The sequence below is a fragment of the Numenius arquata genome, chromosome 1, assembly GCF_964106895.1.
Source record: "Numenius arquata chromosome 1, bNumArq3.hap1.1, whole genome shotgun sequence".
Lineage (NCBI taxonomy): Eukaryota > Metazoa > Chordata > Aves > Charadriiformes > Scolopacidae > Numenius > Numenius arquata.
Genome location: NC_133576.1, coordinates 114017529 through 114089617, shown reverse-complemented (window position 1 = coordinate 114089617; position 72089 = coordinate 114017529). Strand labels below are relative to the sequence as shown.

Here is a 72089-nt window from a genome sequence, read left to right as displayed (position 1 = left end):
TTCTGCTAATAAGTTCTGCTGAAAAATTATTAAGGAACAAATCAATATAAGACGGAGCTCTTTTTATTTCTTTGTCAAATGAAAAATAAAAATAATGTGTTCAGTTTCATTAATAAGTATTTCATAAGAAAACCCTTTGTTATTTTCAGCTGCTATTTAATCAAATTTTGTAACTTTTCATTCTGAAATGTCATTTTAAAAAACAAACTGAAAGATCTGAAAATGCTGAAATAAAAATTTCTTCCATTTTTAATAAAAATTATTGTGTGAGCTTGATACGGATTCAAAAATAAAATGACAGGTTTTGGTTTGCTGTATTTGTTACTCATCTGAATACATTTTCCCCTTCCATGCAACACCATTTTTAGCATCATTAATTTTGTTCTTTTGAAGTTTTAAGATCAAATCAGTAATGCACAGATTAGCTTATGTGACTACAAGTACACGGAGACAAGAGATCACAAGATTCATGAGGAATCCACAGCAGTAGGACAAATGACTCATGAAGCTTTTTATATCACAACACACTCTTGTATGGAATTAATGAGACAGAGCTATTGGTCTTACCATTAAAATGGATCACCTGAGATTTCTGATTCTTTTTTTGGAAGGCAACTAGTTTTGTCTCAAACTATGTTTTGCATCCCTACTGCACTCTGTGCTTTGTATATAACAACTACAGTTTCAGTTAGGAAAGTTTAGCTTGATGAGCCCCACATAAACTAGAAAATGTCGAAATTAGTAGCAAGAAAATTCAAGTTGCATATTTATTTCTTTGCTTTTCCACTTTCATTTTCCTCAACAGCATGAGCGGGGAGTGTATCACTTAAACTTTATAAGCCAGAGATTGGCTTTTAAAAGATTTCCCCGCTTTTCATCCAATGAATTGTCAAGTGACTTGGGAAATACATGGGTAGCCAAAACTGGACAAATTGCTGTTGTACTCAATGCTGCAATGCTGGTTCCTGGCTCTGGGATGAGAAGTTATGATGTTGGCCCCTATGGGGGAAGGAGGACCCTGTCTGGACCAGGAGAATTTAGACTGGTTTCCTGTTTACCCCATGAGAGACCTAACACATAACCTGTGTTTTGACCTGGATGCAGGGTTGCCAGGTGCTGGGCTACACACTCTGGAAGACACTGCTAGTCCAGCCTTTGGGTTGATACCTCCAAAATTACATGGCCCAGTGGGAGAACGCAGCTGACCACAGGAAGCTGGAGGGAGGACTCTGCTGACCTGATGCCTTATTCACCGGGTCTCCTCTGGCCCTGCAAGTGCTGCAGATGAAATCTCTTCCTTGTATTTGAGAGACTCCAGGCTCTTTGAATGATTTATGGGTTTATGTGAAGCTATAAATCTGCTGCAGCTAAATGCAACAATGATGCTATTTGTATTATAATTTGAGTCATCTTTTCTTGACCACATCTGTGTCAATGCTGAATTGTTGAATGACTGAGTAACAGGTGTAGGGAGACAGTGACTGACATACCACCAGGCTCCCTGCCCACAGAAGGGGACTGTCCCAGCTTCAGCTTATTGTCAAGGAATTGCCGGAATTTGTATAAACAAAGCGACCAGAGCTTTAGTTAGCCTCTAACAAAGTGACCTCCTTTGAAAAAGTTAAAATAAAAAACCAGACTTATCCAGCAGAAGTGTATGGCTGACCTCTCTGTATGGAGGAACATTTCCCTTCACAGTGTGGAATACATTTCCCTCCTGCCCACCATCAGCATCTGGGCCAGAATGCCAGAAAAACATTAAGAGCTCATTCCCCCTTTTCAGTGGCAAAATTCTTCACCAAAAATTCTTCAGTGTTTTTGAAGCTTGACTTTTTCTTCTTCACCTCTGAATTTTGGATTGGTTCCAAAAAAGGAAATACTTGATTACCTTGAGATGCTCCGTTTACCTTTTTCCCAACTGAGAATAGAAGTGCCAGAGAATGTGTAAGAAATATTTTACTTGGTGAAATTTACAACCTACTTCTGTAAACTAATAGACACTTGGATAAATATAACATTTGCATGAGCTTTTTTTTTAGAATAAAATATTTGGCCTGTGCTAGGGATGTGTATGATCTAATGGGTGCATGCTAAGGCTAGCCTTTGAAAAAATGAACATATTTTCAAATGGTCCCTGAGTTGCCTATATAATACCTAATTGTGGAAACAAACCAGTAAGTCTGAGACAGAACCAGTACAGATTGTTTCAAGGACATGTCAATAAAAATTTTTCCTACATAACACACCATCTTATATGTTTTTGGTACACTATATATGTAACATAGTCAAATTGTTTAGGAACATTTAGACATCTTACAAGACACTAGTGACAATGTTCTTTTTAATGTGTCCCTCTCTTTGTATCCAGAAAGAGTATTATCTAGAATAAACCCATGGTATTTTAGCATTGACTATGTTCTCAGTTAAGGCTCTCTTTGATATTTACTATGTGCTAAAAGATTGCTTCCTACAGAACTTTTCCAGGCCTTCAGTCCTTTTTCAGGATTGGACTGGAAATTAATACGACTAAAAATTCCTATTTTCTGTTTTCTCCTTTTTTAGAAGCACTTCTCCCAGTGTTCTGGTACTTGACTCTCCTCCAAAAATTCTTCAAGATAGTATGTTTTTCTTCTGAGATTATGTTAGTTTCTTTTGTCTCCTAGAGTGAAATTCACAGAATCACAGAATCACAGAATCGCCTAGGTTGGAAGCGACCTTTAAGATCATCTAGTCCAACCTTGAAAAAAAAAACCAAAACCAAAAAACCACCAACACTGAACCATATTCCCAAGCACCATGTCAAATCGTCTTGTGAATATCTCCAGGGATGGTGCCTCAACCACTTCCCTGGGCAGCCCATTCCAATGCTTGATAACCCTTTCAGTGAAACAATTTTTCCTAATATCCAACCTGAATCTCCCCCAGCGCAACTTGAGGTCATTTCCTCTTGTCCTATTGCCTGTGACTTGGGAGAAGAAACCTACCCCCGCCTCTCTACTACCTCTTTTCAGGTAGTTGTAGAAAGTGATAAGGTCTCCCCTCAGCCTCCTTTTCTCTAGATTGAACAACCCCAGCTCCCTCAGCCTCTCCTCATAAGACTTATTCTCCAGACCCCTCACCAGCTTCGTTACCTTTCTCTGGACCCGCTCCAGCACCTCAATGTCTTTTTTGTGGTAAGGGGCCCAAAATTGGACACAGTGCTCAAGGTGGAGCCTCACCAGTGCCAAGTATAGGAACTTCATCAAGTCCAACCAATTTCAAGACATTCAGTTCTCAAAGTATTGTTTTGTCCTACTCTGTCTAGAGAAAGACCTTTGCTTTTTGTGACTGGAGTTAATTTTGATAGCAACTAGTCTGACTTAACCAGGGAGAATTATTGCAGAGGATTAGAAAAAACATCATGTTGGCTGGCAGTTTTCCATTTCAGTGTGACTGGAGACCAACTCTTCTATCACTCTGCTGTTTAGAAACTCAGAAATTACATCCTGGTATTCCCACAGTGTTACACTCATTAAGCTTTTTGCCTTGCCTTTTCCAATATTCACTGTGCATGGTTGGATTGGGTTTTAGTACTTGTTAACAATTTCATCTTGTTTCCACTGTCTGTGTGTTTGCTTCTTGTGCTGAAGGAGAATGAAGTCATAAATATAGATATAAGCAAATAAACAGTGCTGTGAATGTATGACTTATGAGTCCTGATGCCTGTGGCTTTCTCCCACATTCTTTCTATCCATATAATGAAGCACTTGAATTCACAACAGAAGAATCACCCTGGTTTAGGCCTGCCTGGAGAAGTAAACTATGTATTTTTAATCATACATCCTTATGGTTAAAATAGTTAGGACACCTTCTCCTGTCTCTTTGAGATTCTGTGATGAGAAGCCTGGCTGAGGAAGACTTAATGATTGATTTAGGTAAAAGAGCTAAATAAGAAGAAATGAAGGAAAGGTTTGAAGTCTAAGCATCTTTCCTTTTCTAAGCATCTTTCTGTGTATTTCCTGGTTCAGGAACTGAAATTCATGCTAATAATTTTGGGGAAAAAATCACAACAGAACAAATATTCAGCTCATAATGACTTGATGAATACCAAGTTTTGAGAAGAGAAATAGTTAACTAGATAGCTTTTAGTGTTGATGTGTTCTTTGAAAGTATATAAATAATTCTTCAGTGCAGTTTGATGCAGTGATTTATAATTTATATTACTGGTTTCAAGTGTGGAACCATTAACTACAAATCATTGCTTTGAAATTATATTTGTCGCATGTAAAATCAGAAAACAAGGTTATCAGTTTCCAAAAAGTCCCTAGAGATAGAAAGGGAAATATTACACAGGAAATTTCTATCAAAGTGGAAGAGTAAAATTGCAACACATGCAGTGACAATCTGTATGTCTAAAATGCAGGGCAAAAATAAAGCTGCACTAATGCATTTTCTCATAGAAAGTTTCAATTTCTTTGAGGTGAAAAATGGAATAAAAATATGTTGGCTGAGGAACTCCCATGGGGATCTCTCTTGCAAACGGAGTACAGGTACCTCACACAACTGTCCTCCTGAGTAAAAGTCAAGGGCATAGACTAATACCACCCATGATTCATTGCAAAAAAACCCAGCTTTCCATTAGCAATTTTTAACTGCTGCTGGGTGACTCCTTTACTGCGCAAATCACTGCTACGGGGAGACTGTGCACAGGCATCTATAATTAATGATTCTGCCTGCTGTATGGTTTACTGCCTTCTGCACTGACAAGGAAAAACAGCCTTGGGGGACCACCATTTTTTTCACACCTTAGGGACAAGATAATGAACAGTTGTGGGAAAGTATGGAAACGAGATACTCCAAGCTACTCAACAGGCCCATGAAGCTCCTGGGATCCCAGCTTGGTGTCTTTTTTTATAAGAGGGTTTTTTTAAGTTGTTGTTATTATTATTATTCAGTTTTATTTTGTGATTTTGTAAAGAACTATTACATTTTGTTGCCAAATATTTATAATTTATGAAAGGAAAAATGTAATTCAAAAGAACTTCATAATAAAAAAAAATAACTTGTTTAAAGAATATGATCTGATAAAAGAGGAAAAAAGAGCTTTGTTTTTTTTTCATATAAACATGTTAAGAACTTTCTTGGATGAAAGAAAATACAGGTCCTTTTCCATTACCAAATATTATTCATGCATTGCAAAATCTCAGAGAGGCCAATTAAGTTTAAAGATGTGTTTTCTCAGGAGAGACAGGATGGGTGACTATAAATGACAATTATAAAAGTTATATGTACAATGAAGGCTAAAAAGCAGACTATTAATATTAAAAAATAGGCAGACCACTTGTTCAACTTGTTCAACATGATTGTCCTCTATCTTGGAGAAATGGCTTCAATATCATGCAGGAAATGACCTTTGTTTGCACCAAAGGATGCTCTTCAAAAAGAAAGAGATTACAAATCTTAGTGCAGCAGGCTATCTGATGCATTATGTTCAAGTTAATTCTTGCTGTTCACTTCTGCTGACCAAAGAACCTTTTCTCCTGCCCTGCTCAGTCCTATAGGTGGATCAGCTCCTTTAACCTTGCATCAAATTTTAACAAATTTCCATAGCACACAAGAGAAACTTTACATGTGCTAGCTATGTATGGTCTAGCACATATAATTTATGCAGAATATCTGTCTGATGATAAAAATATATCACCATTTATTTAAATGAATAGCACTCAGTAGAAGTAGATTTAAAATGAGAGCCTTTAAACTGAAACTGAAACTTTGAGCCTTATTCTATGAACATATTAGCTCTGATATCTTTATACTGAGTTTTAGTCCAAATAAGTCATGGTAACTTATTTTAAAGCTTCCTGTTACTACTGCTGAGGCTAAAAGCTTGAACAGCTTGTAAAACATGCAAATCAAAATTACACATGTGAATTACATTTCATCTTTTATAGCAGTTTTTCTTTAAAGAAAGACTGATAGTAGCAGAAATTACTATGACCAAAACACTGCAGGTGTCTGCAATTTTGTTGAAGTCTGTATATTTGGTGTCATCCAATTAATTAGTACTGTTTTTAAAATCATCCTCACATGAAGAACCCCTGATGCATGAATTATACTCTCTCCATTAATTTTCATTGCAGCTGTTTTGAGATGAATTGTCAGAGTGCTCAAGAAAAAAAATATGTTTATTTTCTCTCAAAGAAGATCTGGGCACTCAGACTCCACTGGAGAAAAGGAGTCATTGTGGCAATTGAGGTGAAGACCAAAGGACGGGAGGAGCTGAGAGAGGGGAGAGATGTTCTGGTGAATAGTCAGGCGTATCTGAAGCTCATAAACTGACCAATTGTCAAATATAGCAAAGAAAGTCCCATCAGAAGGAGCTTCATGCTTTACTTGTATGCAGATGGCAGTGCTTAAGACTTCTACTTGGAGAAAATTTGATACTGATATTTTTATCTTAAATAAATTTAAGCCCTTTACAGTCTTTTTCTTCCTTTATTTATCTTTAAAGGCACAGACACCTCTTGGAGCTTGACTATCATTCAAAAGTCAGAGAGAGCTAAGTGCCTAAATTTTCCAAACTCCTTCATAATATATATCCTGAAATGCCAAATGTCAGAATCTTCCCTTTATATTGACTGCAATTCTGTGGTCATGATGAAAATTTAAGAATTTTGCTATGAACAGATTTTCCCTCTTTGGAAAATGCTCATATTCATAAATAATATCGTAAAAAGTACCAATAAATCATGTTTCCTAAGCTGGTCCATTATGACATCTGCTTTAGACTAAAGTTTCTATATACAGTCTTGTGTTTGTTTTTTTCCACATCTTTGTCGAAACTAATATTCCTTATGGCACAGCTGCCAATTAAAAAAAACATAATAGAAACTTCCTGACCTCTCTCTCCAGAGCAACAGAGATTTGGGGTTTTTTGTATACTCTTTGCATGTGACATATACTCTCTTATCCAATATGAAGACCACAGATGTTGTGAATGGTTCAGCATTTGCTTTAGACAAGAAGGCAAGCAGTATCTTTTATAGTTTTTCTCTAACAAGATAGGATGATGCATGAACCAGACATGGTCATAATTTTTGCACATGCAATGTGTATATAAACTAGTTGTATTAGTGACCTCTAAGCAGTTTTTGAGACCATGAGGATTTACTATTATTATTACACTGACGATAATACTCCTTACCAGAAACAAAAGAAACAATGTTTTTTTATTATTATTAATTATGTGTATAGGATTTGCTGGCTACCTTTTTTTCATACAATTTTGAATTATAAACACTCCTTCAAATATTTGCACGTTTTTACAGCTAGTTAAAAATTGATACTGCCTAAATGTTTTGGCAATGAAATCTAAATACTAAAGATTAATTCTTACACTGGATACCTTAAAAGACTTTAATGAAGATAGCTGAGTACTGTGCACTCTGCATCAGACTTACGTTCATTACAATGTCTCTTCCTTTTTTGGGTGAAGAACACTCACTCAGGCCAAGCGAGACAAAGCAAATTCCCAATTTAGAAACATGAAATATCCCCTGGATAACTCAAGTGCTTTTGTTACTTACTGAAAAAGAGAGTGAATTCACCATAGAGAGCTTCACTCTTGCGCAGATTTACGCACAGCAGAAAGCCTTTTTGCTAAAGATTATTGTGCCGAAGGCTTTCTTGTGGCCCAGGTTGTCTGGAACTGCAGGAAAAGTACACACAGGGTGATCACACCAGCAGCTGCAATTCCACTGGCTCATGGAAATAATCAGAAAGTGTGGGAGAATGCAAATCACTCACAACTGCCACATATGGTGCATTTTCAGCTGAGACCAACTTGTGCATTGAGTCTAACCTAACTACCAACACAAAAGTATAGTGATAGGAGCAATCTAAAAATTTTGAGTAGAGGCTGGATTAGAGGGAACGGAAATCTTTCCCAGAGGAACCTTAGGGGAGGAGATATGACTTCAGCGATGGGGACATGGGTCTCACAATATAACTGCCATGAAGAATGGGATCAGGGTCATGGTTCCTGCCTCCTTCTCTTTTGCTGCAGTATTAAAAATCTAATCTGCCAAAAAACCCTAGGGTAAAATATTTTTCCTAAAGTTCTCCTTCAACATGTTGGAATTATGCCTTCATATGAAGACTGTACTGGATGATCCGGGAAGTTCAGTCTCATTATTATGTGTATGGTTGACCATGTTATAGTGTGCCTGAAAGTACCCCTGTAATCAAACAAACATCATGTCTTCATCTCTTCTGGTGCAGACTTCTATCCTTAGATCAGGCCCTGGTCACCTAACTTTCTTAGCTGGGTTTTGCCCCTGAGACCCTTCTTTCCCTGCCTTTGTGGGTAGAGATAGATTTTGACTGTGTGGGTGGGATCTGTGGACTTCTCAGAGTCCTGGTCCCCTGCTTTCCCACACCAGCTTACCTGATACAGCACATCACTGTTCTTGTGCACATGTACCTGGGTTTCCTTCCACTGGAAAACCTGGGCTTGTGAGATGATAGTATATATTCAGGTTTTGTCCCAACTTCTGTAACAGTGTCACAAATGTGCCCTCTGGTCTGGAATCAGAAAGCTCTCCCAGGTTCCCTAGTTCAGGTATATGTATGATGTTCTACAAATCAAAACATTGCTCAGTTTTAGTAGCAGAAGGAAGGTCTAGCACAAGAGAAAAGTGTTAAAAAAATAGCTGGACAAATGTCTATAGTGTTCAAAGTTGTTTAGCCAGGCAGGTCTCCACAGGAAGCTCTGTATGGCCTTGTGTGGTTGCCTGAAGGGCCTTGTGCTGGTTTCTTATCAAGTCGAAACACCTGTGTTTTCTCAGCCTGTAGGCTTTCTTTCTATGATGTTAGCTAGTAGATATACATAATCATCTTATTGAGGATGATGGATGAGGATCATCTTGAGTGAGCTCTCATGGCAAGTGCAGGGCAGCCAAGGGATCAGGGCCAGCCAGCATGGCTTTATGAAAGGGAGGTCCTGCTTAACCAACTTAATCTCTTTCTATGACCATGTGACCCGCCTTCTCGATGTGGGGAAGGCTGTGGACGTTGTCTACCTGGACTTTGGTAAGGCCTTTGACACCGTCCCCCACAGCGTTCTCCTGGAGAAGCTGGTGAATCATGGCATAGACAAGCGTACTCTTCACTGGGTAAAAAACTGGCTGGATGGCCGTGCCCAGAGAGTTGTAATTAATGGGGTGAAATCCAGTTGGCGGCCGGTCACCAGTGGTGTCCCTCAGGGCTCAGTTTTGGGGCCAGCCTTGTTTAATATCTTTATTGATGATCTAGATAAGGGGATTGAGTGCACCCTCAGTAAGTTTGCAGATGACAGCAAAATAGGTGGGAGTGTTGATCTGCTTGAGGGTCGGCAGGCTCTACAGAGGGACCTGGACAGGTTGGATCAATGGGCCAAGGCCAATGGGATGAGGTTTAATAAGGCCAAGTGCCGGGTCCTGCATTTCAGTCACAACAACCCCAGGCAACGCTACAGGCTTGGGGAAGAGAGGCTGGAAAGCTGCTCAGCAGAAAAGGACCTGGGGGTACTGGTGGACAGCCGGCTTAACATGAGCCAGCAGTGTGCCCAGGTGGCCAAGAAGGCCAACGGTATCCTGGCCTGTATCAGGAATAGCGTGGCCAGCAGGAGCAGGGAAGTCATTGTGCCTCTGTACTCGGCACTGGTGAGGCCTCACCTCGAGTACTGTGTTCTGTTCTGGGCCCCTCACTACAGGAAGGACATTGAGCTGCTGGAGCATGTCCAGAGGAGAGCCACCAAGCTGGTGAGGGGTCTAGAGAACAAGTCATATGAGGAGAGGCTGAGGGAGCTGGGCATGTTTAGTTTGGAGAAGAGGAGGCTGAGGGGGGACCTCATTGCCCTTTACAACTACCTGAAAGGAGGTTGTAGAGAGGTGGGTGTTGGCCTCTTCTCCCAAGGGAATAATGACAGGACCAGAGGAAATGGTCTGAAGTTGCGGCAGGGGAGGTTTAGATTAGGTATTAGGAAGAATTACTTTACTGAGAGAGTGGTCAGGCACTGGAACAGCCTTCCCAGGGAGGTGGTGGATTCGCCATCCCTAGAGGTATTTAAGAAACGTGTAGACGTGGCACTTCAGGGCATGCTCTAGTGCCCGAGATTGTTGAGATTGTTGGTTTGTGTCTGTTTGTGGGTGGGTGTGGTGTGTGGTTGTAGGTGTTTGTTTTGTTTTTGTTTTGGTTTTGGTGTTGTGGTTTGGGTTTTTTTGTTTGTTTTTGTTTTTTTGTTGTTGTTTGGACTTGATGATCTCAAAGGTCCCTTCCAACCAAGAAGATTCTGTGATTCTGTAATCAATCAATCTGTTTCAGAGATGGTATGCTATAAGGGGACAGTGGTTGTACCTGTGCTGTTCAGAGATAGCTTCCTTTACAGTTGATTGGCTCACCCATACAGAGTGTGAGCCCACTCTTTCTCTCAACCTTGCAATTATTTGGTCTGTGCCTTTCATTCTGGTGTGCCAAAACCAACGGAAAGCCTACGTTGCAATCCAGCAGAACCACGCGGCACAAAACCAAGGGCAGGTGCTGAATGATGTGGGGCATGGTACGAAATCGGGTAAGAAAGTTTGAGGATGGAAAGCACACTGGGCACCTGTACGTAGGACAGAGGAAACAGACCTTGTACACCAGCTCAGTAGTTCCCATGGTCTGAAAAGCCAGAGTGAACTATCAGCTTGTGATAGCCAATTTTTGTTTTAGAGGGAGCTCCAAAGAAACTCTAGGGGTAGACTAACACTTCTATGCAATGAACAATCAGGGAACTCAGAGCTGCTGAGAAAAGTTTTTGATTGCATTGACATAGAAAACAATTAGTCCATAGTTTACTTACCAGTAGCTCTCCAGTTATCCTGTAATGATCCTTGTATGTTTACTCAAGGATGCCTTACCTTGAAGTATTGTTTGTTTTCTTTTTTTTGTTGTTTCAGTAACACCATTCATTCAACGTACATAATCTCACCATAAAAATTCCCATAATGAGGTTGTATCCAGTATTTGTAAATTGTTACATTTCTACCTTTGTCACCTGACCAAAATCTGATATATTCACCTTAACCTCTTACAAGTATTTTTGAAAACAAAGAAGTGACATACTGCCACGCTGCTAAGGATATCTGATGTGATGAAAAGGATGATAGAGTTAAGAGGAAAAAAACCCTAAGAGTGAATTAGCTGGGCCTGTTTCAGGGAGCTCTGGAATGCCGTTATCCAAAACAGAGACTCTTTCTTCATTAGAAGCAACATTAGTAAATTGGATTCCCCAGTTACACTGCTCTTTCAGTAAGCCATGCCCTGGAAAAAAAAAGTGAACATGTGTTATTTACATTAAGCTGTATTTTGACTAACCGCATCTTAGATGATAACCCAAATGTTCTACTTCTCACACTGGTATTTCAATGTCAGTCACTTCAGCAGCTTTTTATAGGTGATAGTAATAACTGCAGACCTTCTTTTTTCCCAGATACTGTAAAGACCAAGAGCCATAATCTGTCTATTTACTGTAGAGCAGATGAGAGACTTGGGCATCTACCTCAGTTTCTAAGTCCAAGAGGAGAGCAATATGGATCCAAACCACCCATCCTTCTGGACCTCCCACCCACAGCTCCCTTTGTTGTAGTTACAAAGTGCTGGGAGCAAGACTGTCTGATATTTCAACCCACAGTCACCATGTGTTTAAAAGTTTTATTTAGATTCAGTCACAGCTAATAAGGCTTTTCTTCTCTTTAGGTAATATAATAATTAAAGATTTGAGACATGGTACAAAAAGAAAGAAAAAAGATTATGATGTAATCTTGTCTCCACTAAAATTGATGACAAAATTCCCACCGATGTCTGCAGGGGTAGGATGTCTCCTCCCAGATAATATCCATATACTATCTCTTATCACACAGTTGGTAAAATCTTTGTTCCAGCCATACCTGTTGCATCTCCCACATTAACTATATGAAGTGACCTATCTTTCTGGTACTGTGTGGCTCAGTTAATGAAAGCTTCCCCTTCAGCTCTGATGAAGGGCTTCTGTACCTGAAAGCGTGTCTGTTACTTACAATTGCAGTGATTCCACACACACACCCCTTCCCCCCAATCTCTTGCTTTCCTGTTAATTGTTGAGGGAAACCTAAATAATTAAATTACAGAAGTAAAGGTTTAGTACATTGAATAGTGCAGAGAAATGAACAGAGGGGAATTTCTGCCATGCATTAGGGAGGAGGTTAGTTAACATCATCATCATATTCTTCCATGACCTGAGAGTACTTCTAAGGCACTGGGCTTCTGTATGTCATGCCATCAGCCCAATGTTGGGGTGAGCCTGGATCATACAGGGGCTTCCTCCTCACACTCTTTTTTCCCTGAGGGGGATGTGGTGACCAAAGGCGAGAGAAGAGCCACGTCACCTTCTGATAGTGCCTCATCATCCATGAATGCATAAAAAAGCACCCAGGAATAGAAAACATAGAAAAGTCTGGTTTGTATTGTCAACATTTTTACTCCTTACGTGGTATTTTTCCACTGCAAAAATATTTTTAATAGCATTCACACAGAAACTACAGAGAGTCAGATCATAACCTCATAATCTGATTAGATGGCAGTGTGCCAGCAATACTAGGACATGAATCATAAATGTCACCAACTAAGCTCTGTCATGATGCTTGTTGACCTGGAATTTTGGATAGGGAGAAAATGAAAGATCCAGAAGATTTGTTTAGTGCTGGGTCTAGGATCTTAGTGCTGAAGGTGTCATCTTCAGTGCAGTGCATTTTAACCATTAAAACAGAATCTATCATTGAACTATCCTTGAGCAGGAGGACAGTCCATGATTAATGGCTTGGTTGGGATCTTCAACATTTCTAAGTCACAGGCACATAAGTAGCATCTGACTCTGGTTACTTCTATAAAACTTAGAGGAGATTTTTTTCACTTAGCACTTCAGAGTGGCTGATTGCTGTCCTAAACTCCTTTGAACCGTACTATAGAGCTGGGCTGCAAATTTTGACATTTGCAGTTAAGTACACAGTTACAAAATGCACAAAACTATTCACATGATAAATTCATGGTGACTGTGGACATGGTCTGCATGGATAGATGAGGCAGACAAAGATTCCCAGTGAACAAACTGCAGATGTATATATTTTGTACATGTAGCATATTTTCTCTCTATGATCAGCTAAAACAGCCCGATTTTCTCTTGTTATTTCAGTCAGCTGTGCTCCTACTTAGAGGAAATTCTGGCTGTGAAACTACAAGTCTAAGGACTTTCTGAACTTTGAATCTCAGGGTCTAGATGCCAAGAACCAAATGTCTTGAAATGTTTTTCTGCTGCCTGATTCTCAGGGGCAGTCCTGGTATCCTGGCTGCCATGGGTTGAAGACTTTCAGACCAGTAGGACTTTTAATGATGGAACTGAAAAGAATGCTGAATTTTATAGTCATCCACTGTCACACTTCTACTGACATAACTGTACTTGATTCATGAGGAGTGCCAAAAATTACATTAAATACTTTCTCATTGCACCAGTGTTTGAAAAATGCATTTGATTTCAGGACAAAGACAGAAGTACCTAGGGGCATTTTCCAGCTCATAAGAAATTTTTCACAAATGCAATGGGGTCTTTAAGTATTTTTTAGAACTCTAGTTGACCCTGTTGGAGTAGGGGATTTGGATGAGATGACCTCCAGAGGTCCCTTCCAACCTTAAACACTTTATGATTCATGATTTCATGAACCACTTATCCTGAAATATGACATTATTAAGAAGGAAAAAAAAAAAAAAAAAAAGGTGGCAGACCTATGAGGCTATCCAAACATAAATCAAAAAATCAAAGTCAATAGTTTGTTTAACACCAAAATAGATCTCCAATTGTACAGATGTTTCAGGAAAGTATGAGCAAGTTCATTACTGTCACATTAACAGGGATGTTCATCCTTTTTATGGCTAAAACAGCTGCCTTTTCTGCTGAAGGACTAGTTGATGGAATATAGCTGCCTAGTCTGATGGCAACTAAGCCAGAAAGGGGAGAAAAATATGGGAAACTGGCTTTGAGGAAAGTGTGAGAGAATGACTGTAGGAAGGTATCACTCACCTGGGCAAAGCATTATGGACTGTAACAGTGGGGAACAATCCAGCCTTGGCAAGGAGACCGATAACATGATCTAAAAAGACTTTCCCATCTGTAATGTCTCTGATCTGCAGCTGGAGAAATAATAAATACACATTTGATGTACAGCTGTTTTGTTCCAGATTTGCTTCTGTTTGGATTGTGTCATGACATCCTCCTGGCCCATGTTTTCAGAGCCCTTTCTGAGGACTGGAGACTGAGGAAAGTGTACATTCAGGTATTGTTCCAAGAGTTAAGGCATGTTTGGGACACACATGAAAATCTGCTATCTTGGAAACGCTCCTAGGCTTTCTGCAGACTTGTACAGGAGGTGTGTGCCTTGCAGTGGTCACATGCACTTTTACCAGGTCTTGGCACTACAGAATAAGCCTTTCCAAAGACAACCTCATCCATAACCAATTTCACATGAAAATGCAAGAGAAAAAAGTACAGCAATATACATCTTATTTTAAAAAGCTCTGTCAGGTTTCTTATTTAAAAATTGTACTTAACTGTATTTCCTGTCTCTGCCCAGCTAGGATCCAGAAATGAGTTATCCTTCTGCCCCCCCTGGAAAGAACAGTCTTTCCCAATTAAATCATAGCTGCTTTTTTCTAGAGATGGAACAAAGGGACTCAGAAGTCTCACTCACCACTCCATCTGTATCTTCCACTGCTGCATGGGTGCTTTGTAATTAAGGTCTTCATAGAAGACAGAAACAAGTCCTGCTAAGTCCACCAGACAAATGGATCTGTACTTGACAGGATTTGCTACAGATCATGGTGACAGACTACCTGTGACAGCCAGGCACCTGAGCTCTGGGGGATTGCAGAGACACTGATGACCTTAAGAGGTTTCTTAGGCCTCATTTGCAGTACAGTCAACAGCTTGAAGAGCCTGGAGTAAAATTCTGCAGATCATGTCTCAAGTCACCTCTGCCTATGCTCCTGAAAATGTCCCTGTCTCTTGCCAGTAGTTTTTGCATTGATATATTTTTCTTAATTAACAGACATGCTGTTTTAATTCTCTTTAGCATCACATTCACATCACGTGGTTTCAATGTGGCCCTGACTCAGGCTACATGTTCCATTGTGGGAAATACAGCTGTTGAAAAAAAACTGTTAAATATTTTGCTGAGAAAAAAAATTAAAAGATAAATGAACTAGCAATTAGAGGAATAAATGCCTGTGATTCAACCCAGACATGACTAAAACCCTAAAAAGTATTAGCAAGAGTTATAATTAAATGAATGATTGTAAAGCAGGCATGCAGTAAACAGCGCTTCTCATAGCTTAAACATCCAACACACCATGACCAGCAGCATCTTTCATTTCATGGTGGTGTATCCCAGGGGTCAGTATTGGGCCTAATATTGTTTAACATCTACATTAACCACTTGGGCAATGGGAGAGAGTAAACCTGCAGCAAGTTTGCAGAGACTATAAAAGGAGGAGGAATGATCGATACACCAGACAGCTGTTCTGCCATTCAGAAGACAGGCTGGAGAAAGTGGCTGACAGGAATCTCATTAAATTGAGTGAAGGCAAAAAACAGGTCGTGCCCCTGAGGAGGAATAATGCCAGGCACCAGTAAGGGCTGTGGGCTTACTGGCTGGAAGGCAGCTCTGCAGAGAGGGCATTGGGCCCTGTTGGACATCGACCATGGGTCAGCAATGTGCCCTCATGGAAAAGCAGACCAACAGCCTCCTGTGCTGAATTGGGAAACGCACTGTTAGCGTGTCAAGAGAGCTGATCCTTCCCCTCTACTCAGCACTGGTTAGGCCACACCTGGAGTACTGTGTCCAGTTTTGGGCTCCCTAGTACAAGAGAGAAATGGAGCTACTGAAGTGAGTACTGGCCACTAAAATGGCCACTAAAACGATGAAGAGGCTGGGGCATCTGACAGATTAGGAGAGACTGGGAGAGAGAGAGGCGATTAGGAGGTTAGGAGAGTCTGGGCTGGACTGTTCAACCTGGAGAAGGTGCAGAGGGATCTCAACAAAGTTCATCAATACCTGAGGGAAAAGTGTGACAAAGATGGTGCCAAGCTTTTCTCAGAGGTTAGCAATGACAAGAGGCAATGGGCAAAAACTGAAGTACAAGAAATGCCATTTAAACATAAGAAGAGACTTTTTTTTTATTGTTATCAGAGGTTATCAAGAGGGACTGTGGAATCTCCATCCTTGAAAATACTCAATGCCTGACTGAGAACAGGCCCAAGCAACGTGCTCTAGCTGCAGTTGCTTAGGCAAAGGGTTGAACTTCAGAGATACTTCCCAGCTTCAACCATTCTGTGATTCTGTGATGTCCAGGGGAAGCATAAAATCTGTGTTTTTTTCTACAAATAACTTAAACAATGTGATTTGTAGATAAAAGTGATCACCTCTCACAGAGGTGAATCTCACACATTCATTACCAGACATGAGTTAATTATTGGGAATTAAAAAGGAAGATGGCAGGGAAGTTGATAAAAGGATATCTGAAACCAGTATTTTTTCCTTTTTTTTTTCTTTCCCCCATACATTTGAGTATGCCAGACCCATACAAATATTACAGCATCTAATTCACACCAGCTCAGATGAAGTTAAACATGAGGTACAGTATATGAAAAGAGGGAATTCCAGCTATCCTAGCCCATAGCTACATCTGTACTATAAATAGTATATGGGAATGAGACGAAGCATTGGACACAGTACTTTGCTGATAGAGCACTCCATGTTATGGTTTTGGCCCACACGAGCTTGCACTTTTTGAGTCAATCCCATGCATTAATCTGTGAATAACAGATTCCAGGAAACGTTCCAACAGGCAGCATAAACAAGGCTGCACAGATTTGGTTTTCTCTCTTCCTCCAGTCTTGCCCCAGCAGGCTTTGCACTCTCCGTTAACTCCTGTACACTTTACCACATACAGCACAAAACTTCTGTGTCATGTTAAAACATCATCCTCAAAAGCACCATGTTATTTCACACAACCTAAAGCAGGGAGAGGAAAAAAAAAAAACACTCCTCCCCAGTCCCTGCCAAGAAAATTAAACCATAGGGGCACCAGCTGGTAAAAGGAACTGAAAACAAAGTGCTGTGTAGTGTGAATGCAGACTGCATGTGCCACTGGATCTATGTACATGAGCAAAGTCTGTAGTTCTGCTTTTTTTTTTAACAGTATAGATATGGAAAGTAAAATAAAAATTCAAGAAATCTTAATAGACAAGAGATGCATCGATTAGAAAGCGAAGCTGGAATACAAACCTCAACACATGAGGATGAGTGAACTTCATGATCCAAAGTGTAAGTGCTGATGCCGTTACTCTGAGTTGCATGTTCCATCATAGAGATTACTTCTGTTTAACAAGGAACAAATCCATAAAAGAAAGCTTGAGCTTTGTGGCATTTAAAGGATGCCAGTTAAGGCAGCCAGAAAAACATTTTCATCTAGTATGACATTAGAAATAAATTAATATGGCTGTAAAGGAGACTGCAAAGTCTCCTGAATAAAAGTACTGCTAGCTTTCAATCAATAATGTGCTGGGCTCCTAATGATATAGTGTCATCCTGATGATCTTTTACTAGTTACTCGTACCACAAGGAATTATCCTTCTCCCTGTGTGGAATCTGTAGCTAATATTTTCTCCTCTGTCCAAGCAGTTGAACACAAAACTCATGTCACTCAATTTTTAACTAGTACTGGTCAAAAAAAGGTAACATACTGATGTGAAAATTTTTGTGTTTGTCAAAAATACATTATTGCTGAACTGAAGAACAACCCTTGGCAAATGTTGGTAAACTTTTATACTTTCACCCTTGCATTTTTGTGAAATGTTATGAAAGCATACGTTTGGAGAAACGTGACACAAAGAAAATGAGCTTTTGATATCTTCACACTTGTGGCTTATGTAGAAGAGAAGCAGAAGGGAAGCTGTCATTTAATAATTGAAGATCATTAATTTAAAAAGACTTTCTACGTCACACATGGTCCAATTACAAAGAGGAAGCCCTACATATCTCATCCTATCACCAGGAATTTCTACAGCTCAGTACTCAAGGGAATCAGGTATTCTTTTATTTGAGCTGTACCTAGACTTTGGTATCCTTACTCAGACCCTCCATCTGGGATTATCATTTAGCAATTCTGAGCTTCAGACAGTAAAATAACAAATCCCAATACACATTTATCTCTCAGGACTGCTGCCTCTGGCAATTATCTTACTAAAATATTTTGTGGCCAAAAAGTGGAATTAATTAATTCAGTGTTGTTATTCTAGATCTTTTGTCAAATGAATGACATGAAAGGAGATACTGGGCTAATGCTGAGGATGATCACTTGCATGGTACTTTTTCATTTGTCAAAATTGAAATGGTAAAAAAAAAATCCTTCCTGACACTGTTTAAGATTTCACATCATTGTCTTTATAAAGGAATCAAACTATCAATTTAATTTCACTTGGTAGACTTTTATAGTTATTTCTGCAAAAGAAAGAATCTCGCATGTAAGAAACTTGATTTGCCAACTTTAAACTCATTGGACATTATTCATCCAAGAGAGACCTGCTATGATTATGGGGTAGTCCCTGTCTGAGTTTGCCACCTTAGCACCCCTTTTTATGCAATGGATGTTCAGACAGTCTAGGTTATAATCCCTCTACCCTGCAGCAGATGCTTACTTTTGCTCATATGAACCTAAATTGCTAAATCCTATTTACTGTCCTGGGGCTGCCATTGACAGTGGAGGGAAATGTTGGCAGTTACCTCAGATGTAAAAATACACCTTATAGACACTCCATGCTAGGTGAGAGGAACCTAACCTCCATTTGTAGTCGGCGCAGGTGACGGATTTTATTTTTAAAATATATTGCTGCTCCTTTCCCAAGGAGCAGAGATGTACCTTGGCCTTCCTGAAGCAGCAGCTCTGCTCAGCTCCTCCACTTGGCTAAGGAGAGCAATGAGCACCTACAGTTGCAAGGAAGGAAGTACAAACAAGGTCTTATCCTGTCTCTATCTTTTTTAAGACACAAAAGCTATTTCAGTTTCCATATGGGTAAAATACTGAAAATGGGGAATTAAGGAGAGAAATAGAGAGAGAAGGTGGCCAGCAGGCCCAAAATGGGTCACAAGACTGATATTATACACACCATTTGTACTAGCCAATAAAAACATGAAGGCCTGTTTCTTGACTGGGGGAAAGTAGCACTTTGTGGCTCTCCATGGGGCTCAGTACTTCCCCTTAAATCAAGATGGCCTTGTCTATGCTTCCTATTGGGAACAATCCCTTCTGTTCACTGTCCCCTGAACTACGTCCAGGCCCTGCCTGGTTGTCATAGGCAAAAAAAAAAGTCTAAGGAACATTGTATCAGCTAAACATGGATGAGCAGACATCTTGATCCATCCTTCTTCCATGCTCTGTTTAGTTTACTAGCATAGATACAACTGTGAGTATTAGCCTGTCACATTCTCCTTTGCATGCAGTACTATTGCATACATTTACCTTTCTGACACCACCATAGTGTCTCCCCTCTCCAGTTTATACATATGAACATATTTCCCACTTCAAGTGACGTGTGGAGGTACCTAAAGTTTATCTGACATCCACTGGCCAAGAACTTGAGGAAATTGATGTTTCTGGCTCTATATACTTAAGTGGATGGGAGTCTGCTTAGGACCACCCTCAAGGCTACTTATAAGGCCAAAATAATCAACTTCAGGGTCTCCAAATGCAGCCCACATCAGGAGAATGCCCCCCTGAGAACATAGTACTTTGCACACGTAGGGCTATGTGATAGGATGTAATCTGCTGCCAAGCACAGCAGGACAGGCAGTCTGCACATTGTCCACGGAGCACCCAAATGGATCAGAGGCAGAAGATCAGGAGGTGTGTCACCTCTGCCAAGTGTCCTGTTAGTTTAGCTGCTCTCATAAAACCTCACAAAGTACAGCCATCCGAGTAACAAGATGTCAAATTTTTTTATGGTATTTTGATGTGAAATGTTAGCTAGTGATGAGGAAAGCAGAGAAGTGTGATCTGGAAAACAGTGAAATGAACTGGAACTCAGAAGAGAGGATTTAATTTCTTCTACGACTAAGTGTCTCCATCTGTAAAACTGAGACCAGATTGATTTTCTTTATACAATGCTTGGGGATCTGTTGACTAAAAAAAGTAACTATTTTTTTTTTATTTTCCGAGCATGAAAACAGGTATTTTAATTTCTATTTAATACTCCTCTTATTAGAAATTAGACTCAAAACACATGTACTAAAGCAGAAACAATATTTTTGAATTTTTATTGTTTATTTCCAGTTTTATCAATTTATTAGACAAATGGATTTTGGAATGTTTTAACTAATTTTACTGCTAGTCATAACCACTATTTGGCAAATATTGGCAATATTAAGGGTATAACTTTTTGTCAGTTTGACCAATACTAGTTCTTAACCACTCTGAGAGAATTTGCAGAAGAATGTAACTGTTACAAGAAGTGTTTTATTTTGTTCCTTCTTACAGTTAATATATAACCTGAAAATATTCTGTCTAGCATTGTCTTAAGAAATATTGCAATGTATTAGACTACAGATAATTTCAAAAGCCTACACTTTACATAAATGACATTTAATTGCATCACGAAGTCCATGAGATAACTAGAACCATATTTCTTTATGAAATGTCGGTTTCATAGATTTAAGAGTAATATCTTCAAAAATTGCTCCTAGTAAAAAGATTGTGGAATTAGCGTGAGATATAACTTTTTTTAAAAAAAAATAAAACCAACATTAAATGTGCATGGCTGAAGTAGATGTTTAAAATGCACTAATGAATAGAGCTACTCAGTTTTTCGTGTAGAAGAATATCACAGATGGCATTTTTCCTACTCTAAAAAATTTCCACATAGTTGAGATTTGAGATTTTCCAGTTTTACAACATTTTTTGAAATATTTCTTGGGCACCGAATTAAAGTAATGGAGAGTTTTGTTCTGTTTAGCTTTTTACAAATATCACATGTGCCTTTACTACTAGAGCTCCTACAGTTGTGTCAAGATGCTGCTGCATTAGTGCTCCATGTGAGAGCATTGAAGTGCCACCAGAGTTTTTATTATACGCTTGTAATATCTCTGCCTTGTAGAGGTATTACATTCACCATAGTCTCCTCTATTCAATACTTGTCTAATTATACTTATGAATAGTCGTCCTCCTACATCATAAAAGAAAAGCATATAGGTATGAATCCTAGTTTCTAGAAAATCACAAGGTAACAATTAAATGTGTAGTTCTCGCTTTTCATTGTTTTTAAAGCATGAAATTTTAGCGATCTTACAGATAATTTATGTGCAGCTACTGTTGGCAAAACTGACAGATTTGAGACCACTGTCAGTTACTAACTCTTTGACATCAATTTTTCATACAGGATACCAAAAGAAGCAGATAAAGTACTTCAAGAATTCCATCACCAACTCAACTGGGCATTCCTGCTTATAACTCCCCAATAAATTATTAACCAAATAACCAAAGAAAAGAGCGAGTTCTCTGTTATTAGTATTCTGACTTGTTAGTATGCTAATCCCCTGTTTGATCACATTACATTAATTTAAACTAGTATCAGGTGAGGGGAAATAGATAACGGGGTAGGAGGAGTTGTAGTCACAAGACTTCTCCAAATCTGCGCTTCAGTAAAAGATTGTCCATGCTGAGAAATAGCTATATGAAAAGCAACTAAAAGAACATGTTGATTTTCTTTCTACATTTGGTTGTGGAAGGATTCTTGTTCAGATAAATCAAAAAAGCACACCATCAAAAGAGACGTCAGTGTACAGTGCAGTTGTGCAGACACCTTCTGTGATCAAGGACTCTGAAGGATGGAGTGTATCAGGGAAACAAGTGTTCACGAGGGACTGCCCTTTATACATTGTTTTATGTATAACAATTCACTTGGATTTCACTTGGATTACATTAATGAAAGGTGAAATACAGTAAGGTATTTTAGTGACTACCAGAGACTTTAAAATGTTATCAAAGTAGAAAATATATCAAAAGTTGTATGTTACAAATTTATTTCCACTTGAAAAGTTAAAAGTGTCCTACCACATGATAGGTTTTAATCCATTTTCTTGCCTCCTGCTTTTTTGCCAGTTCCTGTACATACTTGATCTATCAGTTCCGTTCCATTTTCTTCCCCATGGCCTGATCTTTTTTTGGGAGAGGAGAGCACAGACACATTCCTCCCCTAACATAATTGCTGTCCTTTAAAATCTTACTTGACTGACAGCTCACGGTGGCACAGCAGTAAAGGAAGCAGATTAAAGTTCATATTTAATGACAGTCAAAGGCCCCGGGGAAAGGTGACAGCTTCAGTTCACCTCTAGGCAATCCTAAGAGCTTTCATTTTCACCTAAAAGCTTTCTAACTCTTACTGGGGTTAAAAGCTGTCCCTCTACCTAAGTGCTATGATAGTTGATAAAAAGGTCACCTTATTGAGGGAGTCTGACAGCCCAGTAAGGCTACACAAGATATCAACCCATTGTTCAGATAGTTTTATCATCCAGGGAACGGTGCTCGTAGTATGTGATTATGGAATTAGGGAAGGTTTTTAATTGCATTTAAAGAGAGTGATGCAGGGAAAGGGAAGCATAACTTTGCTTCTGTGAAAGCATGTTTTTAAACTAAAAACTACACTAAAAATTTTAAAATTTAGAATTTGCTTTACTATTAAAAAAATATTCACAAAGGAAAGTAAGCACAGTTCAGCCAAATTCTTTATTGAGTATTTGTTTCAAAACAGAAGTATAAAAGCACATTAGATAACTCCTCCGAAACTTCAGTCTGCAAAATTAAGGCACTTTGAACAAGTTTTTTCTTACTCCATAAGTAATTGTTTTCCAACTGTTGTTAATAAAGGCAAACAACTTTTATGAGTATAAAACTAGAGTTATAAAATTGACATAACTTACAGACAACTCCACATCAGTACCAGACATTAGCAAAACATGTTTTGATAGAAAAGCTTTAAGACCTAGCCTCATTTTTGTAAAACCTTTTTCCATGCCGAGTTAACTGTTTGCATGCATTTTTATTTATCCCTTTTATAATCCGCTTTAATAATCAAAAGACGATTTAGGAAAAAGTGGGAAAACACTTAAGAATCTTACTATATGTATTGGTATAGGATTTCTTTAATAGGAATGATTTTTCTTATAAATTATGAAGTCAACATGATCTCAAATACATTTCAAGAAGCTCATAATGATTGGGTTTTTTCTTTTTAAGAGCTTACATTAGCCATGTTACTGGAAGACATTTGGTTATGCAATGTAGAACAACAACAACAAAGAAAGATACATTTGATATAACTCATATTTGTTTGTTTAAAAAAAGTAACATTACTGGTGTCATTATGACATTAAACACATGATGAATTTTGACTTAAAAAAGCATACAATACTACTGAACCAAAAGTGCTATGTTAACTTCTTATACTTCCTTAGATTACTCTAAAAGTCACCTGAAGTCATTTTTTTTTTTTCTAGAAATGAGCTAATTTCATTTATATTTCTTATTTAGTGGAAATAATAATAATAAAAAAATACACTCTGTATTGTTCCCTGCTCTTTTTGAATCCAATCCTGCAAATGCTTACTAGCCAGCGTAAGAAGGAACCCTGGTTCTACAGAAGTTGTAGTCCTTCAGTAGTTCCTGGATCCCACCCTGCATAGTGCTCACTATCAAGAGCAGTTAAAGCACCTCCAATGGACTAGCCCTCCTAGTGAGCACTGTGCTAGCAGTGAGTATCTGAAGCTTCACAGCGGTTTGTGGATTCATGGTTCAGTTTACATTATGTTATCAAAACAACGTCATTTTCTAATGTTCTATTTTTTTTAAAAAACAGTTTCTCTTCCTATCAAAGACCGTGCCATTAATTTGCAATTCTGTGGATTCTATCTTGAAAAGCTTTTAGGAATAAGCTAGTCTTGTCCTCCTTCTTGCTGCTCCCCCTGCGAGAAATGGAAAAAGAACCATAATTATTACTTATATATAATATAGTTACACTATATATTGTATCTACTTGTGAAACAGACATGTGAAGAGGAAAGATGAAGCCTGATGCTGAATCTTTCACTTTTGTGCTGGAAGCTAGGAAATTATAGTGATCTCTCAGCTTCTTAATTGATCAAAAGAATGTAGAATCAGTGAGTTATAAATCCCGTGGTGGGGAATCCCACAGTGCCATTTTCACAGTTTTAGACTCCAGAGTCAGATCTCACTTTGACGGCTTTATTCTGATCTGAAACACTGTTTGACCAAATCACATACAACAAGTTGTTTTCAGAAAGAAATACATATAAGAAAAAAAATCTAGAAACCCACTGATTAACAATACCAAGCTTTGTTAAAATTTCTTTTTTTAAAAAAAAACATAAATGCAACTTTTTCCTTTTGAGCTCTGTTTTCTTAAGGGCATTTTTTTTTTCCTCCTGACTTTTAACATAACTCAGGATAATATTTATGTGTTAAAATGTTTAAATATAAGTTTTTTTTTTTACCTTGTGTCCTCCTGTTTGGTTGTACTTTCCTTAGAGGTGCTTCTAGAAAACAGAAATTTGGCAGTCAGAAGTTATTTGTAAGAGCCTTTATATTAAAACTCATTAGAAATGTTGGAAACCCATTGCTGACTTCCAAAGATTGTCCTTAAAGGTTTTCAGTAAATTAAGAATTTTGTCCCATTAGCATGTTGACTTGATAACCTGAAACACGAATTTGTATAATACAATTCACACATTTCTGTCATGCGCAGTCGTCCATCAAATCTTACCAACACTTCAAAAGTATTTTTGCATTCTAGTATGAATTAATCCATTATTCACACTGATCTCCTACAGAGAGTTACATGATGCAGGCAGGTGCCAGGATGTTTTCCCCATGCTCTTCATTCAAGAAACACCATCTGACACTGTCAGCAAGGTACAAACTCAGGTTAATGTACAGCCCAGGACAGCCTCAGCTTTTGGCAGAGGATGTCCAGGTCTGCTGTACAGACATTACTTCAGGAATTATTTATAAGTGACATGCTTGAAACTCAACCATCACAAGATGTTGGCCACATTTCCAGCTGTGTTTGGGACTTGATGTGTAACTGCATTGTGAGCCTGCAGCATGATTCCACATTTAGAGTTCAGTTAATTTTCTCAGAGACTTCTGTTTTAAATGGTAGAGTAGAGTAAGGGCTATTGAATAGGTACCACCTTCATTAGCAGACACATCTGTTTTCCAAAATACTGACTCCGTGAAACTATGGACAATTTTTCTTCTTTCTTCATCAAATCTTGAGAGTTTTTTTAAACCAGATGTCTCCTCATTGGGAGGAAAAACATTTCATAAGCATAAGAGATAATTCTTCTGTTACTGCTACAGAAATGTTACTGTGATATTTTTCCTTCTTTACAACCATGAAGTCCTTGCATCTTCTATTAACCAGCAATCGGTTGTCTTTTCATCCTGAAGTACAGGGTATATAAATTCATAGCCCTGAGATACAGGCTTCACCTCATTACAGCTGAGGCTAAACAATGGGTATCTGCACCAATGTGATAGAAAATTTTGAGATCTTCACTGCCCTGATAAAGACAGAGCATGGTCCACCCAAAATATGCTTTCCATACTTATATGGTGTCCATGCAATTATGCTTTCAGGTAAACCTCATGGTCAAAGGTCACATCTGTCTGTCATTTTCAGGCAATAGTTGACTTCTCTACTGCCTTGTACTACTCAGCATTGAAGTTATAGAAACACTATGGTATACCTTCAGTATATAGCATGGACATCAAAATTTAGAAAGTAGAAACATATTTATTTAACTTTATTCTGCACAAGCCACAATATTTCTTCCTACTAAATAATTTCATTTAGTTTAAAGGCTGACAGAATAACTTAATCTATATAATTAGAAATGGAAAACGACAGACATACAAATACAAAAGAAACCCTAAACAATCTACTTCTTAACTTTGAAGACCATTAAAAAATGATCATTAAACTTGAAGAACAAATTCCTAGTATAAAGCCAGGCAGAATTGTACTTGGCTCCTTTAAGAGATCCATTTTGAACCTCAACACCATTAAGCTTTTTCAAACCCAAGAGCTTCCCTCATTTAACAAAAGGAGAAGGGTAGAGAAATTCCAAGACCCTGTGAGATATTTGCTCAACCTCAGAGGTTGTATTCCCTCCACCCTACCTCCCCTTCAACAAATTGAGAACTCATCCCATCAACAGATCACATTAACCGTGACAAGAAATAACTCAAGTTAAAAACAACTCACGTGGTCTTCTTCTGGATGTGCTGCTTAGAGAAAAGGCAATTCTTATCGTGCGTGTTCCTTCAATATGTTTTAACTAAGCTTTGTGGTTAGACATCTCCTCTTGTCTACTATACTTGCCAAATCTTTTAGTTACATTTAGCCACAAGATAAGCCTCAACATTTTTCTCTGTGATGTCAGTGAAAGAATTATTTTCCAGAACAATTATAAAACTCTTCTTGCTAAACTACTGACTTCAGTCCTAAGTAATTTTTTGTGAATAGATACTATAAAACCCCACCTGGAATGATCACTTCAGACAAAGCAGGTCTTGGTGATACTGGATTTTTAGACAAACTAACCTTCCAGTTGGACTGTCTTGATTTCTCTTTCGATAATCTGTGGCTCTCCCTCAATTACTTTAGTAACCTTGGTGTACTCAGTTCCAGCTACGATAAGCATCAAAAACAAATGGGTTAAATCTGGCATAGCATTTTCCCATATGCAAGGAGCCTTCAGTCGAAAGAATGTCATTTTGGGGGTGTAGATGTATGCAGGCCACTATGTTATTCATGCCGTAAGGTCCTGCTGATTTCCTTGGCCCTGCCACAGTTGATTCCTTCTCTAGGGCTGAGAGTCATTCATTGCAATCTTGGCTTGAAGTTTTGCTTCAGCAAAGACTGCCACTGGTAATAAACAATGCTGGATATTGTATGAGTAGAGTTACTGCCCATACAAAATCATTTTACGTTAGGCAGTGACAATTCATTTGTTTGTGACTGGGCTCAGATTTAAATGTTTAGGAAATTTACAGTAAAACAGAAGGAATTTGATGTAGACAAGAGGTACATAAAGTATTATCACCATTATCACCAACAGCCATAAAGCAGCATATGTATCTGCTTTTATTGGCTAAACATATAGTTAGGTATTACTATGGCAGCCAAGGGTAGCTGACTGGATAAATCATGGAAAAGACAGAGAAAAATCAAATTAAAACAAGAGACAAATCTGTCTATTGGGTCCATTCTATAAAGCAGGATGCTTATGCAAACTAACATATAATAGCAAGGAAAAATAGAAAGAATTCAAGAGACAACATTGTCTTTTCCAAAATTACTACAGATAAACTATTTCTTCTCCACACACCTCTAGGATCAATGTAAGATGTATCTCTACAGATTATGTCTATTTAATTGTATACCTCTGTAACTGAAGATGATTACAATAACAATTATAATTGTTAGATTCTGACATCAGACCTGTCACCAGAATTTTGAACAGGTGAAGTTTGATTCTGCTCTTTATTGCTTGGCTGACACCAGTAAAACACAGTCCAGTATACAGAGGGATTTTCTTGCTATAACTTCTTTAATTTTCAACTTTTCTTTTAAATATTCAACACTGAAATAGGCATCTCCAGAGAGTAACTCTTTTCATATAGCTGAGACACCTAAGATAGTATAAGATGAAAAACCCTCTGGAAAGTCCTAATTCTCTCCAATGATTATCGGCAAATCTTGGCTTAGACCTGTAAAACTAAGATTTATGTGTTTAAAACAGAAGAAAGAAAGAAAGTCAACAGTATTTATAGCCGTATTTTGGCTTTTCTCTAGGAATAGCTTTATTATCAACTAGCATTGTTTTGTTTGGTGGAAAGCTGTTCAGCCATCCAGCCAACACTAAATTTTTTACTTAACTAAAGTTTAAGTCACGGAATAAAAAGTAAAAGCTCAGAACAGTGCTTTTAAAGAACTGTAAGATTTAGCTCACTGAACACCCAGCTGGCTGTGAGCTACTGATAGTGAAGCAGCTCACAGTTTGTAACTTACTAAAAAATGAACATAAAATGAAGTGGATTCAGTTAATTTATGCCAAGAGAAACATACACATTTTTTGAGCTTCTGACTCAGGTTTACACTAACATTTACTAAGAGCACAACACTTGAATTCTCTTTTTTAATTCTCCATTGCTATTATAGGTAGTTTTTCTAATCTACATTAAGCAGAGAACATTCCAAATTCATAGATAAAGATTAATTTCATAAGCAGAAGTTCTTTCACCAGTTTTCTACAGCTACTGGTTATATATTGCCGAAACAGTTAGAATTAAGAGAGCAAGAAGAAAGAAAACCATTCCTTGGAATGCTATATTGGAAAGCAATTAAAGTTAATGCCTTGATATCCATCACCTGTAAGCATTGAAAGAAGGATGCTAAACATGCCTTTCATTATTAACTTGAGGGCAATGAATATTCATTTCTGAAGAACTGATAAGCAAAATGAATTTGGCCTATTACAATACTTTCCACTTCATAAGTGGTTTTGACAGATTTAAATTTTCTGAAAAAAACAGTTCACAGCTAGTGGAATAAATCTTCATTGCTCCCCTGAATTTTAATTAGATAACTTTTTAAAGACTGAAAAAAAACCAATTTTTTTTTTTTTTCCAGATCATTATAATAGAAAAAATTGATTAATCAAACTTTGGTACTTATTTCCATTTCACAGACATCTAGCACTTAATATGTGGTATTCTTTTTTTTCTCCCATCAAAATTACATTTCTGCTAGGTCAGTCTTTAAAATGTTGAGATCAACATATCTGAGAGGGGTTTCAGTTATCATAACCTGTTGCAAAAAAGTTAGTTATAATACACTGAATTACCTCCCTGCAGAAGCCTTTTGATTTCTTCATCTTCAAGTAAATGACCATCACCTTCAATAAATTTGGTCACCTTGGTAACCTCTGATAGGACACAGGTTATGGCAAATAATTGATTTACAGAAAACTTTTGACAACTGTGTAAAAACATATTACTGAATTAATCTTGTCATAGCATTTTACTGAATTACAGAATTCATCTTTTATGGTATTAAATTCCATGTAAACACTGAAAACACCATACTTCACAACAAACAGCATACTATGTACTAGACCCAGGCAGCCTCAACTCTGGAGCTGACTGAAATGTGAAGATCAAAGACTCAAACCAGAATGTCAGATTTGGACATTTTTCATGTTCTGAGGTTTAATCTCTGGGCATGATTTTGCAGTATGAGCACCTTTGCTGAAAACGTGGAGTATCCATTCAGTAATTACTTAAGTAATATAATTTTTAATTATTTTTTTAAAGGAAGGAAAGAAAACAAGGATACTAACCTTCTTCAAGCAATTTCTTTAACTTTTCCTCATTGTCTGAACCACCAGCAGTAATCCTGGTATATTTTATTTCAGGACCTAGAAAAAAAGATGTGTCAGACAGGGACTTTAATCAGACAGAACAGGATTGCTTTTAAAGTTATTTTTTCCTATTTAACACTTAGTATGGTTCCATCATTAACACACTTTAAAATACTTTTATGATCATTTTATCTTTCATTGTTTCCCAAATTAAACTCAAAGAGGGTTAAAAGTAGTATTTAGAACTATTCAGGAAAGTACTTCGACAAATTTAGCATACACCCCACATTCTTAAAGTAAGACACAGTTTTAAACACTTTGTTGTATTACATCATAGATCAGGTATTTCCTAAGTGAAAAAAGAGTCTGGATCCACTGTTGTAAATAGACATTGTTGTTTTTATTACTGCTATGAATAAATTGAGATCTTAACATTTGAGATTCTTTATCAGTTTCTACTACAGAGGGAAGAGAAGGAAATATCAGGTCTGAAGCACTAGCATTTTACACTATATCAACCATTTTATGTGGGATATTAGTGAAACCTGAATACGAGAAATGAGAAAATATTTTATTTTCTCCCTAAAAATTTTGTAATGAAAAATAGTCCCAGGTTTACTCAGAAACCATCACTGTTTTTTATTCAGTTATCTTCATTGTAGCAAATGGCTGTATGAGAATATCTTAAGTGTTTCTTTATTTCTCTCTTGCTTTAATGACTTCTTAAATTAAATTTTAAGATTTTCTAAATAAACCGAATATTAAGACTTTCTGCTAAGTCAGTATGTTCCTATAACACTGTCTTTCCCTGAAAACTGCTCTGGCAGACAGAATTTTAATAGCAGCATTCAAGCTGATTTTTAACCAAGGGGATCAAAATGTATTAGCAGAAAATTTGTGACCGTTCAAATATGCCTCACTCTACTATTCAATTTCTGTGAAGTTTCTAGGATTCTTAAAGAAATATCCCTGTAGTAGGTCAAATATAATTGAAATTGGCCAAAGAGTTTGAAAGTTACTGCAGGAGAAGATCAAGGGACAGAGATGTCCATAATTTTATCTTATATTAGCTGATTACAAATGTCTAACTTGTGAATGTCAAATCATTCAAGACCCCTCTGTATAGAGAAACAGAGAAGTTCTTTTTCTACCTTTGCTCAAATGAAACTTACCTGAAAATAAACTACTCAAAAGTTCACACACACACACACAAAATAAAGCTCTCTAAAGCAAGCCACACTAAGAAAATGCAATAAAAGCAGTCTTATCCTGAAATGGAAGCAAACAGCTTACAAAATCAGACACTTTGCAAAAAAAAAAATAATAAAGTAAAATGAAATAAACCAAAAAAAGACAAGTTTTCATTGTTTTACGTGCTGTTAAAATATTGTTGCCATTTCTATATGTGTGTGTAGCGCACACAGCCAGAATTTGAGTCACACAAGGCAGTGGGAAGCATTAGGGAAAATTCATCTCTCCAGGAAACGCAGTTTAGGCATTTATGTCCAGGAAATGCAGTTTAGGCATTAGGACAGAATTTAAGGTTTGTTACTTTTGTATGTAATGGTAAACTTTACTAAATATGAATATCTCAGCATAATTTACCTTGAATAATTCTTTCTTCTGTTACTTTTTTCTCTGTAACTTCCACTGGTCGTCCATCAATGACTTTGGTGTATGTTTTAATAATTGGTTCTACAAGGATTTTTAAGTTGAAGATATTAATCAAGTGGTGAATAGCATTACAAGTGCTGTTTTTGAGAGGCTGAAATGTACTGAAGCCCACAAGGAAATACCATAGCATATTTTACGGGGAAAAAAAAAAAAAAAAGACAAACATTCAGAGGAGACCAGGAACTAAGTTTCCTCCAAATTTAGGATGGCCACATGCTGTTTTTCCTTTTAAAGCCCCCTAGATGTAAAGTTCTCAATGTCCCTAGCAAAGCAGCAGGCAAAGTTTACGTCTCTGTCTGATAAAATTGCCTTTCTATCACAGAATCACATACTGCATTTTTTTATTACAGGACAACAACCAGCAAATAATCCTTAACAGAGACAGATATTATGTCAGCATGCAGAACATTTCTAACACTATCTTGACTGTATCTATGGGACACAACTAGGCCAAAAAAAAAATTTTTTTTGAAATGCAGGAGTAGTGAGAATGAAAGGATGTAATAAATTACACCACTTCCAGAAGGTCTTGTCAAAAACAGAACTGTTGTCTAACATATCACCTGAATCACCTACATAAAGTACAAACTGACTTGGAATAGTGAATGTTTCAAATTTTAACTGATACAAATTGAGTTGCTGAAAGCATACCAACCTCCATGAATCACTTTAGTTATTGTCTCCCCTTCCCTGACTATTTTGAACTCGGGTTCCCCTTCAATTAATTTAGTGATCTGTGTGATAGATGGGTCTGTGACATAGGAGAAAAACAACATGTTACAAATAGTCAGAAGAATATTTATGGTATTCCACGGGGCTGAGATGAAGATAGCTTTATCCCCCTACCCTAAATAAACCAGATGACTATAATGGATTTTTTAAGTCTGAGAAGCCATTTGCAGCAATGCTGCAGAGTCTTGCACTTCGTCCCATCCTGTCTTAAATTTAGATCCTATTGCACACTTTAATTTTACTTTTTTTTTTCTTCTATCTGATATTATCATTTGTTGACAAGTCTCAGGCAAAAACCAGACCCTCAGCAATTGAAAGGAAGTCTTCCTCTCTATATATTGATAAGTAGCCTACTATGAGACATTGCTGGAGTCTTACAGCTATTGCTCTGCTAGTGATCAGCGTGCAAACTACTGTGTGAACGCTTAAAAAATAACGAGTGAGAGAAATGTTTGTCATGCTATTTCCTACTAACTGTATAGCTATACACGAGGAAACTAGGGGGTTTTATGTGTTGTTTTGGGGGTTTTTATTTGGGGTTATTTGGCTTTTTTTTTTTTCCCTTTATTTTAAGCTACCAAGAATTGGCTGATAGTCACCTAGCTTAAAATAAAAAAGATAAATAAACTTCAGAGATCAACTGAAATGGTTGTATGGATATATGTCAGCATTAATGGCTATTATTCTTTGAGTTGCATGGGAGAGGTCATCTTGATTTCAATGGCCAAAACAAACCTCTTAATCTTGTGCAATCTCTATACAACACACTGATCCAAATGTATTTCTGTCTGACAGGCTGTAGCAGTAGATACTAAATAAATTAGGAACATACCATTGCTGAAGTCAATTAACAGGAATAACACAGGTCTTCTGTAGCAAGTGTTACAGCAACGTCATCTACTTAAGAAGTTGCTGTAACACACATTTCCCTCATTCCCTATTCAGAGTTAGAAACTTAACAAAGTCCATCTCTCTCACTTTCCTTAAAAATATCTTAAAAATCTTTATTTATATGAGCTTATATAGAAGTCTGTGCTGTATAAATTATTATTATTATTATTAATTACTGATCAGGATTTAACAAGAGCTTTTTAATACGTGTATCTGGTGTCAATTGTTGAAAACAATATGATTCAGGCTAACTAGTGTCCTTCAATAATAACAAATCCAAGCATACATTTTTGTTTCTTTTTGCAGTAGAAGGTCATTGTATAAATTAGACTTCAGAGCTAAATAATTCATTTATTTGCTGTACATGAGATGATATGATAGAATGATAACAATGCCCGGTTATTATTGAGCTCCATTCATCTACTCTGAGTTTTAAATAGCTTGGATGAATTACCATATGGAATAATCTATCCATTTATATTGCTCTGTGGATCTGATTTAATGATGGAGACTAGGCAACAAAGATCAGCATATATGCTAGATGGTGTCTAATCCTAAATTGGATGAAGCACAGACAAGCTGCTGAAAAAGCAAGCTCATGTCACTTCTGCTGGGAGAAAGTCCTCCCAGAAACAATGATTAAACAGTTTGGGTAAAATTTTTGCAAGATATTTTTACTGCCTTCTCAGTTGAGGTCAACCAGATTCCCCATGAGCATTTTTGTTTCCATGGGAAACTGGAACTCATTAGCAGTGTAGCTGGTCTAGTGGAACCAATGGGAGTTTTAGTTAAGTTATAAATCATAAGTGATTTTGATAGTCCCAGCCCTACTTTTTATTCTCTTCAGTCCCACCACTAGTCTTTAAGTCATGATTTTGCCATGAGAAATTGAAAAAGAGAGATTGGCTAATCATCCTTTCCAGGCATCTGACAGATATTGGTATTTAGAACTGATTGAAAACTACAGAAAAATGAACTGACTTTTTTTTCTTCAAATTATAAGAAAAAAATCTACTTCATTTTTTAAAATAACTGTTTTAATTTAAAAAAAATGGTTTTATTGAAGGTATAATAACATTTGGGGCACTTAAAAGAAATGGCTTGAAAAAAGATTATTTCAAAAATATTTTAAACAATGCCTGTGGAAAAAAGAAAAAATCATTTGGGGAGAACAACTGTGGAAAAACTTTTAGTACAAAATATTTCAGCCAGTTCTAATTGCAATATTTGTATCTTTGCTTTTCCAGCAAAGTGTTGAACATCCTGGATTTGTTATGTACAAAATGCATCCTATTAAAGAAATATATACAGTATATATTCTGTATAAGTATATGAACTTATACAGAAATATATGCAATATATATTCTGTATATGTATATGATCATATACAGAAATATATATTCTAAGGGCCTCATTTACCTTCCTTTCTGATGATAGGTTGGACGTTGCTTTCAATTATGTTAATTTCTGAAAGTATAGAAAATGGAATACAAAGCACACTCCATTCTTACTGTTTCTTTATGGTAATGATCAGTTAGTTTTGGTATGGTCATAAAGATTTGGATAAAATCACAGATAATAATGGATGGAAAAGTAACTCAAAAGGATCTAGAGTATGGACCTCAGTTCTGGTTACTAAATGGTGGTATATACAAGTCACCTGCAGACGGAGTCTACTGGCAATCTATTTGCCTTTGTTCCTTATGAAACCCACTGGTCACAAAACCCATGATAATGTAAGGTAAACAATAATAATGGCTCATACAGTTCCTCATAAAGGAACTCATAAAGCTCGTAAAGCTTTGCACGTTTCCTTGATGTATCTTGAATTTGAATCTTGCCCTTTTCTTTTCATTAGGGAGCTGACCTGGCAAACAGAAGAAACCCTCTGACATTCAGAACTATTCTTACACCTGATAGAACATCATGGAGAGCACGATTCCAGTGCTGTTGGGAGATGAAGTTGTCCCTCTACACCTAAGACAGACTCAAGCATTCATTGAACATCTCTTATAGACTGTTACTCAACCCATGTCCGTTCACCAGTAGAGAAGCCTTCACTGGTAGAGGACCCAGCCTTCCCATTTCCACATTCAACTAAATCAATAAATACAACTTTCTTGAAATCTGACATTGATGTCCCTTGCTTCAGCTTATAGGCATTGTTTCTCATGCTACTCTTACTGGCTGTGGGACACAGAATCATAGAATTATAGAATATCTCGAGTTGGAAGGGACCCATAAGGATCATCAAGTCCAACTCCCTTCTCACAGGACTACCTAAAACTAAACCATATGACTAAGAGTGTCGTCTAGATGCTCCTTGAACTCTGACAGGCTTGGTGCAGTGACCACTTCCCTGGGGAGCCTGTTCAAGTGATCGACCACCTTCTCAGTGAAAAAACATTTCCTAATGTCCAGTCTGAACTTCCCCTGACTCAGCTTCATTCCATTTCCTCATGTCCTATCATTGGTCACCACAGAGAGGAGATCAGCACCTTCTCCTCCCTCCACTGTTCCCCTTGAGAAAGTTGTAGACTGCGATGAGGTCACCCCTCAGCCTTCTCTTCTCTAAGCTGAACAAACCAGGTGACCTCATTCACTCTTCATGAGTCTTGCACTTGAGACCTTTCATCATCTTGATCACTTTCCTCTGGACACACTCTAATAGTTTGATGTCCTTCTTATATTGAGGTGCCCAAAACTGCACACAGTACTTGAGGTGGGGCTGCATCAGTGCAGTGTAGAGTGGGACAATCACCTGCCTTGACCAGCTAGTCATGCTGTGCTTGATGCACCCCAGGATATGGTTGGCCCTTTTGGCTGCTAGGGCACACTGTTGACTCATATTTAACTTGCCATCAAGATGGATTACTCCATTTTTAGTTCCAAGAATCTTTTAACTTGTGTGTGTCTATTCTCAATTTCCAAAAGCCTAATGTGATGGTCTCCATTTCTACTGAGAAATGTGGGTAGAATCTTATAGAAATTTAATCATCTGCCTAAATTCATATTCCCTCACAAGCAAAAGCTTCAGCAAGATCTTTATCTTCTAACAGTTTGCTTCAACAGGTTCTCCTTTTGCAGAAAGGAAATGCAGAAACTAAATGCAAACCTTAAAAAGGCTGCAAGGGAACAAACAAACAAAAAAGTTCCTTTTTTGTATTTACTCCCTAAAGTGAAAATAGTCAGAACAACTGCCTCCCATACAAGTCTCATTTTTGCATGTATGGGAAACAGGTGGAATGGGTACACTTTCTCCCTCTGGAAGCATTTCTGAAAAAGAAAGCATCTTGGTACAGAGTTTGGCCAATGCTACGTCTTGGAGAGTCAGTACAGCACAATGCTACATCTTGGAGAGGCAGGCAGTAGAACTCTATTATGCACCAAGCACTGAACCTTGGCTAAAAACTGAAAAACAATCTTTTCCATATGTATCTTGCCTACCCCAAAGAATTTGAACAGCTTACTTCAGGGTTACTTTCCTGTCACACATCTGGAAAGGGAAAAAACATACATACAGTAGCAAAATAGCCAGAAACATTCTACTTTGAGTCTTTCTCTTCCTGTGCTTCATTGGCACATCTTACTTTCCCAGAAATTTCTTTCTTTTTGATTGGAGAAAAAAAAAATAGATCTACAGTTGAAGATTGGAATTGGCAACATTTAAAAAGCAAATCTCAAACATCTGGAAATATTTAAAATGAACTTACTGTAAAACGTCAGTGGAATCTCTTTGAAGGTACTGTCACGAACAAACTACAAATACAGAAAAGTAATTTTGAGATTTAAAAGAAAGAGCACTTGCTTTCTGGTTTCCTAATGAGTGTGGGTAGGATTCACTGCTTCATTGGTCTAAAAGTTACGCTATGCTATTTGCCTAGGTCCTCTCATTCATTGCTGGGGGAGAATGTAATCTGAAGAGGATAGCTGAGATAGATATGGATGCCTGTTTTTTTCTCCACAGGCTATTGAGGCTGGTGGGCTTAACAACATAGCAACTTAGCCACTCAATATTTCTTTCAAAGGGGGATTGCCTCAAAGATTTAGAAGTGATTTATTTTGCTGGAGTCATGAAATGTACCTGAACCAAAGAGCAGATTTGGGCCAGTTAACATTAGAGTTATCCGAGTGAAAATATTCTACAATTATTTGGTGTTGAAAAACATAAATTCTAACTATTGAGTGCAGTGTAGCTTTCATTATCGTATTTGGGTAACTGGGAGCTACTGAATATTTTGTCCGCTGAAGAAACAGAGGCATCAGAGAACCACTTATGAATTATAATGTACATGGTTTCACAGATCCTACCTAAAAGATGAAGGGATCGTTACTTAAAGAGTACCTTGATTTGAATGTACTTAATCAACTTTTTCAGGATTGTGAGCAACTGATCATTTCCAACAGGCAGATCTGTCAAAAGAAATAGGCAGGTAAGAGGAAACATACAACTGTGTTCATTTTACTTTAATTTAAAGTGATTGGGAGATGTAACCACTCACAAACACTCACACAAGTGTGTACTTGTACATACACATTCCTCCAGATTAGTGGAAAAGAGAGCTTATAGCATCTTCACTTCTATATACTTCACTTTCACAAAATTTCAAAGAGTTGCCATGGTTTCAAGCGACATTATTCCACAAAATGAGCAGTGAGGTAAACTTTCTGTTTCTTATTCCCCAAAGAATTGTCTCTTTAAAGGAATTAACTTTTTTGAGTTATTGCACCTTCATAACATGCAAGCAGATTCAGAAGAGTGTCTATAAATTCCATGAAGAAATATTCACCTGCTGGATATAGGAGTTTATCAATAACATGAATAACACCATTGGTTGCCATCAGATCAGCTTCTCTTGATTTCAGTTCATTAACCAGAAGAGTATCATTCACCTGGTGAAGGATGAAAAGAGAATGCAAGTTATCAGGGACATTAAAGAACAACCCCAAAGCCTAATATAGTGTTCAGAGAAATGCAGCCCATTCTGTAGTGTAGATAGATATGGAATGTCAAATCCCTGTTACAAGGCTGTATTAGAGAGACTTTTTCAATACTTAACTATTTTCAAGTAGATTTTCCCTCCTTGGATGGTTTTAAGAATGTTTGTCACACCAGGCTCAAAGCCACTTCCAATGAAAACTCCCTGTATCAAGTGGTAAAGAAGAATATTCCTGAGAGCATTTTTGTCCCCTATTTAAAAAGAAAATAAATATATGACTGAAAATTAAATGGTAATGGCTAGTTCCTTCTGGAAATTCTAAGGATTCACACAGGCTTGAAACAGGATTAAGCATAGTATCAATGAAACTACAGTAAGCACATACAATTTGAATCTATTAAAATGATGATAAAGGAAAAAAACAACCATTATAAAAGAACAGAAAAGCACTCAGCATTTTCCTATTTTTCTGTATTAGTTTCTCTTATTTCTTTGCACCTCTATTTAGAAATTTTTTCCCTTTTCTTAAATATGCTCCACAAATCATCTGCAGGCACAGTAATTTCAGGACCACTAAGCAGTCAGCAGTATCAAATTTCACAAAGCTACTAGACAAATGCCAGCCTTAACACTGTTGCAATTAAAGGGAACCATAGTTAACAATTAATATTACATTCTTCTGTGACAATACCCTTCTGAGATGACTGGGGATAACTCACAACTCTGTATATACACACTTTTTTTTTCCCATCTGGGGCAGGAGAAAGTTGCTATTTACGTCAGGCAGAAAAACAAATGATTTGGAATGCTGATATTTTCTGGTTTTACAGAGAACAGATGCAGCTTGGAGTAGTCGGGAAAGGGGAAAAACCCCTATTATAGGAATGATTTCCATGTTTCAAAGTCTGACATTCCTATTTGGGAAGAAAGGAAGAAAGTCAACAGTTTCAAGACTATCTTAAAAAGGAAATGGATTTTGGAGCCCACATTAGTGTCCTGACAGGGCTCTCTGGAGGTTCAGAGTCATATGATGGGGTGTAGGAATACCCACAACCTCCCAATGAAACAGGGTACCAAGCAGAGCAGTTTTAAAACACATCTGCTTGCCATTAGATGGAATATTGACCATTCTATTCCAAGTTTCATATCAGCATTATATATTGATACTAATCATTATTAGGAGTTTCAGGCTTGATAAAACTGCAATGAAAATACCATCTGGTTATAATTTTTTTCCCGGTGTCTCTTTAAGTGAACATTTTCCTTTATCTGCTTTTTGTTTTGATCACCGATATTACTGCAATTCACTTTACTACTGAAATGCAATTAAATGCTCTTTTTCTTCCTAGTAAATTAGCACTGAGATTTTGTGACTGGACCATTCATAGATAGCCTAAACATGGCCATTTTCACAAAGTATCAGATTACCTTTGTTCTATGCCGCAATGGTTACTGGTTAAAATAATCTTTCTTTTCTGTTTGTCTTACACTTAAACAAGTATTTCTTTATATTCCTTACATATTTTAAGGTTTAAATTTATGGAGAAAACAACATGTCTTTAAAGAAAGCCAAAACAGAATTCCAGAAAGTAGTCTGACATAAAAAATGGACATTCTGTTGCAAAAAAAAAATAATGAGGGTAAATTAAAATCTCTTATGCCAAGGAAAGTAAGCATAAACTGAGTCACAATGATAGGAAAAGACAGTACATTAAGCCCCTTGAAAAGCAAAATGGCAAATATAATTGTATTCTGAACTATAGAAATAATCCAAAATGGCATGGGCCTTGGGTACAATGTCAAGTTGTGAATGGAAGACAAAAATAATAGGCCTGATAAACTCAATCTTAGCTAATAAAATTATTGTTCAGTCCAATAAAAACAGAACAATAACATTTATCCAGTTACTTCAGTTCATAGACTTAAGACAAGCTTAATTTCATGTTATAGCTATTTAATATCTGTTAGTCAATTAGACTATCTGTTAATTTACTGTTAGTCACTAGAGACACACTACACTAGCAGGTAATTTAGATCACAAACATAACTTTAAATGGCCAAGATAATTCAAATTTACAGTGCCTCATTAGTGAGTTAAAGGCTGTATAGAGCTATAGAGCTGGGGTTGCTGCTTATCAATGCTCTGAGATGGACTCTTTAAAGCCATTAAGGTTTCCTGAGATTTGGCTTCATGTCTTTGAAGTTTGATCTGAAAAGTGCAGGAGTGGAAAATGTGACTGAATTTCTGGATGTAGGATTCAAGGCAACCACTCCTGCTGCACTTGTGGATAGGCCATATTCACATCGCTCTCAAATAAACTAAAAATATTTATAGTGCTGTGGCCATAGTCTACCTCTCTAGTGGGAAATTCTGAAGGAGATTGGAAGTACTCACTGTGGATTTCTTCTCTTATGGAACTAAAACATGACATTAAAGAAACTACTTTTAAATCTCGTGAAAAATCTATATACTTCCAGAGTTTAAAAGAGTTAGGTGGAAATAAATTACATAAATTGTCATTTAGCAATAAATATTAAATATTTAACTTTTAGAGCACAGGTGATGTCAAAGATTACTGGATGGAGGCAGAAAAGAGAGAGGAAAGATAGGAAAGTCAATACTACATATCTTTTAATGCAATGGTCACAACTAGAAAAGAAACACGATAGAAGAGACATTTCAGTTTAAAAAAATCTATAGAAAGATTGAATGATGAAAAGTTGAAGCTAATTAAATGAATGCAGATTTTAACCTGGAAGATTATTACACCTTGGGATAATATATCAAGGATTGAATTTAAATATAAATTCAGGTTAGGTGCTTTTATTCACAGCCCTATTTTCTTTATCCCCCAAGAAGGAATTAGAATCAGAATCGTAGTGGTTGGAAGGGACCTCAGAGATCATCGAGTCCAACCAACAGTAAAAAAAAAAAAAAAAACAAAAAAAAAAACCACACAAAAAAACCCCAAAACACCACAAACAAAACCACCACCCACCACCTGAACACACAACAACAACAACCAAACCAAAAACCATCACCCACCCACACAGCACCCCACCACAAACCAGTAATCTTGGACACTAGAGCATGCCCTGAAGAACCATGTCTACACATTTCTTAAATACCTCCAGGGAGGTATTTAGGGAGGTAATTTAGGGAGGTAATTTAGGGAAGTCCTATGATCTGCTCTATCCAAAAAGTGAACTGTTTTATCAGCTATCTTTTGTTTAAGAAATGTATTACCCATCTTTCTCATCGATTTTACCTTTGCTTATATTTCTAGTTTTCTTACTTTACTTACTTATCAATATATCCTTATCGTCATCAGTCAAACCTTTAAAGGCATCGTTAGTTGGAACAAACAGAGTCCATTCTCCAGGCCGTGACAGAACATCATCTAAATCTGCAGCTTTCACCAGACTGAGGAAAACACTGTTTACAACAGAGACAAAACACATATACAGTTGATGTCTCTTGGAGTATTGAGATACTTGCAGGATGGGGACAGAAATATGTACTGGAAGTGTATGCAATCATGATGCACCTATATGGAATTGTACTGCTTGTTAATTAAACCTCCAGACTCTGCTGCATTTATAGCTCTGGATGTGTCATCCAATCCATTTTGCCATCTTACTCCTCTCTTTTTCGTGTCTTACTGACTCTTATGTGCCGAAAACAACTATTCTACCGTAAAGTCTGGGAGCCCTTTCAGCATAAATCCAGGAGGAGAACACTTTTTCTTTTTTCATCCCCAGCCCCCTATTTTTTTTAATTTTTATTTTTCTAGGAAGTAGTAACACCTTCCTTGTCCTCCCTGCCCCCCAAAAAGGCCAACAACACACAGTTCACAACTATTTCTCAGACTAACTGTGCTGTGTACACAGTTACCCTCTGTTGGAAAGTCTCAGTTCTGTCAAAACTGCTACTGACCTGAAACGCTTGTCATTTCTCAGCATTTCATGCAATGTCTTTTCTGCTGGATTGATGATCTGTCTGAAGATGTGAATAAAACCATTCCTTCCTTCTTTACTTCCTCTGACCATGCATGAATTTTCAATACATACAGCCTGATTAAAAGAGAAACAGGTGTAGCTATTCACACCATGATACACATTTAAACATATTTGGTAAAATGAAACAGATACATACTTCTCAACAGGCTTCTAAAAGTAAAAATAATATTAATATGCATTTTCTACAGTCAAATTGTGTGATCCTGCCAGAAAATCTGGTATTGCCTGAGAAATCTAAAGTAGCAAAATCTGGAGTAAGTCAATATGGTGTAAATATTTCCAAACTTGATTTTTTTGTTTCCCTTGAGAACGGTCTTATTTAGTTCTAAAAACTAGCTTCAAAATATTTTAATAAATGGAGTGCCAAATCTGGTATCCTATTTGTTTTCCCAAAGAGTCTTCCAGGAAAACAAAATTCCCATCGATAAAGATCAGATTTTCATTTTTTCCTAACTTAAAACCATAAAGGTATTTGCTAGTTGTAATGGCAAATGTTGGCAGTTTTATTCAGCTTTGTCTTTTATTCTTGCATGACTCTTCATTTTCATAGTTGGGATACATATTGTTAGAAGACCCCATTCACTTACTGTGCGATAAACAAAGACTCTAAGCAGTTTTCCTCCCATTGTCTCCAGCTCTTGTCCGTTGTACAGTTCATTGAGTCCAACTTTTACTTTTATAATGTGATTCTGCAGGATCGCTTTAAGAAGGCGTTGATCCATCCTTAAAGTATCATCTACAAAGCCATTTAGATATAAATACATATTGATTTATATAGTGAATTTTCATTCAAATAAAGTTAACTGTGGATGCTATATTAAAAGACCATGGAAATACTGAATCTTTCTTTAAAATTCTTGAGTTAAGTCTTGGACAGATCTGTGTACACAGAAAATGAATTGTTAAGTAGTAACTGAAAATTGCCTTCCCTTAAATTCAGACATGAACTTTTGACATAGCCCTGATTAATTATTATAACTAATATGGCAGATGATTGATATGTGGGCCTGCTCCATCTTCTGAATTACTGCTCAAATTCTTATTATAACTTTTCCTTTCTGCATGTGAACCTTAAAACCTTTGCAATTTTGCGTCTGTAGTGGTGAGTTAACATTCGAATTCTTGGGGGAAGGGCAGAATGACCATATGGTCACTTCTGCAAATATGCAAACATCTGTTTTAGGGTATATTTGTATTGGTTTCTCTCTGCTTTAATGTGCTGGAGGATACCAACCTCCTTGTATAAGCTCTTTGAGAATAATTAAGTTGTGGATTTAATGCAAGTAATGCAAAGATTAAGGGAATTGGCAGTTCATTAATATCTTTCTTTTCCCACACTCTGTCTGTCCATATTTTGTATCTTATTTTAGTGATACTGTTTCTATTAACAAATGATACCCCCATGCATGGCATGAGTACTGGGTGTTACTTGGAAAACTGTCAGGATAGCATATGTTGTTGTTTATTTTGACAGTCAGAGTTAGTCTTTTAAGGCTACTAACCTGAGAAGGCACCATTCAGAGGTGCCAGGAGAGTGTATTGGCCTTCTGGTCTTAGAGAAGACGCCAGTCCTAGCTGTGCCACCAGGTCTGTAAAAGTAGTCTGCTGGGCACCCCCAAGCTCAATGACTTGCTTGGCTGCAAATTAATAATTAAGAAAAGGTATTTTAGTACATAATTTATTCCTTTCCCTGATTTAGATTCCCCATGCTTATCCATAACAAGATATCTGAGGGAATCTAGGTAAGATTGTAGAAAACATCTTTAGTGTAAGAAGTTTTTCATGTGCATCACTGACCGGAATCAGGAATTAGCACTTCATCAATGAGGTGGATAACGCCATTGCTTGTCACAATATCTTTGCGTTTCACCATCTTCACTCCATTCACAGTCAGACTTTCACCATCACAACCAACTTCAACCGTGTTCCCTTCCAAGGTTTCATAGACTGCTCCACCTGTGATGGCTTCAGAGCACTGAAGAGTATTTAAAATATGGAACTTCATGAGAGCTGCAGAGGAAAAAGCAGGAAGTTCATATATAGGTGTTTGAACACACACACATATATATAATTCACATATAGGTGTGGGGTAATATATTACATCTACACTATTTTTAATAGTTTACTAGTTTATCTAGCATATTTGCTTAGTTGAACTCATAGTTACTTTATTGAAAGTTATTGATATGAGAATTGATACTAAACAGGCCTCTAAACAACATCTATGGTTAAAACTGTTTAGCATCCCTTTTATTATGAAAATTATACTGACTATGTTGTGATCTGCATGTGACAGAGCATGTAGCTTGGTGACTGCAGATGATATGCTCCAAATGAATCTCTGAGTACAAAACTCTATGGGCTATGCAAAGTCAGCCCCAGATCTATATTTTTTTATGCCTTACTATTTAAGTGAGATTCAGTGTACTATCTTCTGTGGATACCAAAAGAATCAGCAAAAATTCCTGAAATCAAACTGAAAAAAAGAATAAAAAGCCACAACGAAAATGTCTTTTCATTTCAGGATTCCATTTTTAGTCATTGTCTCACATTAAAATTAGCCCTGATCCCTCTTTTCACTATTCTCCATTGAGATACTACACAGTGACTTAATCAGGCTGTAACGAAATGATGGAGAACTTGTGTAGTGCAGTGGAGTTCATAAATGAGAAAACAGAAAACAGAAGAGTAGCCTTTAATTTCTTAGTGGTCCACTACATTACTGTTCCCATAACAGACTGATTCTGTTATTATTTAGTTTTATTGTAGTTCTCAGAAGAATAAGTGCGCTGACTGCTTTAATTTGTCAGAATATATAGTATAAATTCAGTTCAACTTGCAGGGCAGAACGTGCCTTTTACAAAAGCATGTCCTTTTTTATGAAAAAGCTGTTCATGAGAAATGAATATGCTATGAGAGAATCCCACACTCAGATAGCCCTGCAATTCTAGAGGCAGGATTCTCTATCAGAACTATGCAGCTGAACTACTAGAAACATCAGTATGACTATATTTTCACGGTTTCCTTTAAACTGTTTGGAAACTAAGTTTTCAGCAAATTTGAATTCTTAGTTTTCCATTTGAGCTGGAAAAGTCAGTGTTGTGGTTTAAGCTGCCTCAAACCAGGACAGTCAGAGACAGAAGAAATAACTCCTCCCATATGTATGAAAATACAGGTGCTAAATTTCAGAGCTACTAGGATAATGCAGCTTCTGCCTCCTGAAATACTCACCTATATTTGTCATTTGCAAAAAAGTGTTACATACCTTCAGACGCCACCTTGTCACCCATGATCCTTTCTAAGACTCCCCTTGGAAGTCTTTCAAAAGCTTCATTAGTAGGAGCAAAGAGTGTGTAATGGCCAGGCCTCCCAAGAATATCCAAGACATCTGATGTGATGGCTGCAGCCTGGAAAAGAAATTTATTTTTTTAGTGCTGGTTATTTAAAATATTACCAAAATACATTATCTGTTTAGTTTCATCCAGTGCCCACAATTCCTTTGATTCTAGACTCATATCAGTGTTATAGAAAGATGAAAAAAGGAATTCAAAAAAGGAATAGAAAATTAATTTTATTGGAAAAAAAAAGTCTGATATACTGAATTACTTCCTTAATTTAGCACATAGTAATCAATAAATTCTGATAGAGGTGACAACAGGGCAGAAATTTTTATTATTATGGCCTGAATTTTTAAATGAAAAGTGTAAACATATAGATTTTGACAAATTAGATCAAAGCAATAGTCTGTCAAAGTTAAAAATCTGTCCCTGAAATAGTAAAAGATGTATTACAAGTATATGACTAATTTGATTAAATACAAAGATGAGATTTTGAATCACAGCAGGAGGCTGAGGGGCGACCTCATTGCTCTTTCCAGCTTCCTAAGGAGGGTAATTGGAGAGGGAGGTGCTGACCTGTTCTCCCTGGTATCCAGGGTCAGGACACACAGGAATGGTTCAAAGCTGTGGCAGCGGAGGTTCAGACTTGACTTTAGGAAACATTCTTTTACCAAGAGGGTGATCAAACACTGGAACAGGCTTTCTAGAGAGGTGATTAATGCCACAGTGTTGCCAGCGTTTAAGAGGCATTTGAACAATGTCCTTAATACCATGCTATATCTTTTGGTCAGCCCTGAAGTGGTTGGGCAGTTGGACTAGATGATCATTGTAAGTAAGTCCCTTCCAAGTGAAATTATTCTATTCTATTCTATTCTATTCTATTCTATTCTATTCTCAGGCTTTGACACCAGGAAAAGTTATCTCTAGGTTTTTAATCCCTAAAATGTTACTCAGCTCTGGACATGAATAAAGTAAAGTTAAACAGAATTGATGAAAAATTCTCTGCTTTCTACTGATGAAGAAGAGGTAAGCAGTCTAAACTAAATAAAAAACAATTCAATATTTTTTAAAAAAATAATTTCCCTTTTATTCCTTAAACAAATCTTCTTAACTTGCTTAAAAATATCCTCTGTTCAACTTCACAATTTGGGTGTTTCCATCATTAGATTAATCCTAAAAGAGAATACTATAACAATATGTGTTGCTTTGATGGAGGCAAACTGTCCTCATTACAATCTGGAATTTATTTGGGTTTTTTACCATTTTAGATTGTCTATTTTGAAATTATTCTTATGTATCTAGCAACAGACACTGTAATTTATGCTCAGATGTTTCATTACCTCAGTGCTTGAAGAGAAGACTCACTTTTATGTACAGGAACACATACTGTCCTATTGATGCGATCTTATTTGATCCACAAAGAGCAGAAGCAGACTCCTTATGTAAAATATACTTTGCATAGATTTGCAATAATAGCTGGAGTTCTTAATTTGATTTATTTGTATCTCTTACTGTGCTAACTCGTCTTACTTCCAGGTATCATTAGGAAATAGAAAAGAAAGAAGAAAAAACTAAACGACCAGAGAAGCATTTTTATTTTTGTCCACTTACTCTAAGAGATGAAAGATCATCCTCAACTTCAATGAAATCTTGAATGGTGTTTCCAACAGCAGTCAGGACACGATCAATGACATGAACAACACCATTGGTAGCAATCTGGTTGCCATGGATGACTCTGGCACAGTTAACAGTAACAACCTATATTTAAAGAATCAAGCAGTAGAAGGTTAAGCATTAATTTGATCATATACTTGGAATCTGATTCTTACAGATTGGCAATGTATGTGCTGTACTTTATGTATTTATTGTTGTTCCTTCAGTTTATACTTTAAATTTACAGTAAAACTTTGTAAGATTGGAAAAACTTACTAAGCTTCTGGAAAGATTTATTCAGGCTACATTAATTTTTATTCATGTTTTATTTCTTACTGCAATTATTCAGATTTTTTTCCCATATGTGGTTAATATGGTGATTGTATTGGTTTTTACTGACATAAACTGCATAAACACAAACATTTTGATACATTTAAGGCAACAAAGATGACTGACTTGCAAATTTCTAGCATTTATAAAAATGAATTGTTTTATAGCCAAATAATGGATGTGTGTGTCCTACAATCTTAAATGTTTCTACTGTGTACTCCAATTAAAATAAAAGATCTGATTTCATAGTATTTTGTAAACATATGAAGATTAATAGTAGATTTTGCTCTGAGATTTATTATAACATATATTTTGGCCACAAAAGGCTTTGTCTTTTAGGAAGACAGTTCATTCTCATTTGAACTTTGGTTTCTAAACAGAAAACAGCACTTGTTCATTTATTCTTTCTTAATGATTAGTCTACACAGCAGACAAAATTTCTTCGAGAAAGCTTATTTTTGTCAGTGGCAACTAGATGTTAAACTTTCTATAACCTATTTTCTTAGGTATAGAAGTAAATAAAGGAAAGAGTAATGGCTATAACTGAATAATTATATTAGGGGGAAAAAAAAAAAAAAAAGAGAACAAACTTACCCCATTAGGATAATGGTTAATAAGCAATTTCTGGTCATTATACATAGACACCAGAGTCATGCCATTCTTAAGATCTTTTGTCAACATACGCTTGTTTACCATGTGGTGGTGGAGAGCATTATACAGTTCAATATTTACATTGTCAACCAAATTCCTGTGAATTTCCTGAAGAAGAAAGGAATTTAATCAGAAGCTTCAAAAGATTCTTCCAGTCAGGAAGATGTACTAATTATTTTACCTTAATGCATGCTCTCAATATTTTCAACAATGGCTGTTTCTTGTTAGGAGACACAACTTTGATACCTATCAATCTGGCTCTACTTAAATGATGCTTTAGTCTCATTTGCTTACAAACGGAAGACGAGAGGCCTCAGAAGAGACAAGTCATTGGAGGAGCTTTCTTTCAACATTTATTTAATTGAAAACATTACTAAAAGAAGGACACCTGAATCACTAACAAGTACTATTATACTCTACATCATGCAATTGCTGGAATTGCTATCAGTTTCCCCAAAACATGCTAATAGCACTAACAATATTAATATTTGTCATGCAAGTGCTTAAATAAGAAACACTTGAGGTTGCTTAGCCCTCCTTAAAATAAATTCAAACTCTCTAGCTTCAGCAATATGTTAAAAATGCAAATTATTTTTTTATAACTTGTGTAATGTTCTTTTATATCTAAAATACCAATATTTTTTCTAGTCTACCTTATCATAGTGTAGCTGTTGCAGCTAAAACATTAGCTGAAAGAGAAATACTGTAACATATGCACACACACACATGCACTTACTGAATTTAATTGCTCCCAGGCTTCATTGCTTGGTGCAAAGAAAGTGAATGATCCTCGTCCTTCAATCTCTTCTCTCAGCTTTGACATGTCAGAATACTGCTGTGTGGATGTAGCTCCCACAATACCAAGTGTGCCATATACATGATCAATGGGAGCAACTAAAATAAACATGAGATAAGAATAATGTAAACTTTTCAGTCATCTATTTTCTCACAATAAAATCTATTTTGTACCATTTGGTTGGACAATAGTATTGCCTTTCTGAAACTGTTTAAATCAATATTAAAACAGTGTGCTTGGATTAAATTCCATTGACAACATATTCAAACCCCATTCAAGCACATGTGCTTGTTATTTATTTTTTTGGTTTGTTTAATGAAAAATTAGATCAAACAAAAGCAAATATTGTAATGTTTTCTTTAGGAGAGTTGTCTGGTTTTGTGCCGACTCAACCTTAAATGGGAGGCTGTCTGTTGGGGACAGGAGGAAATTCCATCTGAAATCACAAAAATTTCAATGGAATGGGTATCATTTGGTTATAGTGGACTAGAATTCTTCTTGTGAGGCCTCTTGCTCTTCTTCCAGTGTGTGGTTTGTGTGTACATTGAGTCATCCGGAGAGTAAGAATGGCCATAGTACCACAGTTAAAACACTGCTACATGAGAACCGGATTCATCTCTCCTAATTTTGGACATCTAGAAGTGAGGCATCTGCATGTGAGCTATTAGATCTTAACTCTTTTAGTGGTCATGGAGCGGAGCAGGCAATTCAAGAGTAGGATTTACCTCATCCTAATGTAAACATCTAACGTGAGATTAACTCATTTAAACAAACTAAACTCTGCCTTTGATGTGCCTAACTCTTTTACTGAATGTATAAAATTATTTCAGATATAGGGATATGAGATATATTTATTCTCAGATTACTCTTCCCTGCTGCAATTGACTTTATTTATGCACAATAGAAAAGCACAAATAGGAGAAATCAATAATTCCTGTCTTCATTTTCACTCCTTAGTTTATTTAAAGCCTATAACACTCTTCTACTAAATAAGATTCAAGTCTTTACAGGAAAAGGAATAAACAGAATTTACATATGCCACATGTCATGTCTGGGATGTGATGGGAACAGAAATAAAAGTTCTTCTTTGGCAGCTTTGGGAACTGAAGGCGCTATCATTCCTCTCCAATCCAGCAACTGGAAGGAGCAGGAAAATTCAGTGCTGGTTGATTTTTAACTGTTGGCTGTATGCAAATGAAGCTGTATGTTCTCAGGCATTAATTCTTAAAAAGAGACAAAGTCTCCTGTGTTGTAATACTTCTCATACACTGACTCATACATATGAAAATAAGCCTGTACCTGCAGGACATCCTCTCATACCATCCATCTTCATATAGCCAGGACAGCACTCATATAAGACAGTTCTGTGGGATATAGACAAATTCACAATGAAATAATATACAGGACAAGTGTATACTAATTTTAGCTAAGTCTAATTTTTTTTTTTTTATTATTAATTTTTCATTTCTAAGTACACACTCTCTAGATCTTTATTCCTTTTATTAATTCAACCTTTTCTGGATAGACTACAAATTAGTTGTATTTTACTAAATGCAAGGCTTTTGAATTTACAGAATGCCTGCCATCATTAAGTTTAAGTGGGATGTGGGAAAGAACACCTGAAGAAAATTAAGTGGTCTATTTTGAAAAGATTAGATGGGATTAAAGAAATATAGAAAGTGAGGACATTGAGAGAAACTGGTAGCAGCAGGGTTGTAAAGGAAAAAGAAAAAAATTAAATTAATGGAATAGAAATTAAAATGACAAAACTACATGAGGTCACCTACATACTGGATATAGGAACTAAACAGGTATTTAGGACAAGGTCCTGTGGATTGTATGGTGAAAGTGGGATGGCAGAGCCTCAGTTTTTCAAGGAAAGCTTTGAAGAAGCTCAGGAATGAGAGAGAGAACTAATTAAGAACAGACATAAAGCAGGTTATAGAGAAGGAAGTCACTAAAGACTGGATGGATGTACACAATGGAAAGTTTACTGGGAAGTGTAGTGAGGATGAAAACCAGACCACAAGAAATCAAGAACAGAGATAAAAGAGTATGTCATAACAGCATACACATAATTTAGCAGTATCAGGGTCCAGGAACTGTTATATAAGATGTCAATAAAATATTCTCATTCTTGAATACATGTAAGCTATACATAACAGCAAATTAGGGCTAACTGGTAATTTTATACTGTAACACTCAATTTAGCGTTGATGGTCTTATAAGATATAACATCATCTTAATTAATATGACAGAAATAAAAGCTCTACCATAGATACGCTTGATTCTCCTCTCTTACACAAAAGTGAAAATTCACTAAAGTTATCACAGAATTGATATTGGCTCCTTGGGAGAGAGAATGCCAACAAATTATACAATTTTACCTAAGTCTAAAACAAACTTTAAGACTTTAGACTTCAGATATTACTTTTCAAATTACAGTACACTGTGCATGACAAGGAAAAATTGCCATCATGGTTTTACATAATAGATTTATTTTTATAGGTGTGGCCGATGTTGGAAGAGCTAGAGTTCTGGACAATAATTCCTTGAAGGTTTTTGCTGAGTCTTTACCACTACATTTCAGATTTAATTTGTAGAGTCCTTGGTGGCAGTTGAATACACTTTTCTCATTTTTCATGAACTAAAGCTGACAAAACTTTAACCACAAACACATTAAAATGAACAGCTTATTCAAATGAAACATTGGACTTAAGACTTATTAACTACTTAAAGAGATTTGTCCTGGTTTCAGCTGAGATAATTTTCTTTCCAGTGGTTGCTGTGTTTTTAGATTTGGTATGAAAGAAATGTCAATAATGTATATTGTTTTAGTTGTTGCTAAGTGATGTTTATATTTGTCAAGGACTTTTCAGCTTCCCATAGAGACGAGAGGAGCATATCCAGAACAATAGAATAGCCAATGGAATATTCCATATCATAGACATGCTCAGTATATAAATGGGGGTTGACTGGGGGAAGGGAATCTGCGATCTCTGCTTGGTTTGGGCAACAAATGACTTGTGTCTTGTATATTCTTTTATCATTATTATTAATATTTCTATTTTCCTTTTCCATTATTGTTCTGTTAAACTGACTTTTACTCAAGCCATGGTTGGTTTTTTATCCCCTTCCCCTCCTTTTCTCCCTCTTCTCTCTACCAGTCTGGGAGGGTGGGAATGTGTGAATGAGTGGTAGGGTGCATGATCCTATTTGTTGGCAGGGGATAAACCACGACAAGATTAAAAAATGAAAGTAGACTGGAAGAACAATAACATTACAAAGAATTATTTTAAAAGTGAGGATTATAAATCTGTAATTGACAGCATTCTGAAAGAGCTGGTGAAGATTAAAGAATTTTTTTAAAAAACAATCTCTTGTTTCTCTGTGCTATGAAAGTATTTTTCCTCCATTCCCTCATATACATAAACACACATGACATATTCACCCTTCTGCTATGTGCATCTATTCAACTGAGAAACACATATTGAAAGTATTTGTGTAGCTATTTTTAATATATTTCTTTCTTTAAAGAAATTCACTGAATGGCTATTTCTTGGGAATGCAAGAATAGCATACAGTTTAGGCTACAGATTTTCTAACTAATAAGGAAATTAACCCTACACTCTTCCTCCTTGTTGCATCCCTGCCAGACACTAATAAAAAAACCAATCTGATTAAAGAAAACTGTTTAACAGAATAGGAGTCAGAATGTTCTCCCAACTGTGTGAACTGCTTTGTCATGAGAAAATATTTTTTCCTTCCATGGAGTAGAAAGTATCTACCCCTCACCCCATGAGCAGGTACGAAAGATTGCAGTTGTAATTATCTTTTGGAAAAAAGGAAAGAGGAAGCTGAGTTAAAAGCATAGAAAGAGATGGCAAGATTAGTCTTCTTACCATATCCAAAAATGACACACTTAATGAAAGGCAGAAAATTGGCTGAAGAACACAGCTAAGAAAGAAAATATTTCTTCAGCCAAACATTACAAGATCAGTGCCTTTTTCATCATGTATTTCGTTATGTACAGTTCAGCCTTTTTTTTTTTTTTTCAGTCATCAAGGGTTACTGTAAGTTCCTACTTATAGTATTCATGCTCCGCCACAGTTGACTGCAATTAGAAGGTCCATGTATCAGCTGTGATCAAAATGTAGCAAGAAAGATGGAGTGGGAGAAAAGGGGTCTGTACGGAGGATCCCATGATAAGGTTAGAACCAGATCAAAGTCAGTGCAAGATGCAGTTCTCAGCGCCACTCCTGTATAGACACAGTACACAGAGGAAGCACCATCTCACACCATAAGTTATACTTATCTGTATATCCCTACTAGTTCAATATAACACGGTGCCCAAATGAAGAAAACAGTTACTCAGATAACAAGCAATGCTGCATTCTTGAGTTTTTGGAGGTTTTGGTGGTTTTTATTTGTTTTGGGGTGGGTTTTTTTGTTTGGCTGGTTGTGGGGTTTTTTTTTAGCACAAAGCTGTTCTGACCTCATCCAAAGGAGTATATTCCAAAGGAAAAAGGGGAAAAGCAACAGTACCTTACGTCCTTGTTATTCTTGGCTAACAGAGCCAGTTTTCAGTTTATTCAGATTAGCTCTGTGACTCATCTGTTTCTACTCCTTGCTGGCATGGAGATAAAATACTGCAGAGAAACAGTGGAAAGACTTCTGGTCTAGTAGACTTTGATATTAAGTTGCCAATTGGAAATTTACAGCAGCAGGTAGGAAGTGTAAATAATAGAAACATTTTAAAATTAACATTTTATAGATCATATGTATGCTAGGGAGGACTTGTTAACACAGGGATATTAACATGAGAAGAGCCGTTGTCCTTTAGAATTAGCATTCTTATTGCAATAACCTCTTTAGTCATGTCTACATTCCTGTTTTGAGGACACAGAGTATAAACCTCCCATTAACAGCTAAGACTAAGTTATAACAGGTTCTCTATTACAGCCACAAAAAAACCAAAAACCCTCAGGAGTTTTAAGACTTAACTTACCCTCATACACACTGTTTCCCCCCTCTAGCCTTGCTCTGTGAGTGCTTGTGCAATGGTAAAAGTATTAAAAGAGGAGGGAGAAGCTAGGGGACAGTTTTGTGTAGACTCTCATGACCAAATCTACCCAGCCCCACTTCTCAAAGTCCTCCTCTGGTTGGCTGTAGTAGGCTTCTTGCCTTACACAGGCTCTGTAAAATGTTTTACAGCTTACATTCCTCTAAATTCTGCTCAATGAAGAGAACAAAGTCACCACCTGACTTCAGTTCAATGAGTCCGAACTGCCTATTTCTTCAAACTATTTTTCCTGACACATGGAGGTAACCATCACTGCATAACTCACTTCTGGAGCTCAGCAAAGTTATGAATTCCTTGTCAGATTTGTGCTGAGAGCAGACTTTCTCTCATAGGAAGACATGACATCTATCTAGGAATAAAACCACAGGAGTAGGTTGTTTTCCAAAACTGACTTTGAGAATATCCAAGTTTCAGTCTAAGTAATTTTCAGGAAATACTCTTCTTCCCAATGTGTCTGCAAGGGACTAAAATGCAGTGCCAAGGAAGTCAGTGGTATGGCAGACTTTACTCAAAAGGTGAAGTATTTTGGATGAGTTGCATGAGTTGCAACATGTCCACTGAAGGAAAGGGAAGTCAGTATTATAATGCCACCTGGAGGAGAAGGAAAGATTCTGATAAAACCTAAAAAACTTTGGATCCTGAAAAAATTGAAGGTAGAGGTGGGGCAAATGACCACACACAATCTAGTATGACTGGAAATTGGTCGCTATTACGCATACAAATCTGTATCTTCAAACGCATATAAATCTGTAATTTGTAAGAAAAATGAATTCTAACCTGTCTGGATTTGCTTATAAAAACAAAGCCAAAATCAAAATGGGAGTGATTGGTTAGGATTCCAGACAGTCAATTACATTCCAAAGAAAGCTCTGGGGATTTAGAGCAATCAGATTGCTTGTCTGAGTTGGATGCTCATTATGATTTACGCCATGTTCACTCTAACTTACTGCCGTTACTTTCTTTCACCTCCTTAAGTAAGTGATTAGTAACCAATAAAGTTTGCAATATCAGGAAGCTTAGGGTGACAGGTTGGCCCACGAAAATTGTGTCTTTTCCTCAGTTCTGTTGGGGCCATAATATCATTCTGCATGTCTAGACTGACTTCAGATTTCAGGCTTCAAAGCCATGGCAGTGCTTGAAAGGCAAGACTGTGTGTTGGAATCAGTGTCTCACTGTATCGGAAGTATAACAGCTCCATTGATTTATGGTATGCTGTCAGAGCACTGAAAACATTTTCTCAGAAAGAAAATGGAGGAAAAGGTCCTCCTCCTACATCTTCCATCAGTCTTTTTCCTAAGGATATTTTCCAACACTGTGTTATGACATGTACCATCTTTCAGGAATCTCAAAAAATGCAAAGCCTCTGACACCCAACAGGAGCAGTAGAAACCACAATACAAGTCCATTTCAGGTCCTTGCCTGACTATTATCTGATTTACATGTCTGATTTTAACAATGGAAAAAAATCATTACTGGAGGCATTTTTCTCACATAAATAATCATTTGGGAGTTTTAATCAGTTTTACATTAGTAAGTAGAGGGATCATTCTCAAGAAGAACTATGAATATAATTGTTTGTCAGCCAGGACAGCTGAACCAGCTGAAAAATGAAAATGTAAAGCTGGCTTTGAAGAAAAATGAAAAACGTGAACAGGAAAAGGATACTTTTGTAATTATAGAAGTGTCACATATGTGACATGAAAAGACCATGAGACACTGTATCCGTGTTAGCACTGCTAGTGATGCATTCACACTCTGCACAATTTTTTGTGCCCCAACCCATTCCCCAGCATAAACCCAGATTATGTGCATCTAATTCTGTGCCAACATAGAATTCTTTGACTTTCTTTAAAAAACCATTTAATGAATTTCATATAAATTTAGAAAGTCTTATAGTTGCAGTTTTAACGTAAAAGTATCCTGTTTATAAAAACTCACTTGGACTCAATGTGAGATATGTGTAATTGGTTAGTCATATACATGTTTTTTTTCCCCCTGAATGTGTCAATGTTTCTATGTATAGAAACACATTTTTTTAAACTTGGAAAATGGGCTGGAAAATATGGATCCTATTTACTCGTGACTTGACATCAGGAGAATAAAAATATGACTAATTGCAAATTATCAATCACTTCTTGTTCAAGATTTCCTTTTTAGTTTATTTAGTGAATTATTGTTTTCAAGAAAATTTAAGAGCTTGTTTACAGAGGAAGTCATCTTCAACTAGCTTATGTTGCTAACACTGTGGATATTTTTCTTCCATATTAACCTCTGTTAAGGAAGCCTTTGGCACAGAAACAAAAAAGCTCTATTCCACATTACATTAACATCTAAAACAGTGGTTGATATTCACTAGAGAAGTTCTAAATAAAAATCTTACTTTAAATTGAGTTAAGTTCGCCTTACATATAATTTGCACCATGTATCAATATAACTTAGTATCTTTACATTTCAGGGCACACAATCTCTCAGTGACTATTAAAATTGTGTACTTAAATATTACTTGGGCATTTGGAAGAGTTTTATAGGCTTTCACTGAGAGACTTCTAATACCCTAAGACAGAGTTCCAACTGAAGGCTGGACTCCCTGTTCACTCAAGCCTTTCTGAAAATGTCACCCCAGACCTATTTGGACCCTGTAAGAGAATAATAAGAAAATAAAAATAATGATTTCCTGTGACAACAACTGCTGAGAAATTTATCCAAATAATTGCGTAACAGCAAGAGAAAATGTGGTACATGAGAAAAACATTATTGTACTGGGTAAACAATGTCAATCTCTGTTAAATTACTTAATTCTAAGTGAGACAAGTTGGGCAGACAAGTTCAGGACTTTTGTATGTGTTTACGCTCTGGAGCTGCTCTATGACTGATGAAGCAGTAGTGACTTGGTCATTTTGTCACAGAGATGGTAATGACATGTTATGAGAAGTGACAACTGAAATATGCACACATATTCCAAAAGAAAGCCAAACTCACCCAGATTTAGTCTGTATCCACAACCATATTTTGATTACTTTTTTTCTTTGTAGAGAGGTGTGGTCTGAGCACACAGCTCTGCTGGGTAGTGCTGAGTTCTTTTCATAACTGGCCTGTTAGGTCCCTCTGTGGTTTTTGAGTAGGTCACTTAATCTCACGTCTTGTGTGTTTAAAATAGAGATATGAGTATTTAACTCAGAGAATTATTGCTGAAACTAATACTTTGAAGACTCTTAAACTTAAAAAAACCTATATACTATGCTGTCATTTTCAGACTTCCCACGCCTTTTGTGATCATTTTTGGTAATGATTATTGGATCAGTTGTCCAGGTGGTTTTAGAAGCTGCTAAAAAGAAACTGTAACCCTGTAAAATTACAAACTGAATTCTTCCTGTGTCTGCATTTGAAACAGTTGGTTTGTCTCTGAGAAAAGCAGAATTTTTTAATCATACATATTATTATCTCAATGAGTGGGGAACAGTTTTGAAACAGAGCATACTCACGCTTTCTTTCCACAGATGGCTCCCTGGTACCAGTTTCTGCAGGTGCTGAAGTATTTCTTTTTTGTTCCCATAACTTGCTGAAGCGCACAGACATTTGGGCTATGGGGGGGAATGAGAAACATTTTAAAAATAAGTTTCTGTACTTTCTGGCAATATTTAGAAGATGGGTAGACATAGTGCTTAGAGATATAGTTGAGTGATGATTTTTGTCAGTGTTAGGGTGGTGGTTGGACTAGATGATCTGAAAGGTCCCTTCCAACCCAGGTAATTCTACAATTCTATGATCTTTGCAAAAGTTTTATACAAAATAGCGACAAATACCATATCTGTTGAGCAAAAGTAAGAAGTGAACATCTGGCTTCAGTTCCCAGGGCAGGTGTGATTTCAAGCAACCACAGCACAAGCTCCTGGGACTTCCCAGCTGGGTTCCTTGGCAATCCCACCCTCCCAGCAGGGACAGAAGATCCCCCTCTGTTCTGGTTTGATCCTCTGTCTCTGATGGGCAGTGATCACCAGCTGTGCCTAGTCAAGCCTCAATATGCCTTACATTTGTCCCTTCCCCCTGCGAAGTGAATTAATTACCAGCCAGCAGGGACCGATCTGTGAATACCATCAGGCTCTTTTCATTAAAGTTTTTGTCTTCTACACATCTGTGCAGCTGAAGGTCATGGGGAGATGGGGAAGAAAAGTGCCTTGTTCTTTATGTAGAAGGAAACCCTGTCTTCTGTAAATCAATCAGCTATTTTGATTACCAACCGTTTGGAGTACCGCAGGCAGCTAAGTAAACATTCTGGGAATTACTGGGGACCAAAGGGTAAATTGGCATGTAAATAAAAGGAGTCACAGATTTCAAATGAAGAATACATTTTCCTTAGCATGGTAGTGTACAGAAGAGGAATTTCTTAAGGGCAAATTCCATAGAGCAAAGGCATTTTGTCACTAGTTTTTATACTTCTACAAGTAAAAAAAAAAATCATCAGTTCAAGAGTTAGAACATATATTTTACATTAGTGCGAAGCCAGTGAACTTTTTTATTTGAAAATCTCAGTGTGTGTGTGTGTGTAGCAGGCAGAGGGAATTCAACAAAGACAGACGGGATGGTAAACAATTCTTCTTCACAGAACGTTTTTCACTTAAGAAGACTGAAGGAAAGTGTGTTTAAACACGTGTCTCCCTGACACCAGCTGTTCAAATTATTTCCATGTCTTCAAGCAGCCTGGCTTGTAAGCATTGTCTTTTGGGTACCCTGCCGAGTGGCTTGCCACATTGCTCTAGTGGGAACAGAATTTTCACAAAGGGCTCCCAGTATATATTCCCATGTTAGAAAGCATTCAAATAGGGTTCGTTATTTTCATGGGGATTGAATAAAAATATAAATAAATACTGTGGGATAGGTTTCAACCCTATTCAAACATTTGAAAACATATATTAAACATATCTGATATCCTATTACATTAATTGTGAACTGTAATTAACTTCAGTGATTTTAAAATGCATACATTTTATTCATTAAGAAGTGGTGATTTTAGATTTTTCCACATTTTATGAAGTTTAACAGTATTCTGTCTCCTTTAGAAACTCCCCAGAAAGCTTTTTATTTAGGAACAATTCTTATAAAATTAATTGAGAAAGTTTTCCTTGAATGATAGTAGGAATTCGTAATGAAAAATCATTTAAAATAAAGTGAGGAGAAAGGGGAGAATAAAGATTAACAAACTCCCTTTTAAAATAGAAATAAAACCCAGTTACTTACCCTTGGTCGCGTGCCCTTATTCGACTATGAGTTAAAATCTTGTCATAGTGAGCAGAAGCAGCTGCTTGTTCAAAAGCAGACAATAAAAAAGTGGAAAAGGTGAATAAGAAAAAGATCTTCATCTTTAGTCCTCTGTTGCTTCTGGCAAGTCTAGAAGAGAGAACTGGCAAAGGGTCTGGAGAGCTGACAACTTATATACATGTTGGAAGGTGGTGGGAGGGAACCACAGGATCAACCTGAAACTTTGTACCACCCTCCTTAGAACAGCAGCTTTCACTTCCAGCTTCAGTAATCTAAATTAGTACCATACATTAACCATATAAACCATTTTTTTTAATCCCCAATTGACTAATTTCTTCCGTATTACAGAGGGTTTAGCATTTTATTCTGCTGACACAACAGCAAAGAAAGTTTGGGAAGCTCAGACTTTGACTTATGGTTTGGTATTTATAGCACTGAAGCATCCAGAGGTCGTGATCATTGCGTGTGGTTTTGTTCAAACCCAGAGGAAGACGTTGTCTGTTCCCATAAGAACTGCACTGCTCTCCTTTGTTCTCCACGTCCTCACAGTTATCAGCTACGAGCTGCTTAACTAGTGAAGCTGATGAAAGCTCCAAACAATACCATTGTCGATAATCTGGAATAGTATTTTTGTCCTGACAAAAAAAAAAAAAGCTGTATTAACACACATTCTGATTATGAAGCAGTTACACAATCAAATGCAGTATTAGCTTAAATATTAATTTTAATTCTCATAATAACAGTTGCTATTACATAATGCTTTTATTCATAGCTTTATGTAATCATATAAAAATCACTATCTGAAAATTTAAAGACACAACTTTTTATACTTATTAGTCAGTCCTTAGGAGCCTCTTGTGAAGTAAATGGAAAACATAATTCCAAGTTGTAAATTAGGGGACTGAGGCAGAAGGGTGAAGTGACAAACTCAAGCCTCCAGTGAAGCGACAGTCTTAAGGTTCCAGGGACAGTGTTTGGACTGCAAATCTGGACACCTGCAATTTTCATGTCAAGGACAAAATTCTGCCATTTATATTGAAGTGTTTACATATGAATACCATTTCAAAGTATAATCTATAGATCATTTCTATAGATCTTTATGAAAGTAAGGTGGGTCATAATGGCAGTACTTTGATGTAGTTTCTTTCTCCAAACCAGAGCGACTAGTGAGGTCAATAACTGGAAATGGATGCAGTGTTGGACTGACACACCTGGGAACAACCTGTCATTATAGAACAGACACTAATAGGGCATGTAGAGACAATGACTATTTCCTATGTGTTGTCATAGGTAAAGGTTCTAACTAGGAATAGGTATATAGACATTTTTTGGTTAAGGTCATGTCTTACATAACCATAGCACTTCATGGTTTCTAAGGTTAAGAGCAGGGACACTTGGTTAAATGGTAGATGGACTTCTTTTTTACTGCCACTTGTACTGCAAATGACTCAAGATAGCTCATGGAAGTATCAGCATCTCTAGAGTCACTGTGTGAACTCAGTAAAACTCCATGCCTGAAACCATCCCTGTCAGATCAGCTGACGGAGGTGATGAGTCAACCCTGTCATATAATATTACAAGTTTTGGGAGAAAGGCCTGCAGTGACAGGACGAGGGGCAATGGTTTTAAGATGGAGAAGGGGAGATTTAGATTGGATATTAGGAAAAAGTTCTTTACAACGAGGGTGGTGGAACACGGGAAGAGGTTGCCCAGGGAGGTGGTTGAGGCTCCTTCCCTTGAGATATTCAAGGTGAAGCTCGACGAGGCCCTGGGCAACCTGGTCTAGTTGGGGGTGTCCCTGCTGACTGCAGGGAGGTCGGACTAGATGACCTTTGGAGGTCCCTTCCGGCCTGGACCGATCTATGAATCTATGACTCTATAACATCACTGCTGTGCTCCTTCTATTCCTCTCAGAGCTTTTTGTCTCTTCCTGGTCTTCGCAGCACAAAATACATCAAGAAATATCACCTTTTATCTATGATGTTTCAAGCTGCTAATTGGCCTCAGTTGATTACCATTTGCAGTTCTCAATCTACAGATGAAAAAGATCAGAATATATTCTGTTAAAGTAACTTGACAAACTTCAGAAAGTCCCAGAGTTATTCCAGTGACCTGTATTCTCAGGAGTGCCTCCCTCCAGAGTCTCTCAACTCCCAGCATAGCTCATGTTCTTCACTTCTACACTTCACCACATAGCATCAAAAAATGAGTAGAAATTAATGCTTCTGCATGTGCTGAGCTCCTGTTGTTTACAGAGCTCATAACCACCATGGTTAAAGAAGGAGCAATCTGAGAAGGACAAGTGTTTCTATTGCCAAATTTTTTCAGTTTTCTGATTAGTGACCCAATATGAAATCACAGACAACGCTGCCTAGAGTACAGTAGGCTATAATTTTTAAACAGGTAGTTCTTATTAATAATACCTTACTCTTCTCTGTTTCCACTTGTCGTTAATTGTGATAGGAGCTGGACATAACAGGAACAAGGAGAGAGCCTAAGAACATTCAGCTTCCCACTTTCATACAATAAAGTTATAAAACTCGCCTTTCCACTCCAGAGGTACAGAAGAAAAGATCTGAAGGATTTTTATATGTCAAACTAAATATCAAACATAGTGGCAGAGGTAGTAGGGCAGCACAGAAACTGGTGATGAAGAAATATGTAAATATAAAGTCATATTAATTAAGCAAACTAAAGAATAATCAACATTAAAACTTACAGCAGCCCTGGTGACATTATTGTATTTAATGAGACAAATGTTAGTGAAAAATAGTCAATGCAGATATAAAGTTCACTGAAATAAAATAGCATAAGGAAAAGAATAATGATCACAAGCTTGAATTTCTGAAAAATCTCTAAATCACTGTATCAGGTGTTCTGGTGAGTGCTGTAAAAATTCACAGGTCCTAAAATGGATAAATCTCATCTTTAACTGGAAATAATATTCTTGAAAATAATCAACCAAATGGAAATTGCACAAACTTATAATTTAAAAACTTCCAGTAAAAAAACCAACCAAACAAACAAAACCAAAACCAAACAACCAAATAAAAAAACAGCAAAAAAAATCAAGAAGAAAAAACAGTCCAACTACATGAATCCTGTTCCTCATTTATGTTCATGTTAGCTTGTATATAAAAACAAATAGTGAAGACGGGCTCTGTTTTGCCTGTGATATAACAGCATGATATAATTTTCTAATTTTCCAGCTAAAATACTTCTCTGCTTAACCAACACTTAGCTCACTTGTGCTCGTTACTACTTCATTTATTTAAATTTTTTTCTTTATTAAGGAAAGTGTATACTCCATCTGAGTTTTTTTCTTCCTTTGGCTAAATACTTTATGCAATATTATACTTCCTATGGGATGTGATGTTGAAATTCTAATTATAAATGTTGAAAATCTAGTTATAAAATGCTTTAAAACACCTCATGGATATGAATTATTATTGTAGTAAAAGGACTTTTTACTATCCAGAACAACAGAAGAATACCCAAAGAAATACTTGGAAGAAGTATAGACCAAGTGCTGACTTTCATCTTCCAGGAAATGTAAATAGTGTCAAGAAGAAAAATCTAAGGTATCTGCTAGTCTGAAATGTTTCTTGTATTTCTCTAGAGACCTCTAGTGGAGAGAACTCTGTAAAAGTCGTCTTTACAAAGCTAAATTAAGTGTTTACACTAAGAACTTATTGTATGACAAAGCAATTTGTTTTACTGTTTCAAAAGAGGATTAGTTTAATTATATATGCAAGAATCCTTGCATTCAAATATTTAGGGATTTGAATAAGCGCCTTTACATGAAACTAAGTAACAGATGCATTGATCTATTAGTCACTTGTGGCCAATTCTGCTGATGATATGCAGACATTTAGCAAATAAAAATGGAAGGAAATTAAAGTTTTTTCAAATATTCCATTCCTAGTTAAAACCTACGGATGTTACAGGCCATTTAGTTATTTGCAAAGTGTTTAATGTTTTATACATATTCTGCTTCTTTATTTTATAACTACTTTATGTGCTTACTTTCTGTTGTGTGAGTGTGTCTGTGTGGAAAAGCGCAAATAGGCAAGAGTTTTAAGATTAAAAGAAAGGATCCCTCTATCCTGCAGTTGTTGTTTGAATCCTTAGTTTTCTTTGGAAATCTTGATTCAGCAAATTTGGGATTTTTGTCATGAACTTCACTTAGATCAGCAATTTGCATCTGGAGTAACTTTCAGTGTCTCTTCTTAAAAACTGGTTTGTTTTTAGGAATGCCATTGATAGGTACTAGAGGAACCCAAGCAACTCATTGTCCTTTCGGGCAAACTAAGAGGTTGACAGTAACATGTGTATGAAATATTGTGATTGTAAGTGCAAGGTGATATACCTTAGAAATTAAGTGTTTAGTTGTAAAAGAGTTCTCTGCCAGTCAGAGCTGGGGTGCGTGGTGTCTCTGCATAACTGCCTTAACAGGAGTGTTGTAAGGGAGCTGCAGTCAGCGAAAAAATGTTGAATACCTGGTGGTTTACTGCAACACCACTTAGGAACCCCATAAAATAAAACACGAAAAAGCCATATAAAAAGTCTGTTTCCTTGAGAGCATCTAGCAGACAACCACTGGGGGTAAAGATGTAAAGCATAATCAATTTAATTCAGTAAGAATTTGTACCTTCTGGAGATTTAGATTATAGATTTAAAAAAATACAGGTCATGGTGAGCCTGGCTACCAACACAAACTACCAATGGAAGGGCGTTCCCCTGGTGTAGTGAAGGACCCAGCAATGCTTAAATCAGATGCAGCCTGGTTTCCAGACAAAGTTATAGAATATGTGGGGAGTTTAAATATCAAATAGAGGGAAGAGGGCTTGATGTTTACATGGATATACAGAAATCCAGAGCTACAATGTAAATACCTAATAATATAAATATAATTTTGATAGTGATAGTGATAGTGATGATAATAATAATAATAATAATAATAATAATGCCTTAAGGGAAAGTTTGTAAAGGAATAAAATCAAGCTTGGTTTGACTGAGGGCAAGATCCAAAATGTTAAGTGTGTTTACAAGGGGATGGATTATCACCAAAATATTCACCACAGGATTTCTCATGTAACTGTCTGGCAGATATTTGCTGCTGGCAGCTCTCTGTTTCCTTCCATTATCTATTTTAGTGAAAATGAATTGATATACAACTATCACCACAAACAAGAAATAGAAATAAGCCTCAAGGAAGTAACTAGGAAAGACTTGATGGCGGGTCCTGTGAAAAGGATGAGCATGAGCGTATGGATGGATAATCATAGCCAGTCTCATTGCGATATTAATGTAAAATAGTCCAAGAAGGCTCCTGGTTTTTGACTCCGCTATCACCAATATTTAGGTGTTAATAAATTTCCTTAATTTACCAACCTATTTTCTGTCACATCATGGTTTTACTTTAAGTTATCCTAACCACTTCTGAAACATCATCACCCTGCTCAACTGGTGATTTTTGATGTGATCACTTTTCATACTATGGTTCATATCACCTAAATTTAGCCATCTCAAAGTCATAGCCAACCATCTGGGCTCCCCTTTTATCCCAGATGGAGAGAGGGCAATTCAGATTTTAGATGCGGATGATTTGTGTTCTGTAAGTGCCTCTCTCCTTTAACAGCAGAGCAGATGAGGCAAGTAGTTTGAACTAAACTCCTAACGTCTAGACATCCAAATGTCCCAAGAGAAGAACCCCACCCTTTACATCCTTTGTTGGGTAGTTTGTTTTTTTAGGGAATAAACACTTATAAATAGACTATATTGAGTAAGATTACTTTATAGTACCATATGTTTTCTGGTGATCAGCTGGGTTATTACCTTTTTCCTCTGCTATTTCCCAGCATAATGACTAGCCCCCAGGGCCTCTTGCTGATAGTTTGCCTAAATTTTCACTTCTATTAAGGTCACCCTATTAAGCATAGCTACACCACACCTGCAGGAGCTAATTAATTTTCCTCCTACTGTTGGGTTTATTTATTCAAATGCTTTTAGACTCTTCTCATAAATCTCATTAGATTTCTCACTGCCAAGCTATACAGTTTGAATCTTCTAATGTTTCCCCATTACCCAATTCTTCCAATCATTACGTTGCACTTGTCTGAACTTAGCCTCCCTTGTCAAAAATCTCTCAGCCAACAAGACAAAGCAAAACTGAAAACAAACCTCAACCTGACTGTATTATGATTCAAAAGTAGCCAGTACTAATTCTGCATTAATTTCTCTCTGGTCATGTACTGTAGGACTTAGATAAAGGACTCTGCTCCTAAATATCAATAGTTTCTGTTTTAAAATTTAAATTTCATTTAACACATATTTGCAAATGGTTTTTCTCCTCATATTTCCACTGTTTTTCACTAAGCTTATTCTATTCATTATTCTGTTTTCACAAGCTTCATCAACATATTAAGTAAGGTGTTCAGCAAAGTATTTTCTTATCATTCTTCCCCATGACATCTCCCAATAAATGCATGACATAGAGTGTGTTTGTATATGGGGATTAACTCACCGAAAACATTGCTAAATGGAGAAACACAAAGACGGCTCTAAGACATCTGAATTTGGGAGAGAAGGGAAGGAGAAAGGAAGACTCAAAGTTGTCATTATTATGACTCAAAGTTGGAGATACCAATCCGTACTTTGGCTCCTGCAATATGTAAGGAAACACCCATCCTCGGATGTCCTTGGAAGCTATATTTTAGTGTCCAATTTTAGGCAAGTCAACAGAAGTTGTGAAATCAATCTGATCCCTTGGAAAATGTTATTTTATAGTCACATTCTGATGGAAGAAGAGATATTGTTAATTTTAAAAATATCATGGTATATATTATAAGGGGGGGTTATTACAAAATTATTCTATAATTTTTATGCTTAATGATTAAATTTAAAAGGTAGATACTAGATGTGTTTCTAAACTAAGACTTACAGTATTTAGTATGCCTTTTTTTTTTTTTTCTTTAGGAAACCGTCTTTAATGTTGCTTTGCAAACCCAGGGAAGATTTATTTCTAAGAAATCGCTCACAAGCTTTTTGTAGGATGGACTGAGCCTTCTTATGTATTTTGGGAAAAATGTACAGCCACAAACATCAACATATTCTGCTTTCTCTTTGTCAAAGTAACAGTAGAGGTCTCAACATACGAATTGTTATTTACTGCCAAAGTTATGTGCATATAGCAATATTTTATTAAAAATTACAGTTCATAAATTATATGGTTTTATTCCTCAATCCTGATCTGCATATTCAGCTCAGTTACCCTGAAGAATAAAATAAGCATTAGGCAAATTCCTCGGGAAATGGGAATGTTGATTCCTCATCCAACAGCAGGTGATGCTGTTGCCATAGGCAAACAGTTCTCTTAGAGAATGAACACATTATCTGATAATGCAGCCTGAGATAATATCCACAATATTACCGACTTCTTGTGCTTATACAGCACATGGCAAGCATCAGTGCAACACTGAGATAAGAGCTGAGTGAACCAATCAATAGAAGTTAATAAACAATTCGGCAGCAGTGGAATGTAGTGCATGGTCCCACGGAAGCAGCAAAAGCCTACATTAAGGATGCTGGTGATGTCACCCACTAATATTTCAAGGTTGCCCTGGTATTAGATGGTATGATAGTGAACTACACTGTGTGCCCACAATCTCTGTTCTTTGCTACTTAAAGGAAAAAATAGAGAAAACAAACAAACAAACAAACAAACAAAATCCTCTGAGTAACATCTGGTGCTATCAAGTTTAGTTAACACATGTCCTTGCAAATAATTTTTTTGGTTGAGGTTGAAATGACAGCAAATTGTCAGTAATATGCATTCTAAATGGCCCAATTAAATGCTTATTTACTCTGCTGGAAAGATTTTACAGATTTCAAAGGTCATTTAATCTACTTCAGTGCAGGTGAAAGTTACCACACTTCCAATTAATCAAAAAGCCATTTATTGCAGTGTCTGCGTTATCAAGAACACTAAAGAGGAGTCCCCAGGATATGTATTACAAAATGGTAGCTGTTTATGATGGTTACTGTCAACTTATGGTAAAATCCTAAGATGCTTCTTATTTATAGACTGTGCAATCCTGACTGTCATGGATGATTCTATGATTCTATTCTATGAGTCCTTCCTCTTACAGGTTGGCTTTGTGACCTAGAACATACAGCTTCCAGGGCACGAAACAAAACCATAAGAAAGATACTGGAATTTATCTGGGGGGATCCTTGATGTCCCTTTCAACCTGGTATTCTATGATACCATCATTCTATGATTTCTAAAGCAGATCATATAAATCAACTTGAAGAAAATCAAATTTCTGCCTTCAACTAGATTCCATATAAATTCAGTAAAACCCATTTACAGGAAAAGAGAGTTGCTGTGGTAGATGAATGTGGGTTTCAGATTTAGATTTCAACTCAACAAGTCATATGAGCACACTTATTGCATTTTAGACTTTTCAAAGAATGCACAGTCAGACTTAATCTGTACTATTTGTGTCCAGATGCAGTTTAACATTTGCACAGTTTTATTTTCAGTCCTTTCTGGAATATATGACTTTTCATAGGAGGTGACATCTACTGTAGCTTTTATTATTAAACTGAAACTTGGTTCAGTTTAAAGATCATGACTTCTAAAGTAAAATTACACAAACAGAATCATGCAGGATATAATCTACCTTGACAAATCGGTAGATTTAATGCTGTGAGGTTAGAGAAAACTGATTTTCTCCTTGACGTGGGGAAAGGGTTGAGGAAAAGATTAAGTATATCAGTATCGTATTTTGGAGGGAAAATGAAATCTTTGTGTGTAATGTCAGACACACAATTATTATTTCAGTGGTTCAGTGAGTTACCATAGCAATACAACCCAGTGGCTTTTGAAATACTTTATTTAGCTTAATCACTGAGGGGAGGGGTTATTGTATTCAGAATAAACCTTAATCAAAATGACAGAATCATTTTTTTTTTCCTATAACTACAGTGAACAGTCCATAGCTTCACAAAATATACATATTGCTTACTTACAGATCCATCTTTTGAAATCATCCTCACTTGTACTGCTTAATGCATGAATATATTGTGAAGCACCAAGAGTAAATCGCTTGAGTGGTCACTGTTCATGTTATGAGGACCTTATCTGTGGCTTTGTGTGGTTCCTACCTGTTTTGTGGTGCTTGTAAAACACTAAAACTTATGCTTACATGACACAGCTCATTGCTGTGGGTTGGCGTTGATACTAGTTTCAAACAGCACAAGGTGCAAGAGGCAGTCAGAGCCTTTTAAAGTGACACAGATTACTTGTCTAGTGGGCAGTATTCATTGCAAGCAAGTGTTTCAGTATCAGATAATTTCTTGCTGCAGAAAAGCTGAATTAGTAGGAATTGGGCTGTAGTATTAGCTTTGAGGAGTAAAAGCCATGGAACAAAACAAGCATCTACATCCATAGAAGATCAGATGTGTGGCAAATTAAAAATCAGATTCTTGAAAGTTCACAGAAAGACCTATGTATAAAATTGCTGGGTCATTATGCTGCTGAGCAGACTCGTTGTTTGATTACTTTGGTTCTGAAAAAGAAAGTTTTATAATTTCTCATATCCCCTAAAATAGTAAAGTATAAGCCCAAATATTGTACTATATATCTCGGATGCCGGAAGTATCTTCTTTGGAGATAACTATTGCAAAAGGAAGTGCAATTTTTGTGTGAGGGACAGCTTTTTCCTTTTCAATCATGCATAAAAGTTTATAATAGATCGTTTGAGTGACTGGGTAAATTTATACACTTTGCAGTATAGATAATACCATTATGGTGCTAAAGAATATACTACAGATGGCACAAATCTGGCTGATCATTAAATAAATTTTAAATCCACTGAATATGATGAATTTTGATGAAATTGTAGCTAATAAACTATTAGACACATGGCAACCACCTCTTTAAATAACTAGACTGTGACTTTCTCACTTCAGTGCTGCTGGCTGCTGGGGAGTATTCATATCAGAAAATGTATGTATTATGTGACTGACTGAAGCCATCCAAGCAAATAACCAGTACCTACAGTTTGTATGAAAGTCAGACTTTTGACTGTTTAATGTCAATGATGTTCAAAGGATTAGCTTCTTAGATATTACCAATACAAATCAAAACTTAGAAATAAGTTTATGAATCTAGTTATAACTGAAAGGGACATAGTAAAAATTAACATATTCTACTGACTTTCAACGGTTACTAGACTTGTAAATCACTGAATAACAAACTTTCTAAAAGTGATTTAGTAACTTAGAAGATTCACTCTCACATATGGGAAGAATGCCACCTACAATTCCATGTAACTTTAAATTCTTTTAAAAGTCTGTCCCCAGGATACCTTTGAAAGTGTGAGATATGTCAAAGTCAGCACCAGAGCACCTGAGAGTATGCATGAAGGAAGTTTCACTTTCAGAGACTGGAAGATGATTTTTGGAATGTAGGATGCCCCAATACAGGGTCAAACTTTTGTCACAATAACATAGGAAGCCAAGTATATGATGCAGAAACAACTCTTCAGGAAAAAAGTCTATTTTAGGAAGATTTTAGTTTGAGTTACTCTTTTGTTTTGTTTTGTTTTGTTTTTTTTAATTCCTTTCTTCTCTGCTGAGCTATATAATCTTGATGAGGCCTGAGATATGTAAGGACCTTGATCCAAGAGCAGAAGTGGAGGATACCGTGTGCCTCCCTACCCCGGGAAGTGAGACTGGTGATGGTGGTGAGGGAACTTCTACTGCACAGAGTAGGGAGGCACTCTGACACCAACCATAGCTTCCCCAGCCTCTCTCATGACTTCTGCCTAACACGTGCTGGGACACATTTCTACAGTGTCCTCTTCTTCTCCAAACCAACAAAGCATCCTTCCAGCAGCTCCAGCCCTGCCTGTCACCCAGAAAGGCAAGGACAAAGCACCCTTTTCCACTCTTCCAGTCTGGATGAAACAGGAGTGCCCTCAGGAGCTGTACGTAAAACAGAATATAGGTATTCTGCCTTTCTGCAGCTGATATTTTTAAGTTGATATTAATTTGCTCTCCTGGGCAATTACAGACAATGTCTGAGATTCCTTTTGTGGTTTTTCCAATTCAGTGAGCTTCTGCATTTCTTTCATTTACTCAGCTGATAACTTTAGATCATTGTTGCTTTATATGCATAGACACTGAAGGAAAATGGTCATTGACAGATTAATGATAATGCAGACAGCAATTTCATAGCTTTGATTGCAAAAATAAATGTTTCCCACTACTAATTGATTTTGGCTTCTTTCTGTGTGTCTGAATGTTTTGTTCTACTGATGGATTTTGACTCTCTTATACTTGTGTGTTTTGGTTTTTAGTGTATCAGCATCAGGGAAAGATGCTTGGTTTTCAAAAAGTGCAAATTTTATCTGAAGAGATACAAATAGACCTTCAGCAGTAATGATACAAACACTCTGGATTCCTTACTGGGCAAGTTAGATAGTTAAATAATTATTCTACAATTAAAATACCCTTGGGGTTTTCTTCTTCAAACACAAGTAGGAAAACCCAAGGATTCTGAAGTCTATTACTTCTGAAACAGCATGCAAAAGGTCCTAGTATGAGTGTGCTGATTTTATCTGTCTATATTTAAAATTTCAACTGGAAAAATACATTATTGGCAAAGAGGTGGTAATGAGTAGAAAAGACAAGGACATAAAATAATTGCTATTTAGAGCTGCATTGACGGACTGTTGTGACAAGTCTGGATAAGAACAGGAAAATATATTTTTTGGAAGGCACAAAAATTTAGACAATTTTGATGACTTTAGTGTTTGATATGGAAAAAGGATAATCACGGTTTTCAGAGGAAAAAAAAAGTAGCATTAATCTCAGCTAGTTTTAGACATTTAAAGTTAGATATCTAAATCCCCTGGGTTTTTTACATTTAACGGAGTGAAATATGCCTCTCCAGAGATTCTAATTTAGCTTGGGAAGTATAATGCTCTAATAATACCTCTCTTCTTGTAGCGAGGTGGGTGTCTGTCTCTTTTCCCAAGTAACAAGCGATAGGACAAGAGGAAATGGCCTCAAGTTGCGCCAGGGGAGGTTTAAATTGGATATTAGGAAAAGTTTCTTCACAGAAAGGATTAACAAGCATTGGAACAGGCTGCCCAGGGTGGTGGTTGAGTCACCATCCTTGGAGGCATTGAAAAGACACGTAGATGTGGCACTTAGGGCCAGGGTTTAGTGGTGGACTTGGCAGTGTTTGGTTTACAGTTGAGCTCAATGATCTTGGAGGTCTTTTCCAACCTAAACAACTCTATGATTCTTTCCACAGAGTACAAAAGAAGACTAAGGTGACCTTTAACTTTTAATTAATTAAATTAGGGTGCATGAACATAACTTTGAATACTCTACAATCAAATAAATGATGGTGAAAACACTGAGTGGTAAACTGATATTATAAGGCATGAGAAAGTGTGCTAACAGGAAATCCAAAACCAAGATTTTGGAAGTAAGAAAAAAAACACTATGGGAAGAAAACTTGAAATTTTTTGTCATCTTGGACTCTTTTCTGAAATAAGAAAGAATAAATGGTACTAAACTCCTGCTCTTTTCAGCCAATTAACAGGTGAAATATAACCCCAATAAAAATTTAGATTGTTTTTAACTATCGGGCAATGAATTTTATAGTGATAGCATTGTAGGTATATAGTGCAAAATGTACCCTGACAAATACTTCATGTGAGCTGTAAAACTGCAGAAAAACCTTTTTTATTTTTTTTTCCAAATTAGCAGAAAATAGCACTTGAGTATTTAATGCCTACTCCAGTTCTCATTCAAAATAATGAGAATGTTTTATCTTCCAGGAAGTCCAGAATTGTTCACTTAAACATTAATTTACAATCTGTTTGTTTAAAGTGTAAGGCTACAGCATAGACTCTTCCATTGAACTGAGAGTAGAAAGGAGGAGGTCATGAATGAGTCCCGGTTACTGTGTTGATGGCCTTCCATCTGCAACTGGTTTTTACAGTTGTCAGTTTTCAGAAGTCAGATGTATTTGTCACATACCTCTGTTTGTCACAGGAAATGAATACAGAAATATTTATCAAATTCTGCTGTAATGACTCTTTACACTTACATGAATTA

General features: G+C 36.7%; 1 protein-coding gene across 6 annotated transcripts; it reads right to left on the bottom strand.

Annotated features, from left to right (window-relative positions):
* Positions 1-22841: 22841 nt before the first annotated feature.
* Positions 22842-59491, bottom strand: POSTN (periostin). Of its 6 annotated transcripts, XM_074159437.1 has the most exons (24): positions 58926-59087; positions 57173-57271; positions 49907-49971; positions 48548-48705; positions 47755-47919; positions 46789-46935; positions 45105-45246; positions 43637-43849; positions 43342-43476; positions 42427-42575; positions 41757-41893; positions 41125-41255; positions 37940-38070; positions 37670-37772; positions 37225-37292; positions 36593-36638; positions 34299-34346; positions 31912-32007; positions 31188-31277; positions 29562-29639; positions 29067-29147; positions 26762-26848; positions 24648-24689; positions 22852-24098 (listed from the first exon to the last, which is right to left on the bottom strand). In XM_074159437.1, exons 1-24 carry the CDS (start codon positions 59045-59047, stop codon positions 24058-24060), a joined length of 2574 nt encoding a protein of 857 aa, XP_074015538.1. In that variant the 5' UTR covers positions 59048-59087; the 3' UTR covers positions 22852-24057. The 6 variants fall into 6 exon arrangements, with proteins under 6 accessions (XP_074015582.1, XP_074015563.1, XP_074015574.1 ...); XM_074159454.1 differs by lacking the exon at positions 26762-26848; XM_074159445.1 differs by lacking the exon at positions 34299-34346 and having other exon boundaries at positions 58926-59047.
* Positions 59492-72089: the final 12598 nt, after the last annotated feature.

Coding starts and splice junctions, on each gene's coding strand:
- POSTN (XM_074159437.1), bottom strand. CDS start 59,047: ATGAAGATCTTTTTCTTATTCACCTTTTCCACTTTTTTATTGTCTGCT. Junction 49,972..57,172: donor GCCATCTGTGGAAAGAAAGC/GTGAGTATGCTC, acceptor TATATCCCACAG/AACTGTCTTATATGAGTGCT. Junction 31,278..31,911: donor AACTAAAGTGATTCATGGAG/GTTGGTATGCTT, acceptor AAATCCTTGTAG/AACCAATTATTAAAACATAC.